This window comes from Salvia miltiorrhiza, chromosome 8 (assembly GCF_028751815.1).
Source record: "Salvia miltiorrhiza cultivar Shanhuang (shh) chromosome 8, IMPLAD_Smil_shh, whole genome shotgun sequence".
Classification (NCBI taxonomy): domain Eukaryota; kingdom Viridiplantae; phylum Streptophyta; class Magnoliopsida; order Lamiales; family Lamiaceae; genus Salvia; species Salvia miltiorrhiza.
In genome coordinates, this window is record NC_080394.1 from 34,055,662 (window position 1) to 34,127,436 (window position 71,775).

The 71,775-nt window shown below is 39.7% G+C and overlaps 6 protein-coding genes across 6 annotated transcripts; 4 read left to right on the forward strand and 2 right to left on the reverse strand.

The window, feature by feature from the left end:
* The first annotated feature begins 24,333 nt into the window (after positions 1-24,333).
* On the forward strand, positions 24,334-25,064 carry LOC130997860 (uncharacterized). Its single transcript, XM_057923287.1, has 3 exons — positions 24,334-24,559; positions 24,642-24,730; positions 24,908-25,064. The coding sequence occupies exons 1-3, from the start codon at positions 24,335-24,337 to the stop codon at positions 24,984-24,986; spliced, it is 393 nt and encodes a 130-aa protein (XP_057779270.1). The 5' UTR covers position 24,334; the 3' UTR covers positions 24,987-25,064.
* Positions 25,065-25,653: 589 nt separating this feature from the next.
* LOC130997858 (UDP-glycosyltransferase 73C4-like) lies at positions 25,654-27,515 on the forward strand. Its single transcript, XM_057923286.1, has one exon. The coding sequence runs from the start codon at positions 25,758-25,760 to the stop codon at positions 27,402-27,404; it is 1,647 nt and encodes a 548-aa protein (XP_057779269.1). The 5' UTR covers positions 25,654-25,757; the 3' UTR covers positions 27,405-27,515.
* Positions 27,516-29,158: 1,643 nt separating this feature from the next.
* On the forward strand, positions 29,159-31,066 carry LOC130998375 (uncharacterized). The gene is made up of 6 exons (XM_057923795.1): positions 29,159-29,222; positions 29,277-29,526; positions 29,594-29,723; positions 29,808-30,131; positions 30,240-30,347; positions 30,436-31,066. Exons 1-6 carry the CDS (start codon positions 29,159-29,161, stop codon positions 30,847-30,849), a joined length of 1,290 nt encoding a protein of 429 aa, XP_057779778.1. The 3' UTR covers positions 30,850-31,066.
* Positions 31,067-39,352: 8,286 nt separating this feature from the next.
* Positions 39,353-41,063, reverse strand: LOC130997861 (uncharacterized). Its single transcript, XM_057923288.1, has 2 exons — positions 39,744-41,063; positions 39,353-39,641 (listed from the first exon to the last, which is right to left on the reverse strand). The coding sequence occupies exon 1, from the start codon at positions 41,042-41,044 to the stop codon at positions 40,406-40,408; it is 639 nt and encodes a 212-aa protein (XP_057779271.1). The 5' UTR covers positions 41,045-41,063; the 3' UTR covers positions 39,353-39,641; positions 39,744-40,405.
* Positions 41,064-42,451: 1,388 nt separating this feature from the next.
* On the reverse strand, positions 42,452-44,674 carry LOC130997862 (UDP-glycosyltransferase 73D1-like). The gene has a single exon (XM_057923289.1). The coding sequence runs from the start codon at positions 44,374-44,376 to the stop codon at positions 42,922-42,924; it is 1,455 nt and encodes a 484-aa protein (XP_057779272.1). The 5' UTR covers positions 44,377-44,674; the 3' UTR covers positions 42,452-42,921.
* A 4,734-nt stretch (positions 44,675-49,408) lies between these two features.
* LOC130998376 (protein FAR1-RELATED SEQUENCE 5-like) lies at positions 49,409-51,294 on the forward strand. Its single transcript, XM_057923796.1, has 4 exons — positions 49,409-50,027; positions 50,112-50,651; positions 50,927-51,127; positions 51,200-51,294. Exons 1-4 carry the CDS (start codon positions 49,409-49,411, stop codon positions 51,292-51,294), a joined length of 1,455 nt encoding a protein of 484 aa, XP_057779779.1.
* Positions 51,295-71,775: the final 20,481 nt, after the last annotated feature.

Consider the following 71,775-nt stretch of genomic DNA (forward strand, 5'->3'; position numbering starts at 1 on the left):
TTTACTCAGCTATGCTAACATGCGTCAGGCACTGGGAACTCCGATGATGTCTGTCATCCCCACTGTAGCTACCCCGGTTGGAGCGGCCAACCCGCAGGGCACTGAGGCCCCACCTCCCGCTGCTCAGGAGGCAAACATGTTGGCAATCAACAAACAGGCTGTGATGCCTGGGGAAATGCAAGGGGACGCTGCTGACAGAGAAATAGCTAGACCAGAGGGGAGCCGGGTTAGGCTCAGCAGTGTTGTCAGGAAGGAGAGGGTTGACGAGTCTGATAGTCAATCCGTCTCCCTTGTGTTTGAAGAAGAGAGACCGAAGGAGAAGGCACGGTTGAAAAAGCAAGTGTCGCAGCTGAAACACCAACTCGAGAATCTGGAAGAATCGTTGAGGGAGAAGTCCCGGAGGGATGACAGGGAACAGAGATCAGAGCGGTCGTACAGAGTAGAGAAGTCCCACCGCCCAGAGAAATCACGGTACACCGAAAGAGCAGAAGAAAGGGAGCTGGAGTTTTCCTCTGGCAGGCCAGGGCATCGTGCTCACAAACGTCATGATCGTGACGTGTCAAGGGACAGAAGGGACCAAGGAAGGTATAAGGAGGACAAGAGGGCCAAGACTTCAAGGTTTCATCCCATCAGCAACCGTAGTCCTTTCTCTGATAATATTCTGGCAGATACCCTACCCAGAAGCTACAAACCTATTTCTCTGGATTATGATGGCACCACGGATCCAGAGGTCCACCTCAATCGGTTCGAGGGGTTGGTCACACTGCATATGTATACTGAGGGCATCAAGTGCCGCATCTTCTCCACTACTCTCACTGGACCAGCCCAGCTATGGTTCGGAACGCTCGCCCCCAATTCTATTCACTCCTTTGAGGATTTACAGACCCGCTTCTTACGTCAGTTCGCAAGCTCGCGAAGGGTAGGGAAGTCAGCTCTGTCGCTGATGGATATCAAACAAGATCAAACTGAAACATTGAGAGAATACACTGCCAGATTTAACTTAGCCGCTCTGGAGGTGCCAGAGGCGGAATCTCAGATTAAAAATTGTGCCTACGTCAGAGGGCTCAGGCCGGGGCTCTTCTTTGACGAGCTACAGATTCGGCCTGCAAGGGATTTCGACGATATTATGGCAAGGTTGCCAGGCTATCTACAGTTGGAAGACGCCAAGATGGCGAGAAAAGCGGAAAACGATAAACATAAAGCTAAAAGAGCTGAGGAAGCCCCAGAGAGACAGAGACACCAGGATAGAGCACCATTCAGAGGATTACCTCCGAGGGTACTGCCACCCCAAGGAGGAATGCCGCCCCAGCAGCAACGTACCGTGAACGAAGTCACGCGGTTTACTGAATACACGCCTTTGAATAAACCACAGGAGGAAATCTTTCATTTGGTAAAGGATCAACCATTTTTTCGGGCACCGGGAACCTATCGGGATGGGCCGCCACAGGAGGGGCCCAATAATAAGCTGTGTGAGTATCACAACTCTTTTGGACACTACACAAAACATTGCGGACATCTCAAGCATCAGTTAGAGCTACTGGTGTGCCAGGGAAATCTCGACCAGTTCATTGACAGAGGAAATGAGGGCCAGAGGAGGAATGATCAGAGGGATCATAGGGACCAGAGGGATCATATAGATCAGAGGGATCAGAGAAATAACCGGGATCAGCGACAAGAACAGGGGAATAATAGGGATCAGAGAAATGACAATCGGGATAATCGTAGGGAAGGGCCAGAAAGACAAGCACCTCCTCCTCCGTATCGGAGGGAAGTTCATATGATTTGTGGAGAGAATGGGATGCCCACATCAAATAGGGCTAAGAAACAAGTGGTCAGAGCAGTGAAATCAGGATATTACCACAAGCAGGTTATGGAAATTACAAGTGCGGCAGAAGAGCCGATGATCACCTTTGGGGCAGAGGATCTACGTACATTAATGTACCCGCACGATGATGCATTGGTTATTATGGTGGATATCGCCGGCTGTATCGTTCACCGTGTTTTCGTAGACTTGGGCAGCGCGGTGAATATTTTATATTGGGAGTGCCTTCAAAACATGGGAATCGATGTTCATATTGAGCCAACGAATGCCCCTTTGTTTGGGTTCGGAGGAGAAATGGTCATGCCTCTGGGTTATGTGGAGTTACCGTTAAATCTCGGCACTACAGCTGCTAATAGCAAAACTAGGATGGTGCGGTTCTTGGTGGTTGACATGCCAAAGCCCTCCTACAATGTGATACTTGGCCGGCCTGCATTGATGGCGTTTAGGGCGGTGATTTCTATGTTTCATTTGAAAATGAAATTCCCCATCGAGGGAGGGAGAGTGGGAGAAGTTTGTAGTGATCAAACAGCATCAAAAGCTTGCCATGTACAAATGCTTACACATTCAGCTGGGCAGAAAAGGGAAAGAGTGACAGAGGGATTGGATACGCGGAAGAAGGGGAAGGTGGGCGAAGTGAATGCCTCGGCAGAGGAACGCCAGGAATTGGCAGACGTATTGAAAGACAGGGACAGTACAGAAAAAACCGCGCTGGTGTCTACTAGTGACGTTTGCAACATGATCGAATTGTTCCCGGGGAAAGAGGGTTTTCAGACTAAAATTGGGTCTAACATGAGTGATCAAGTCAGAGACGAGCTCATTGTTTGCTTGCGCAGAAATGCGGATGTGTTCGCATTCAGTACCGCCGATTTGAAGGGAATTGACAGAGGGTTGGCTGAACGCCGCTTGCCCAAAAAGACCACTATCCTCTGCCGAGGATTGATCAGCTGGTGGATTCCACTTCGGGGTGTGCTTTATTATCCATGATGGACGCGTATCAGGGATACCATCAGGTTAAAATGAACAAGGGAGACATTGCTAAAACGGCTTTTGCCGTCTGTTACGGGGTTTATGGCTGGAAGAGTATGCCATTCGGTTTGAAAAACGCGGGGGCCACGTATCAGCGGATGATGGAGAAAGTCTTCAAGGAACAGCTCTCCAAGAATATCTCGGTGTATGTGGATGACATGCTTGTGCGGAGTATAAGGGCAGAGGACCATGTCTCTGATCTCGAGGAAATCTTCATTGTAGTTAGAAAGCATCGGCTTATGTTGAATCCAGCAAAATGTACTTTCGGGGTCACAACAGGCAAATTCTTGGGCTACAAGGTTACCCCTGCAGGGATCGAGGTTAACGCAGAAAAGGTCAAGGCCATCATGGAAATGACACCACCCAGAGGGATTAAGGAGGTGCAGACTCTAAATGGGCGCATCACTGCTCTGAGCAGGTTTATATCACGGTCAGCAGAGCGCAGCATGCCGTTTTTCAAAATCTTAAGGAAGGGCACTAAATTTCTGTGGACAGAGGAATGCCGAGCGGCATTTGAGGATCTCAAGGTATATCTAGCAAAGCTTCCGACTCTAACTAAGCCGGTCCCGGGAGAAACGTTGTATCTGTACATACCAGTGGGGGAAGATGCAATCAGCTCTGTGCTTATCAGAGAGGAGGGAAGTCACCAGAAACCTATCTACTTCGTCAGCCGAATCATCCAGGGTCCTGAATTGAACTACACAGAGATAGAGAAGGCTGCTCTGGCGGTCATGGTCACGGCGAGAAAGTTAAGGCCGTATTTTTTATCACATCGGGTAGTGGTACGCACTGCCTTGCCTTTTAAACAAGTGCTGGGGCGCCCAGATTTGTCGGGAAGAATGGTGAAGTGGGCGGTGGAGTTGGGGGAGTATGATGTGGAGTATGAGCCAAGAACAACGATCAAAACACAAGCGTTGGCAGATTTCATCCAAGAAACAACTCGCCGTCCCGTACCGGAATTTTGGGTTGCCTTTGTGGACGGATCAGTGACAAAAGAGGGATGCGGAATTGGGGTAAACATCACATCACCGGGATATGGTACATATCAGTTTGCAATCAAATTCACTTGCCGATTGTCCAACAATGAAGCGGAATACGAAGCTGTAGTCAGAGGGGCGCACATTTTGTCAGAACTCAAGGCCGAATGTGTCATCATCAAGACAGACTCCCAGTTAGTGGCTCAACAATACTCAGGGGGTTATAGCGTCAAAGAAGAACGATGAAGGCATATCACCGGAAGCTCAGCGAGATGAAGGACAAGTTTATGGAATTCAAAATCGAGCAGATTTCCCGGGAAGACAATACGAAAGCAGACCTACTGGCGCGAATGGCTAGTGCAGTGGAACAAACCTGGAGTGATGAAATTATTTTACTCTGTGATACCAGAGAGATGGGGACTTCACAGGTCTTCTCCGTAGAGATCAGAGATGACTGGCGGGCTCCTATTATACATTTTCTCAAGACAGGGGATCGATTGAACAAGGAATCTAATCAGAGGGCCCGATACGAAAATTACTGCTTGCTTAATGACCAACTCTACAAACGATCCTTTACTCAACCTTTACTAAAGTGCTTATCTCCAGAGGAAGCTAATTTTGCTTTAAATGAGGTTCATGCAGGTTGCTGTGGTGGTCACACGGGATTCCGGGACCTTGTACGCAAAATAATTCGGGCAGGGTTCTACTGGCCTAACATCAACAAAGATGCCAGAGAGTTCGTCCGCAAGTGCGAGGCTTGCCAGAGACACGCTGGGAGAATCAACGTTCCAGGGAAGCCTATGGGCGTTATGTACGCTGCATGTCCATTCGACAAGTGGGGTATCAACATAGTCGGGAAGCTGCCTACGGCACCAGGGGGCAAATGCTTTCTGCTTGTAGCGGTGGACTACTTCTGTAAGTGGGTCGAGGCTGAAGCTGTGGGGAAAATAGATGAGGTGACTGTGGAGCGCTTCATTTGGCGGAATATATGCTGCAGATTTGGCGTGCCCAGGATCATCGTTTCTGACAACGGAACCCAGTTTACAGGGCAGATAATCGCGGATTTCTGTGATCGGATGGACATCACTCAAAGATTCGTCTCGGTAGCTCATCCGCAAGCAAATGGCCAAGTGGAGTTGGCCAACAGGACAATATGTGAAGGGATCAAGAAGAGGCTGACTCAGAGCAAAGGCAAATGGGTTGAAGAGCTGGATACTGTACTTTGGGCCTACCGCACTAGCCCAAAGACAGCCACGGGTGAAGCACCATTCACGCTGTTGTATGGATCTAATGCGGTAATACCAGCGGAGGCAAGATTGGAATCATATCGGATAACAACCTACGACACTGAGCACAATGCTGAACTTCGTCGAGCAGAGCTAGATTTGGTGGAGGCACAGAGGGATGAAGCCCGGGTCAGAGCAGCAAAATACCAAGGCATTATCAAGGCAGGGTATGACAAGCGGGTCAGAGCGCGGAAATTGTCAAAGGGAGATCTGGTTCTCAAGCGAGCTGACGCATTGAAGGCAGTGGGCAAGTTCGAAGCTAATTGGGAAGGCCCGTTTATCATCACAGAGGTCATAGGGGGTGGAGCTTATACATTGTCGGATCCAGACGGCAAAGCTCTTCCTACACCATGGAATATTAACAATCTCAAAAAGTTCTATGTATAACTGCTACTTAGCAGGACTATTGCCAATGTAGACCGGATACTCTTTTTCCCCACAGGGGTTTTAACGAGGTCCGGGGCCATAATATCAATAAAACAGATATGTGGTTCTAGGGAATTCCCTGGTGTTGTTTTATTTACTTTAAATTATCGCTTTCTTACATCACACATGCTACTTAACATGTTCATGCAGAGCATTGCACATGTCACCAGAGGGGGGAGTAGGGTGTATACCCCTAACCCACAATTTACAAATTCAAAATACAAACTGCTTCTTAGCAGGGCAAGGGAGAAACAAGTACAAAAACTGCTTCTTAGCAGGTCAAAGGGAAAGCAAACATCAGGGATTGACGACTTCTCTTCCAGCTCTTCTTCTCCGCTGAGACATGCCCACTTCTCAGATCTACTCCAGATCTACTCCACGCCTGCAGAACACCAAGAAAAAACAAACAAGTCAAAGTGCCAAAAAGAAAGAGTACAGAAGAGGAACAGACCAACCAACATCCAGATCTCAGGAAGCCGAGGATAATGCTCCCGATTGCCGGAAGCCTGCTCCCTTGCAACCACAATACCGGAGATCTACCCCGGAAACACAAAGGGAAGGGCGGAGCCTTCAAAGATGTGGGTGCCCTGAACAGGACTTCCCGCAATTGGGTGCTTTATAACCAAACTAGGGATGACGAGGAAGTTTTCTTCAGGAACCCTGGAGATAGAACTCTCAGGCGAGGGAGAGTCCTGTTTTTTCAGTCTTCAACATTGTGCACTTTCTTAACAGGACTCGCTCCCCCGACTGAGTGCTTTACAACCAAGATAGGAAGGGATACATGATACGAGAGACAAGGGGTCGGGAGATATAGGGTTTGAGAGGAGATCAGATTGGGGCGGCGGAAAGAAGATAAAGGATTCTAAGCTAGGTCCTGAAGGGTGGAGGGGTATATATAGAGATGGTTTTGGGCTTAAGAAAAGGGCTAAGAGGTAACGGGCTCACGCGAGTTTATGGGCCGGAGATGGAATAAGGAGTAATTGGGCCAACATGTTCATAACAGAGTATTGCACATGTCACCAGGGGGGGGAGTAGGGTGTATACCCGTAGTCCCCAATTTTCAAATTCAAAAATCCAAAAACTGCTCCTCAGCAAGTCAAGGGAAAAGCAGAGGAATCACGATGTCATTAGAAGGAGGGAAGCGCTCGTAAGCCGCAAAAGTTGGTTGTGCCACCCGGGCCTTCCATGCTCCGCGCAGAGGGAGGGAAGCGCTCGTAAGCCGCGAAAGTTGGTTGTGCCACCCGAGCCTTCCATGCTCCGCGCAGAGGGAGGGAAGCGCTCGTAAGCCGCGAAAGTTGGTTGTGCCACCCGGGCCTTCCATGCTCCGCGCAGAGGGAGGGAAGCGCTCGTAAGCCGCGAAAGTTGGTTGTGCCACCCGGGCCCTCCATGCTCCGCGCAGAGGGAAGCGCTCATAAGCCGCGAAAGTTGGTTGTGCCACCCGGGCCTTCCATGCTCCGCGCAGAGAGAGGGAAGCGCTCGTAAGCCGCGAAAGTTGGTTGTGCCACCCGGGCCTTCCATGCTCCGCGCAGAGGGAGGGAAGCTATCGTAAGCTGCAAAAGTTGGTTGTACCATCCGGGCCCTCCATGCTCCGCGCAGAGACTGCACATAATCGTAAGCCACGAAAGTTGGTTGCACCCCCCAGGTCCTCCATGCTCCGTGCAGAGGTTGCATTTAACTGTAAGCCACGAAAGTTGGTTGCACCCTCCGGGTCTTCCATGCTCCGTGCAGGGGGTTCTTTTAATCGTAAGCCGCGAAAGTTGGTTGTGCCATCCGGGCCCTCCATGCTCCGCGCAGAGGGTTACTATTTAATCGTAAGCTGCGAAAGTTGGTTACGCCCCCCGGGTCCTCCATGCTCCGCACAGAGGGTTACTATTTAATCGTAAGCCGCGAAAGTTGGTTGTGCCATCCAGGCCCTCCATGCTCCGCGCAGAGGGTTACTATTGAATCATAAGCCGCGAAAGTTGGTTACGCCCCCCGGGTCCTCCATGCTCCGCGCAGAGGGTTACTATTTAATCGTAAGCCGCGAAAGTTGGTTGTGCCATCCGGGCCCTCCATGCTCCGCGCAGAGGGTTACTATTTAATCGTAAGCCGCGAAAGTTGGTTGTGCCATCCGGGCCCTCCATGCTCCGCGCATAGGGTTACTATTTAATCGTAAGCCGCGAAAGTTGGTTGCGCCCCCCGGGCCCTCCATGCTCCGCGCAGAGGGTTACTATTTAATCATAAGCCGCGAAAGTTGGTTGTGCCATCCGGGCCCTCCATGCTCCGCGCAGAGGGTTACTATTTAATCGTAAGCCGCGAAAGTTGGTTGGGCCATCCGGGCCCTCCATGCTCCGCGCAGAGGGTTACTATTTAATCGTAAGCCGCGAAAGTTGGTTACGCCCCTCCGGGTCTTCCATGCTCCGCGCAGAGTGTTCAAGCTTGGATGGGAAGCAACAAAGGAATGCATTGGATGGAAAGCAACAAAGGAAGGCTTGAACGGGAAGCAGCAGCAAAATCCTCACCAGAGGAGTCATCAAAATCCTCGCCAGAGGAGTCATCAAAATCCTCGCGAGAGGAGTCATCAGAATCCTCGCCAGAGGAGTCATCAAAATCCTCGCCAGAGGAATCATCAGAATCCTCGCCAGAGGAGTCATCAAAATTCTCGCCAGAGGAATCCTCAAAATCTTCGCCAGAGGAGCCAGTCAAAATCAGCAGAGAGGCCATCCAGATTTCAACAAAGACAGAAATCAACACCAATACCAAAAATATATACCACAGTTGGAGATCCGGGAACGCAAACTCAACATCAGCGGATAACAAAAATAACACGAAGAACAAAGGAAGGCAGAAGCAGCACAGAAACTTAAAAGGCAAGACAAATAGCAAAGCAATCTCATTCAAACAAAGAATGCCAAAGAGGCAAACTATACATTGAACGTCAGAGGAGGAACAGATGAATCTTCAGCAGGGGCAGGGGAGACCGGAGCAGAGGTGGCAATTGCGGGGACCTGGCTAGCAGAGGCTCCCTCTGTAAACACCGGCAGCATGCCAGTTTCCTTCATCTTCGGGAGACGGGAATCCACGTCCAACAGCTTCGCAGCTTCTTGTACGTATGATTTCTCATCTCTGTACAGGTTAAAAAGCTGATCCACTGCGGAGGAAGAGGAAGCCGAGTCTTCAAAAGCTGAGGCCGCCAAGTTAGAGGGCAGGGGAGGCACCATGCTGTATTGAGAAAACTTCCGGGTGCTTTTGCCAGTAGGATCCCGTAGCCGGTTCACAAAGCCAACTAGGGAAGGAGAGAAGGCAGACATATACAGGGGAGCAGAGGGCAACGAGTCAGACCCGACCCCAAAAGCAAAATAAGGAAGGGCCTTCTCCAGCACTGGATACCACCACACTGGCTTCTGCGGGGAGTTTGCAGGAATTCCCATCAGTTTGTTCACATCTTCATCCTTGATGTTCTCCATCAAGGCCAGCAGGTTCAGGGTGGCAAGCTGTTCCGGGGACGCTCCTGCCATCTCCAACGCCTTCGTGGCGGATTGCTGTATCACGTAGGCAAAGAGGGGCCCGAACTCTTCTAGATACTCGGGAGTTCGTTTGAAAGCCGCCAATGTATCTTCCAGCATCACCTCCAGGAAGTGCTGGCCTTTTGGAGATAAGAAGTACTCCAGACGCTGGTCTCGTGCTCCCAGGACGTAAGCACGGTTCTGAGCTTCCACAAGTGTCTTCCTCCACTCACGCCTGGCTTCCCTGTAGTCTTTTTCGTACCCCGCCTTGAACCTCATAAGGTTCTCATGACTCTCCCTCATCACCCTTGTCAGTTCGGAGGCCAGGGACGACTTTTCCACCTCTACTTGGGCCAGCTTGGCCTTCAACTTAGCAATCTCTGCCTCAGCTCCACTTAGGCGCTCCACTACCCCAACGACGTCGTCATCACGCTTGGCGATGTCTGCCTGCTCTTTCTCTCTCTCTTTCTCCAACACATCATAATCGTGGATGCGCTGGATAGCTCCCCAGAGCCGAGATTCCACCTGCAGGGAAATAGAATGGATTAGGTCAGAACAAAGAAACAATCTTCACCAAAGGAATGATTTTCTTCAGAAAAATGGGCTCCACCAGAACAGTCAAAAGGTTAGTAACTTAAATTTTTAGATAAGGGTACAAGCTGCAAAATACCTGAAGAGCCGTCTGGGCAAGCAGACTTGCCAGAGCCCCTCGTGTCAAATTCTCCATTTTCTCCTGGTCTTTCGAATGAACACGAGAAGACAAGGCATCAATAAACCCCTGCCCCGACAAACTTGAAATCGGGCCAGGGACAATATCCTCTGATTCATCAACAACAGGGACCACAGCCTTGCCCTTGCCCTTTCCCCCAGCGGAAGGAGGGACTTTTGAACCACCAGTAGACTTCTTGGCTGGATTCGTAGACTTGCCAGCCTTCTTCAGGCTTTCTTGTCTCTCCTTCTCACCTACGGAGATCAGAGAGCCCCTCTTCCGCTTCTTCGAGAGATCGGGAGTGGCGGTGTCCTGGGCAGAGTTGGGAGAAGGAACCTCGTCAGTAATGTCCACAATTTGGACATCTTTTCCACCAGTACTGGGGCGTCTGCGCCCGTGAACAAGGCCGCCTGCATCGACCTCCTCTGCATCAAATGTGCGTGAGGCTTCCACATTTCTCTCCGCGACCTCTGCCACAGGGAGAGTGATAACCATCTCGGACCCAGTGGGTTGAACGGGAAGGTCCGTGCGGGAAGCAGAGCCCCCCGAGCCATGTTCCCCGCTGCGGGTGGGAGAAGCAACGGCAGCCAAATTGGTTCCACATTGTTTCCTCCAAGACATGTCTGCAAATAAAAATTCTACACCGTTAGAATCAGGGTAACAAAAGTCAATATATTTTCTAACTCATATTTTTTACCTATCGATTTCTTTGGATATAGGGGAAATAGGCCGTTATATGCCAAAGCCGAATTGTTCTCGGCAAGATATCTACAAGGGAGGGGCTCGGCGGCGTTCAGGGCATTGAGGTGAGTTATAACCTCCAAGTCAAATGTGGAGGGGGAACCCGGAGAAGCAGGTTTATAGGTGGTACGAGGGTTATGCCATTCCAGCTCCGCAACGCCGTAATTGCGCCAGGAGCCAACAAGAGTGCGCACGTAACAGTATTGAAACAAAAAATCTTTGTCAGAAGAATTTAAGGAGGAAAGGAAGGTGGTGGGATACTTCTGGAGGCCAGCGAAACTGTATAAAGGGCTGCCCTGCATACGGAGCGACTGAGTTTGAAAAAATAATTTGGCGGTGTCTCCAACACCGTGAGCTCGGCACAGAATGTGGAAGGCGTATAACCTACGGATAGCAGAGGGGGTGACTTGATAAAAGGGGATATGGTAATGGTTGCAAACCTCAGCCAAAAGAGCAGGGGGAGGAAGCCTTAGGCCAGCATCAATCTGGGCCTTCCAACTGACCACCATTTTATGATTATGCATTTTCTCAGGGGGCGTTGAGGCCTTAGAAAAAGGTTCAAACTTTAGGTCTACGGGGTTACGACATTTGGCCTTCATCTTTTCCATCTCCGCAACGCTAAGGCGGGACTCAGGAATAGACTTGGGGGGTTGGGGTGTCTTTCTGGTTTTCTTTTTAGGTCTGGAAGGACTCGGAGTAGCTTGGGAATCGTGAGAGGCAGAGGGGGAAGAAAGGTTTTCGAGACCTTGGGGCTGGGAAGAAGAAGATGAAGAAGCACGGGGAGAAGGAGAGGGCGAACGCGAGGGCTGGGGAGCGGAAGTGGAAGCCATTATCAGAAATTTTAATCCTAGGGTTTCTAGCACGCTCAATCAGAGCACCAACAAATATACCACTACACTACAACTGATCACAAATATCGGGAGAAGAGGATACGCGTGTTACCTAGGTCAGGAAAAGATTAGCAGTAAAAACTGGAGCGGAGGGGTCGCGGGAAAATATGCCGGAACAGGAAGAGAATCGCCGGAATTCAGCAGATGAAGGAATTAGGGAAAAAGTGGAGAAGATGAATAGTAGGGAAGCAAAATTTCGAAACTGACTAAGTAACGTACGCGGGCAACTACCACCATACGGGATGAATGACGCGTGGCATACGTGAATTAATCAATGGCTAAGAATTTCTACGGAGAGACGAAAAGACGCGAAGGCTAAAAAGTAACCTCGGGGTACGGAAAAAGCACTGTAGAAAGGGTGGGCATTTAATGCTAGTGACGTCATCCACGCGGGCGAATCCTCTGACTAGTTGCATCGTCCCAGAGTGAACTAGTCAGACCGGGGGAGGGAGTAACAAAAACGCCAGAGAATAATTTACAGGGTTTACCTTTACTTTCTTACAAAATTAGAATTCTCGTGTCTTCATGATTTGCAGGGACGAAGGAAAACAGCACAACGCTGGCTTTAACAATACTTCACTGGTTGAACACGAAGAATACCCGGTTCAACCAGACTAGAGGGGGGAGTGGTTGATGAGGAGTGATATGTGCAGAGTAGGGAAATGATGCAAATCAGAGGAATCGACTCCACCAGCGGAATAAGTGTGGCAGAGGAAGCGTACTCGTCAGAGGAAATCATCCTCGCCAGAGGAGTCACCTTCGCCAGAGGAGTCACCCTCGCCAGAGAAGTCACCTTCGCCAGGGAAGTCATCCACGCCAGAGAAGTCACTGTCGCCAGAGAAATCATTCACGCCAGAGAAGTCGCCCTCGCCAGAGAAGCAGCCTTCGCCAGAGGAATTACCTTCATCAGCGGAATCGCCAGAGACGCGGGAGATTTCCCGCGTGAAGGCAAATTTACCGACATGCCCCTCTATCACGCCAAGAGCATGAACCACAGATGATTTTACCATTTTGCCCTCCTATGTAATCTATAAATAGGCCATGCGTGCTCCCCTGTACACTACGCTATCTCTTACTTTCAAATACAACAGCTAGTTTTCTATTGAGCTCCGGTTTTCCAATTGTTTACTTTGCTTTCTCCGATCATCTACACTAGGTATAATCATGTTTATTACTCTTTAGATTAGGTGTTGGTTTATAGTTTCACCAGGATCCAAATCCGAACGTATGTGCAAGAAGTTTGCTGATATCATGACTAACAAGTTTCAGATGCCCATGGTGGGAGAAATGAACTTCTTTCTTGTATTACAAGTCAAGCAGACCAGCGAAGGAATACCGATCAATCAGTCAAAGTACGCCAAAGAACTGATCGCCAAGTTCGGTATTCAGCACATGAAATCAGTCAAGATCCCAATGAACACAAACTGGAAAGTTGATCCAGGATCAGAAGGAAAATTTGTATCTTCAACCAAATACAGAGAAATCATTGGATCTTTGCTGTATTTGACTGCGAGCAGACCAGATATCGCGTATGCAGTCGGGGTTTGTGCAAGATATCAGTCAGATCCAAAGGAAGCTCATATGGATGCTGCAAAATGAATTTTGCGATATCTCAAAGGCACACCCAACTTAGGATTGTGGTACCCAACTGACGATGACTTCAAGCTCACCAGATATTCAGACTCAGATTTTGCAGGATGCAAAATTGATCGCAAATCAACTTCGGGAACTTGTCAAATCCTAGGCAACAAGCTCATCTCATGTAACACCCCGTATTTTGAGAAGCTATTTGTGCCCTAGCTCGATTTAAATTGAATTTAAGTAGTAGCTAGAGGATTTATGCACGTGGGCGAATAATTGAGATAAGAATTATTTTGAGAGTTTATTAGGAGGCGATATTATTTTCTCGGGTCTTATAAATTTATTTTCGAGAAACCTATCTTCGCCCTATATTTTTAGTTGAAATGTCTATGTGATATTAATATTTTACGTGGTAAAATGTTCACATATGATTTATTGACGCATTGTTATTATGATATTAGTAATATCATAATTGAGAGAAATTTTCCTCAAATGAATATATATATTTTCTTGGGATATATTCCTACACACTAAATAAGAGTTAATTATCCAAGCATTTATATATATATATATATCTCTCGATCTCTCTTCCTCTCTCACTCCCTCTCGATCTCTCTTCCTCTCTCACTCCCTCTCGATATCTCTTCCTCTCTCACTCTCTCTCGATCTCTCTTCCTCTCTCGATCTCTCTCAATCCCTCTCACCCTCACGCAGCACTCCCTCCCCTCTCCCCCACATTACTCTTCTCTTCCCCCATAAATGGAGATCACATGCACCATTAAGGAGCCCCTAAAAGGCTAATCTAACTAGCCAACACAATCCCCCTTCTTAAGTTCACACATGCACATGCTCACACCTCTCCCTCCCCCCTTGCTCTATCTCCCTCTCTCGGTCTCTACCTCTCTCTCACTCTTCTCTTTCTCCACCATTAAATGAGGCATATGTAAGCATGATGAGCCATCTAAGGTCTAACCTATCTAGCCAACATAATCCCCATTTTTAAGCCCTCACAATCACATGCAAATCTTTCTCTCATCTCCCTCCCTCTCGTCCCTCACTCTTCTCTCTCCTCATCTTCTCTCTTCTCACTCTCTATTCCCCTCACTTCATGACATCCTCACACATTTACTACAAGATTGGGCATTAATGGGAAGATCACACCATCAATTCTCATCAATGCCAAGCTTTCTCTCCCTCTCTTCTTCTTCTTTAATTCGGCAGCCCCTCCTCACTCCACCACACTTCTCTCCTTGTTTCACCATTTTTGGAAAGAGTTAAGGAAGCCAAAAGTGTTCTACCTTCACACTAAAGCCATCAAGTGTGCTCCAATCTTCAAGCACAAGCTCCAAGCATACTACGCATCATCTTCTACTCCACCTCCATTGATCTTGTTGGTAGCAACCTCAATCCTCCTCTTATGTTATGTATATATTTTCATGATGTATAAGCATGTATATTGAAGCATATTGAATCATGATAATCCCTTCTCTCTACTCTTATGATTTTCGAAAATGTTGGTGAAAGAAAGCATATGAACTCCTTCAAAACTTTCCACTACTCCTCATATGCTCATACACCTCTACATGTTAGATGCATGAGAAAGGAAGATATATTTCTTGAAAACCCTTGAAGGGGTTATATGTTATGATAATTGAAGCATGATGAGTTATTAGTGAGAAAATGCATGAGCATGGTGGTGAAATTATAGATCTAAAGTGATATGTATAAATGTTGTTATTTCAACCATTTTGAGAAGTTTTCTTACGTTCTGGACTGATCAGTCGACGAGGTTTCTCTCGTCCAAAAATCTTCAACATTTTACAGTGTGTAGATATATGTATCTTGTAAGCTCTGGTAAAATTTCAAGTCATTTAGACTTCGTTTACTACCGTTTTAAAATATAAAACTTTTACTGCACATTTCCGCCGGAAATCTAGAAAAGCAGTCATTTGAGTCACACTTTTCAGTGACTTCCAAAAATCATTCAGCCTCCCAAAGTTTTATGACAGAAAGATACATGTGTTATACAGATACATGTAACAGTTCAACTCATTTGGCCAATGTTTACTAGTTTTCAAAAATCCTAGCTTCCAGTCGTGCAAAACTGCCGAATCTGGTAGACTGTGGGAAAACACCCATATCTCTTAAACCACTTGGATTTTTTCACTCTACTTTTGTTTAAACGAAACTAGACTCAAAGAGGTTTTCATCGGTATAAGTATTGAATCCAGGAGATTTCTGAGTTAAAACAGTTTATTCGTTAAAGTTGAGGCAGAACAGAATGGTAAACTGTAGGTGTCCGAAAATCCTACCTTGATTTTGTTTTAAGGCTTTTCTTTAAGTTTTGGTGGAAGAATACACCATGTTATGGCATGAAAATGCTACTATAAAATTTTATATATTTTCCAAAGCTTACGTGAATATTTGAGAATTTAATTACAAGGAAAAAGATTTCAAGTTCATAGGATTATTTTCAAGTCATTTGACTATTGTGATAATTCCTAAATGTATTATGTGGAATGAGTGATTAGTTTGAAGTATGAATGACTAAGTGATTTTTTTTGGAATGTTATTTACCTAGGATTGGGAGTCTTTTAATTGGATAAGATATCCAATTAAATTGGGAGGTCCAATTGGGTAAATAGTAGAGAAGTTATAAGATGAGATTAAGCATATGATGAAAGCATAAGTATTAAGATATTAGTTAGATGAAATTCTAACTAGAGTTTATTTTGTCACATGGCAATCTAAACCACGTGCGCCACCAAAGGTTCGAGTGACGGCCGGCGTTAGTACGACTCTGAGCGTTACGCCATCGACCCCTGAGACAGGTGGGCTTTATTCTAACTCTATTATGGCTAGCTACCATGATAATGAGTTCAAATGCAAAATCTTATGAAAATGAAGCATGTTGAAGTATTATTGATGAATCTTATGAAAATGAAGCATGTTGAAGCATTATTGATGAGTATTATGAAAATTATCAACTTGCCATATTTATTATTGATGAGAATATGATGTGGTATGTTGCCTCTATGAAAGACATTACTATGATCATGATGCAAGATATCGGCCTTTGACTGATTTATATGACAGTAAAGGTTTTGTGCGCAGAGGTGATCGTGAGCCGTCTCTAGTCGGCCGGTCACGGTGATTTGAAGGAGGCCTCCTTCTCTTCACCTAGTATATATATGTTATATGAGTTCTCATAGTTGGCACATACCCTGAATATAATGTCTGCAGACTAATGATGATGCAAATGAGTTTATGATAGAAAAACATGAACAGGTATTTTTAATCTCACTTAAATCCTGTTGATGCATTGAAAAGGGCAAGATTGACATATAGCTCTAGGAGCAACATTTCAATTATTTCCGGCATGAGTCCACTAAGTGTTTTTTGGTACTCAGCCCTGCATGTATTTCTAAATGTGCAGGTCTGGCTTGGCGCGAGGATGGGTGAAGGCTGTTGGAATTGTCAGTTGGCTATGTCTTTCCTATGTCTCATATTTATCTTTATATGCTTTGACTCTATAAGAATTTGAACTCCCTGCTATATGTCTTCACACATATAGTAACGCATCTCGCTGCCTAACTCTGATGAAACTCTTATTTAAATTTGCTTATGCCTGTAATATCCCATAAGGGAAAATACTTCTCAAACCCTTGCTAAGTTTCAATTGCTTATTATGTTTCACCCAAGCGAGTAATTATTTTTGGTCTTAAAATCTTTCTTGGAAATGAGTATAAATTGCAAATGCTTCCGCTAATACAAGATGCAAATTCCATTTCTTTCACTATTTCTTTTATTAGTCGTACGATACTTGGTATACGCTATCACTGGCTATATCGGGCTGCGACATCTCATGGTTTTCAAATAAGCAGACTTCAGTCGCCACCTCCACAACTGAAGCTGAATATGTTGCTACGGGAAGCTGCTGTTCACAACTCCTATGGTTAGTCCAACAACTGAAGGACTATGGGATCGAAGAGAAGGAAGTCCCAATCTATTGCGACAGGTCCAGTGCTATTGCAATCTCGCAGAATCCAGTTCATCACACCAGAGTCAAGCATATTGCTATTCGACATCACTTCATTCGTGATCACGTCGAAAAGAAGGATATCTCTATTGAATGGATTCCGACCGTAGTTCAGAGAGCAGACTTGCTGACCAAAGCTCTTCCTGAAGAAAGGTTCAACGATCTTTGTGGAAGGATCGGCCTCATCAACTCAGAAGAGTGATGCTGTGTTTGGAGTTCTCCTCAAACAGTCTTGACGACTGGTGGTCAACCAACTGGCGCTCCACAACTGCTGACGTGGAAAGTAATGAAGACAAGTCTTCATCTCAAGTAAACTCATCCTGATAAGATAACCAGGATCAATGGTATCGACTGGCTACAATGATCAGTCGATCAGTAAGTATTTTCAACTTACTATTTAAAATCAGTTATTTCAATTATGAGTCTAGTCTGTATTCAAAAGTTTTCTCTAACTGATCAGTTTGTTTCAAAATCTTTAACTGATTTAATTGTTGGAAAATGGAATATCCGAGAAGGACAAGTACTTTTAAAAGGGGAAACTCTGTATTTGATTTAACTTGTCCTGATCATTTCTTAAAAATCTTTCCAACCTTTTGCCTCTGAAATGAAAATCTTGAGAATCTCATTGATTTGACAAAATGCAATGATCTTTCTCACCTTTTGAAGCTTCCATCCTCTGCAGTGACGGCGGACGTGAAATTTTCCTTCAAAAACATTTTAGGCATAGTTTTCGAAAAACTTTTTCATCTTCCTTCTTGGTAAAATTTATCTATTTATACCTTGAAGTCTTCGCTTGTTTTCTGCATCAACTAACAATTCTCCACAGCCTTCACTGTGAGAAAAATTTTCAATCTTTCAACAAGTGCAGAGAAAATTTTGTTCCGACAAAGGAGAAAATCAATGACTACAAAGTCATGGAGTGGGAGAATGACGCTCACATACTTGGTCTTCACCGGACCCTTCCACTGAATCTCAACGTCTCTCCGACGTCGAAGCTTGCTTCATTCTCACTTATATCCAGCGACGAGAGTGTCTTCCATCCTCATGCCCGGCCCATATGGTTTGAAGTACCTGTCTCAAGAAGACAGACTTCACCTGGTTCTCAGGCGAGCCTCACACCTTTTTGTAAAGCTTCCATATGGTGCAACAGCAATGAGCAGGAGCTCGTTGTCAGCCGGCGCAATATCGACAGTGTTAGTCCTCACGACTATCACTGATTCGATTTTTCATCCTCACATCCATTCCCTACATGTATGACGAGCCTCCTTTTGCCTTACTTCTTTCACCAAAGGCTCGCCATGCATTTCTCTTGTCTCTCACCCTATCCCTTAAGGTTTGTATGCATAGCCGCATTACATGAATATCTCCAAAATGCTATGCATACTTTCCTTTCCTTCACACCGCTCTTCTCCATCTCTCCGTCTCCTTCACTTCTCCGTCTCCCTTCTCATCCCTTCTCTCCCTATACTGGCGTCTTCCTCTTCTGCATCTCTGGACTCATCCTCTTCTCAAGTCCTTCCACAAGTGCTTGAGAATCGAAGTTGAGTCCTATCCGATCATAGCTTCCATCATCAGCTCTCTTTTTGATGTTGCCAAAAAGGGGGAAAGTAGGAAGTCAGAGAAAAACCTTCTCGAAGGTAATTCCCTGTATCTTCTCGAAAGACTGAAGATGGTAAAGCAAAAGGATCACCAGAAGTTGTAAGGATGACGTTTCAGTAAAGACCTCAAGTCAACGGAAAACAAGTGTGAATGGAACAAGCTTAGGAACATGAAGACTGAAGAAGAAGATCAAGAAGTTCAAGGCGCAGCCAAGCAGACTGTTGGAGTCCATGGGTTTCCCATGTATTTAGTTTTGTTGTTTTTACTCTCTTGTAAGTCTTGCTCTGTACCTCGACTGACGTCTCATCAGTCTTTCTTTTAAATGAAAAAGACTTCTTTTTTATCTCAACCTGAAGACAATGACTCTTTGTCCAGGCTCTGATTAATGTTTTTCTGTCTTCTCCTCGTTCTGTTTTTGAACTGTTGTGTTCTTTCTCTAAGTACAAGTTTTTAGGTTCTATTGTCAAGGGGGAGTAGTATTCACCCTATTTTAGGACTTGTGCTCTGAGTTCAGTCTTTTTCTTGCCTAGAACTGTTATGTGGTTTTGGCATCATCAAAAAGGGGGATATTGTTGGGAACTTAATGGAATATCCTAATCCTTGTTTTGATGATACCAAAATCCATAGGCTTTGTTTGTAATAGACTAGAAATGTTCGAACTCAAGTGTTAGAGTTCTTTTTCTAGTTTAGTTACTGTTCTGAAGACTGAAAACTGAATAACGAAGGACTGAAGACTGAAGACTGTAGTTGCCGACTGAAGTATCAGTCGAAGAATCAGTCTTGAACTGATTACTTAATGCGAGCCACATGGAATCAGCAGATTGATACTAAAGTCAAGTATCAGTTAAACATTCTTCCTCGGACTGAACCTCCAACGTTCAAAGGAAGTCACTTACTCCAGAAGTACAGCCGCATTAAATGCAGAGATCTCAGGATCGTCCTTTCTTTGCAGAGGTCATTCCTATTTGGTGACTACTTTACCAATGACGTCGCATCTCTTGCTCTTCAACATAGCCATTCTCACCAAACAAGGAACCTCGAAGATTGAAGCCTCAGCCCAAGTTTAAATTACCTCCAACGGAAGAAATCTTGAAGACCTTCTCCGCCAACGGAGCTATTCAAGATCTCTCCTATAAATAGCGCTCTAGGATCACTTCAATCTTCACCGATTCAACAACATAAGCTGAAGCTCTGCCAAAATTGCTTCTCAGCCAAAAGCTCAAATTCCCAAAAGCTTGAATCGAAGAAGAGAATACCAAAGCTAAAAATCAGTCACTGCTGATTACATAAATTCTCTTAGACCTTAGGCAAACCTTGATTATCCAAAGCCTAGGTCAAACTAACTCCAAAGAACTTGTTCTTTGAAGTTTAGTTGGCAAGATTTCAAACCTCCCTTCGACCGATAAAATCGAGTGTTTGAGTTGCAAAGGAGTTCAGGAAGGTACTCTGACTCTGTGAGATCCTAGTATCAGTTCGTGCTAGGAGTGAGAAATCCAACAAGGTGTGTTGGTACCTGAAGAATGGATCTTCAGTTGTTTCGATTGTGTGCACCCGCAAGCACACGGTTCGGTTTTCTGTGCACCCGTAAGCACGAGCATCGGTTTGTAGTGCACCCGTAAGCACTTGCAGAGTGAAGTTGTTGGTCTGATCAACCGATCGTGGATGCAGGAAGTGTTTTCCGAACCACGTAAAAATCTCTGTGTTATTTACAGCTTTCAGTCTTACTTTCCAACCGATCGTGTTATTTACAGCTTACAGCTTTCAGTCTTACTTTCCAGTCTCTGTGTTATTTACAGCATCGGTTTGTAGTGCACCCGTAAGCACTTGCAGAGTGAAGTTGTTGGTCTGATCAACCGATCGTGGATGTAGGAAGTGTTTTCCAAACCACGTAAAAATCTTTGTGTTATTTACAGCTTTCAGTCTTACTTTCCAACTTGTGCCCTTACCTTTCATAAACTGAAAACTGATTAATTGCAAAGAGAAACTAAAGACTAACAACGTGCTCAACCCAAAAGGCTATTGCGAAACAAAAGATTTCCGCTGCGTATGTTATCAGTCTGATCTATCTTCTGATAGTCAGTGAGATTTATAACATCTCTGTTTATCAAACTCGACTGAAGCTTTACGTGCATCAGTTAAGTTCTTGTGACTTAACTGATAACTCCTTGCGGAAGAGTTTTTCAGTATCAGTCGTCAACCCTGTTTTGATCAAATCTCTTTTTCAATAAACAGGTGTTTGTGTTTGTGTTTAAAGTTTCGTTTTGATCTCTGTATTGAGATCCTGCTTTTGAAAAATAGCCTATAGGTGTATTCCCCCCCCCCATACACCTATTCGAGACCCTCTTGACCTATGGTGGCCTTCGGATGCCGTGAGCCACCACTCGTCGGATTTCCCTCCCAATTATTCCGTTTTGGCCCCTAATTCATCCGATTTGACCCCTGATTTTTCCGCTAAATCTTTCGATTTGGCATCGGATCTAGGGGTTTTCCTTGCTCAGAAAAACCGATGCCCATGATTCATAACAGAGAAGATCAGTACGTTGACCTAAATCAGAGGATTGAGTAAATGAGCGAGGTAAGGAAGGGGTTTCATACTTTCTGAGTCTCGCGGGACAAGGGCTGCGATAGATCGGAGGTCGGAGCGGAGGAGATGGACTCTGCTCGCACCTAAGCTCTCCTTCATCTTCAACCTCAGATGCACCGAGCTACGACTCCTGGGAGGCCGTCGTCAACGCCTCCGACATGGAGAACGGGAAGTACACAGGCAACGGATCATCGATGAAGCCAAGTGAATCTTCAGTATCGGGGATGAACTCGTCGCTTAGATACTCTTTCCAAGGGAAGGAACGCTTCATCACTGCGATTAAGGGCGGCAAGAGAGGCGGTAGAGGACGGCGCAATTTAGGGTTGGAGCCACAGGAGGGCTGCGCATATGAGAGAGAAATAGAGCATAGAGCGGCGAAGTGAATTGGGGGGGTTGGGTAGATTTAGGGTTTGTAATTTACTTTAAATAGTCAACTTTAAATAATCAAATATCTTTTCAATAAACATGTGTTTTTGTTTGTGTTTAAAGTTTTATTTTGATCTCTGTATTGAGATCCTGCTTTTGAAAAATAGTCTATAGGTGTATTCCCCCCCATACACCTATTCGAGACCCTTCGGACCTAACAATTGGTATCAGAGCAGGTTGTTCGCAAGAACGATTCTGTTTCTGATTAAAGTTCTAATTGAACTAGATCATTTTTCTTAAAGGTCTCGAAAAACTTTTCTCTTTCAAAAAGTGCTTGCTACACTTTATCACTAGGGGACCCACTCACATCACCTTTATCACTTTAGTCAACTATCTTTATCACTTTAGTCAACTACCCTTATATTTCATCCACATCACATTTTTCAGCTGTATTAGTCTCTGTGCCCACACCAAAGTGGGACATTAAATCGTGGATGAAGGGAGTATATTATATTAAACGACGATTATTAATTTTGTTATATTGATGATTTAGTGTTATTTTTTCAAAATGAGATTGACTTTAATTATTTGTTTTATAATCTATAAATTTAATTATTATTTTACGTATTTAATTATTACTCCCTCCGTCCCAAACGAAATGTGCTATTTCTTTTCGGCACGGAGATTTAGAAATGTGTATAAAGTAGATAAAGTGGGTTGGTAGAAATTATTTAAATATTAAGTATAGAGAGAGAGTGTATTGCCAAAAAAAGGAAACATGACATTCGTTTGGGACGGCCAAAAAGGGAAAACAGGACATTTTGTTTGGGACGGAGGGAATATTATACAATATTCATTAACATTTAATATTATTATACACAATTTTAAATTAAATACTAGTAATATTTAAATTAACATTTTTTGTATCAATTAATCTATCTCATAAATAATGACATTTTTACATAATTTTAAATTTTTCTAAAAATAAAATATATTATGACTCGTACATTGCAGGCGTACTAGTGTAAAAAGGAAATGAGAGTCGAATACACTAAACATGAGAAAATTAAATGGTTAAGGTGCAGATGCACCCCTAAGGTAGAAGCCCCTAGAACGTATATCCCCCATACTTGACATTGGATCAAATAGCCCCCCGAAGTCCAAAAATTTAAGCAATTAAACCCACGAGATTAACGACGCCTTCCGTCCATTAGTTTTGGGTATCTGGTTGAAGCGAGGAAGGTGTTCGACGAAATCTCTGAGAAAAATGTCGATTCGTCCGCCGCATCTCCGGCGAGGTTCGCCGCCGCCAAACGCTCTACCAGAGGCTTCCCACCAACGAGACTGCTCCCCAAGGACCTCTATCTCTCCTTGGTAATTTAATTCTCGAAAACTTGTTCATGTTGCGTTGGTGAATTTCCGCGTGGTGGATGATTTAGGTTTCCTCTCGCTTATAGCAATGGTGATGTCGTTGGGAAACAGGTCCCCCAGTATGAAGGCGTGAATCACCATCATCACTAGAAACGCCGCCACTATGAGCGTCGCCACAAAGCACAGGATCACCGCAAATCTCTTGGTTACTGCGTGCTCCACCGCGCTCGAGTGTCTGATGGTGGCGATTGCAACTCCGGTCATCAGAAACGTGTACGTCCACCACCCCAGCGAGAATCTGATCCCTCGAAAGAAATTCACACAAATCGCCTGCCACATTAATTATATATACATATATAGATCAACATGAACTTGCATACTTGATGATGAACAAGTTTTTGAGAATTACATTTACCAAGGAGAGATAGAGGTCTTTGGGGAGCATCTCGTTGGTGGGAAGCCTCTGGTAGAGCGTTTGGCGGCGGTGGACCCCTGTGTATGCAATCATGTACTCCTTGGCTGGCCCTTTGTTCTTGTTCGTTTTGGTATGTTTTCTTGTTGCAGTTGATGGTAGCCTTGATGGGAACCTGTTGCTTTCCTTCGTTTGTTTATTTTCTTGCTGTTGATGGTTGTTCTAACCTGTAGTTCAAATATCGATGCTAATTGCGCTAGTAGTTTCTCTCAGGCATTTCGTCGAACACCTTTTTTGCTTCAACTAAATACCCAGAACTAACGGACGGAAGACGCCGTTAATCCCGTGGGTTTAATTGCTTAAATTTTTGGACTTCGGGGGCTATTTGATCCAATGTCGAGTATGGAGCGAGGGGTATACGCTCTATGACTCTCTACCTTAGGGATGTATCTGCACCTTAATCCCAAAAATAAATACCATATATGCATGTGTGAGTCATCATATATATTATATGGTAACAATATTATGAATCCTCGAAGATTAAAAATAAAAATACTATAAAACATCATAGTACTAGAATTGATACTCAAAACACGATCATATACATGTCATTAATTATATTAATAAAGAAAATTTGATGAAAAATAAATGAGCATTATATAATGGTGGTGGTGGTGGGAGTATACCATATAGGTGGTGGATGAATCTTTTTGAAGCTTAGAAAGTCGCAGGGATAATTAACAAGGAGACCAAGTCTTGCTACGAGTAATTCATAAAAAATGCCAAGATCGTGACCGCTATACATTTCATCCGGTAAGTTGAAGGTGTTATGTGTGTAGTAAATGGAATCCGGCTGCAACTCGGACGCTGGCAGCGCAAACGAGTGGTTGAATCCGACGAACATCACCAGACCATCCAAGCTCCCCTCCATGTAACGCGACGCTACTCCCTTGCCGATTTAATGCACATGAAATTCAACCGTTTTGTGAGGATACATGTCATTCCACAGCCCGTAGTCAAATGGTGTTTGTATTGGGATTATATATCTTTAGGAGAAATTTCTCATGCATGACTTCATCGGTTTATTTTATGGATTGTTTGTTTTCCTCTATACTGCTGAAATTGCCTGCTAATGATTATTCTGTTAATTTCCTTTTTTCTCAGGAGAGACAAGTGAAAGAGATTGTCTTAAAGGCAATGGGCCAGGCTATAAACAAAACTGTGGCTATTGCAGAAATCATTAAGGTTGCTATTCGATTTCCTCTGATACTCTATCTTTCTCCCTCTTACACAATGTGAAGGACTCAGTGCTTTCCTTTGGATATAGAGAAGAGTTCCTCGACTGCATCAGGACACTGCCATCAGCTCAGTCAGCATAACTGATACATTTGAACCCATTGAAGAGGGCCTTCAGATGTGAGTTTGAAGTTTTTTGCCCTTCGACTGCAGCTTTTTAGTCCTGACGCACATCTCATTGTAGAATCTGTCTCTTTTAATGATAAATTATATGCTTATCTGCATATAAATTATATGCTTATCTGCATAGATATATTCTGCTACTGGAGTCTCTGATGCAGATATTTATGTCTACAGTGTGGAGCAGACTCGCCATGTGTCCATGATTTCAATTACCTTGTCGACTAAAGAGCTTAACCAGAACTCTCCTGGGTAATTTCTGTTTGATTGTATTTTAGACCCTCTATACCAATTAGGAGCGAGCGAAATAACAATTAATGTTACACACCCTTAGAAATAACCATTAGGAGCGAGCGAAAAAAATATGGATTTTTACTAATTTTATCTTGGCGGTTAGACCGTGGTGCAGTCTCACAGCTAATATCTTTAGGATCAGTCCAATTTTTTTAAAATCCCTTTTTATTTTATAATTGGGATTAGTTAATTCTTTTGCTTTGAATTAATATTGGGTTTTTTTTTTTTTTTGAAATACTAGCATCGAGTTGGAATAGAAGATCTCATTTGCTGAACCAATACTATTGTATTATTGTATAAGTTTTTTGTCCACATGAAATATTATGAATCACTAAAATCTTTGTACGTGTGATACTCCAATTTTCTGTAGCCATGAAATAACATGTTATGTTGCACAAATGTCGACCACATGCATCTAGAATTCGTGTTGGGTGAGAGAGATAAGCTTTCATGAGTAGCAAGGTCCGAACTGAATTCTCTTATATCCTTGATTTTGACAAAGAGTTAACGAGCGCGTCAGTGCCTGCAGCATCAACTCGAAGCTTCTCTGCATCAGTTTGTCGGTATAACTTGTTTGTCACATTCTACAACATCCATGCGCATTGTTTGCTTCACCTTTCACGTGAACAACCGGTAATGTTTCATCCACATACATCAGTTTCACAGTTGAGACCACAAAAAAATTGCGTGACAGCCTAAATATATCCGATAATATCCTCGAATCTGCTAGTGTATGCTCTTACATCATCACACACACTTCCAACTTAGAAACTTCCAAGCTTCCAGTATTTATCGCCTCCACTTCGCACAAACCAAACTAAGACATATCTCTCTCACAGATAAACTGCGTACAATGGCGATCAATGCCAAACCGCCTCATTTCGTCCTGCTCCCGTTCATGGCGCAAGGCCATCTGATTCCCGCGGTGGACTTGGCCAAGCTTCTGGCTAAGCGCGGAGTCACCGTCTCCATTCTCGTCACTCCAAAGAACGGCAGCAGAGTAAATAAAACGGTGGAGCGCGCAATCGCCTCCGGATTGAGCATCCGCATCTTCCACCTGAGGCTACCCTGCGCCGAGGCTGGCCTGCCCGAGGGCTGCGAACATTTCGACATGCTTCCGTCGATGCATTACGTCTTGAACTTCTTCAAGGCAACCGCCATGCTGCGGGAGCAGGTCTTGGCTTTGCTCCTCCAACTCAATCCTACTTGTTTGATAGCCGATATGTGCTTTCCATGGGCTACGGAAATGGCTCGCCAACTGGGAATCCCTCGCCTCGTGTTTCATGGAACCAGCTGCTTTTCTCTCGCGTGCATGAACCTGTTGTGGGACTCCAAGCTTCTAGAAGATGTAGCTACTGATACAGAGTATTTCGTTGTGCCGGATTTGCCTCATCGGATCGAGCTCACCAAAGTTCAGCTCAGGGGCTCCGTTGAAGATTTGTCGCCGGAATGGGCTGAGATACGGCACCAGCTCTTCAACTCCGAGGGCGGCGCGGCCGGAACGGTGGCCAACACTTTTCAAGAGCTGGAGACTGAATACGTCCGGAAATACGCTAATCTCCGAGGCAATAAGGTCTGGTGCATCGGACCAGTTTCGCTCTGCAACGTGGAGGATTCCGACAAGGAGGAGAGAGGCAACACGGCGGCGATTGGCGGACACGACTGCTTGAAATGGCTTGACTCGCACGCCCCCGGCTCTGTCATCTACGTCTGCCTAGGGAGCATATCGCGCGTGGCCGCCGCGCAGCTGATAGAGATGGGATTAGGCCTAGAAGCTTCCAACCGCCCCTTCGTTTGGGTGATCAGGCAAGCCTCCGACGAGTTTGTGTCGTGGCTGACGGAGGAGAAATTCGAGCAGCGGATCGGAGGGAGGGGGCTCTTGATCCGGGGGTGGGCGCCGCAGGTGCTGATCCTGTCCCACCCGTCGGTGGGAGGGTTTCTGACGCACTGCGGGTGGAACTCGACTCTTGAGGGCGTGAGCGCCGGCGTGCCGATGATCACGTGGCCCATGTTCGCGGAGCAGTTCTGCAACGAGAAGTTCATCGTGAACGTGATCAAAACCGGGGTGAGAGTAGGCGTGGAGATTCCGGTGGTGCTAGGGATTGTCGATGGTGCTGCGGTGCAGGTGAGGAGCGATGATGTGAAGATGGCGATTGATGAGTTGATGGAGGGAGGAGAGGAAGGGGCGGAGAGGAGAGAGAGGGCACGGAAGCTCGGAGAGGCGGCCAAGAGGGCGGTGGAGGAAGGAGGCTCGTCGCAGCTAAACATGACGCAGCTTATACAAGATATGGTAGTGCTCAAGGCCAAGTATGTAGACAAATCTGCAGATGCTACAAAGATAGATGAGATTTCTTCCCTAATTTGTACTCCAGTGAAGTAGAAGAAATTCTGTCTTCCTACAGATTATGGAATTTGCTTGCTCATTCAAATTCCTTTTTTTCTTTTTCTTTTTTTAAATGCCTTATTATATGAAAGTAATTTGCTTTTTGCATGGTTGCCCGGTTATTTTTTCTATAGCGATAGTTCTTCTGATATCACTGTCATTTTCTCAGCTCTAGAAAAAAGAAAAAAACCATTGCAATATAAAATATTTTGTGATGCTCGTTGGCCTATATGATAAGTCTCTCTAATACTTCGTTTGTCCTGCAAAAGTAAATTCTAGGAGGGAGATACACAAATTTTAATAAAAATTGTTAAATATATTATGAATAGAAGAAATGTCTCACCTTATAATGATTATTAATTAATTATATTGTGAGTGGAGAGAGAGATCATATAATAAAATATGCAAATAAACTAATATATGAAGGGTAATCTATTGTGAGGTAGTGTCCATAAATAGAATATGACTATTTTTTATGGATATCCAAAAAAAGAAAATTAAGACTAGACGGAAAAAGTATATGTAAGACTCATTTTTTTCTTTCTTTCTTTGGAGAGCCATAAGTAAGATGCATTTGAACTTTCAAGTTCGGGGATAATATCTTTTCAGGAGCGATTCTATTTATAATCCTAAGTTTATTTATTATAATTTTTAATTAAATATGATAAGAAGTAATTATTAACTTATTATTTGAGTCAATACACACTACAAAAAAACGCCTGAATACCGGCGAAATTACCAGCGGCGAAATTCCCGCTAGTAATTATCGGCGGCCCAACGACGGCAAAACAAGGCGGATCGTTTTTTTTTTGTTTACCGGCGGTATTACCGGCGGCATTGTCGCCGCCGCTAATTACCAGCGTCTCGCCGCCGGTATTTATAAAATAATTTAATTTAACTTTAAATTAAAATACAATGCATATTACCGGCGGCATTGTCGTCGGTAATTAGCGGCGACATTTTGCCGCCGCTAATCGTTAAATTAAATACGGCCCAGATCCCCTTTTCACGCAGACTTGCCCTGAAACCCCCCCCCCCCCCCCCCCCCCCAGTCGCCGCCTCGCCGAACCTCAACCGCCGCCGCCGTCAGTCCACCGCCGCCGGCCAGCCACCCCCTGCAGGTATTATTTCTCTCTCTTTCTCTTTATCTCTCACTTTCACATCTTATATATTTAATTTATTTCTTTAACATTTCAGTTGAACGACGCCGCGCCGCTGCCGACACCGCCATCGCCACCGCTCCGCCGCCGACCACTACCGTACGCTTTCGTTTTCGTTGTTTGATTTATTTATTAATTATTTTGTTAGATTAAAATTAATTTTAATTAATTTATAATATTTGAAGTATGATTAATTAAGTTTAAATTTGTTTTTTAATATTATTTTGTTAGAATCTAATTAATGTTAATTTCATTAATTTTAATTAAATTATAATATGTGAAGTATGATTAATTTTAATTAGTTAAATTAATTTTAAATTTGTTTTTACAATCTAATTAATAATTTGTTGGAGTTTGATTAATTTTACAATGTTGGAGTTGTCTGGGTGGGGTACAGCTGGGAGATTGGCATGTCCACATTGTATGGAGAATACAGAAGCTTTCACTCTAACGAAGAGTGGAAAACAATCGTGGTTTGACAATCATCGGAAGTTCTTACCCCGTAACCATGTATTTCTAACTGTTATTTGATAATGTATTTGTTTGTACCCAGTATTTGATAATGTATTTGTTTGTACCCAGTATTTGACAATGTATTTGTTTGTTTGGTTGATGGATAGTGGAGGTTATGCTGTCGAAATTTCGTTAGATTCAAGTAATTCATGATACTTTATGTGTGTCAATGCTTATCTAAATCAATTTGAAACAGGTAACATGTCTCAGCGTAGAAGTTTATTTTCGTTTGGTCGATTTGGTCGGTCTGATCGGGATGAGCAGCCGACTGATGACACATCTGATGGGTCCGGTACAGGGATTTCTGCGACTCCTGAGACTCCCCAGGCCTCTAGTAGTTCACGGGCTAGACGGCCCAGAGGCCCTACAGCTGCCGCCATCACCATCAGGGACAGCTCGACTAAGAAAGCACATGGGAGGATTGTCTTTCAGAGGATGCCTAATGGGTAAGTATTTTAATTTAAATCATTATTTTTCATATAGCAAACAAATCCTTAAATTAGTTTTACACAGTGCTTTGATGGAGCCAGTGGGCCTGGCCAAAGCCTGCACTAAAGCATTTAAGAGGGTGGATAACCCAGGTGGGTACACTTGGAGGTTGACTCCCCCGGCTGTGAAGGATTCGTACTATGCTGAATTACAGGTATGATTGAATTTATAGTGCATATAAATTTATCATTATCTATTGTAAAATGTTATATATTAAATTAACTATTTCTTTCAACAGAAAGAGTTTGCTTGGTCGCCTGAGGACGAGCTATTGGTCATGGCGATGTGGGAACAGAAAGCCAGCAAGAGGTACAGTGACATGATGAGTGACTACAAGAGGAAGCTCAAGGCTAGTACCGATAAAGGTCGGGAGATGGATAGACCCCTCTGGATGTCTGCCGAATTCTGGACAGGACTCCAGGCATACTGGAGTCAGGAGGCTGTTCAGGCCGTTTCCCAGCGAGCACGTGCGAACCGGATGTCTGAGCCCGATGGACCCGGTACAGGGATCAGCAGGCACGTGGGAGGGTCTCAGTCCACTCGTATCCTGCAGCAGAGTCTGGTTAGTAATTATCAAATAAATTCATAAGTTATATATATATATATGTATATATATATATATATATAATATCGCAATAATAACTTATTTATCTTATATATGCATGGACAGAGCTTGGAGACTGGACTCCCCCCGGCTGCACAGAACTATAGCACCTTCCTCCGCCTCCACATGCGCGAGGATGGAACTTTTCTGTCACCGAGGGATGAGAGACTAGATGTAAGCGTTTAAGTTTAATCAAATATTAGTAATTCATAGTGAAATGTATTTATTTTAATACAATTTTCAATTGTTATGTCTGAATTAGGCGGAGATTCATCGCATTGCTGTTGAGACTGGGCGAGAGGACCGGCTGCCTGAGATCTACTTGGAGGTCGTACGGCCTGACAGGTCCCGACTCTACGGCACTGGAAGTGCCGGTAGGAGCCAGGTTAGTAGGGGGTCTTCTCAAAGCATAGGCACTTCCATGATGTCTCAGCAGCTGTATGAGACACGGATCTCCCCGCTGGAAGAGCGCCTTCAGGCCGAACAAGCAGCACGTGAGGCCGAACGAGAAGCTTCTCGAGCAGAACGTGAGGCCCTCGAGCAGCGTATGGCTCAATTCGAGGAGTTCATGAGGCGGTCGGGTCTAGGGATGGCAATCTACCCGTGGGCAACGGATATCCGCGAAAACCCGAACCTATTAGGGTGGGTTTGGATACCATTTGATATCCACGGATAGTTTCGTGGTTGCAATTCACTATCCATTTAGTTTGTGGATATGGATTTAGATACTTACTATTCATACCCGCGAAACTCGTTTACCCGCGAAAAATACCCGCCAATTACCCGTCAAATATCCACAAAAAATTCCATAAAATATGGGCTTTGAATATATATTTTGAGATTATGAGCTATCATATTATATCTTAAAATAGGTCCAACCAGAAACTGAACTAAGGCCCAAATTCTAATAGTCTAATTTAAATTTGAATTTTGTTGAACAATTATAGAATTTTGTTGGATTTTATATTTTAGTTGATGATGAATTTGAATTTAAACATTGTTCTTTGTGGATTTCAACATATGGATTTGAACTATGTTATTTATATTGATTTTTTTTTCTGTTAAATTCGTTGTAAATTTATATTTAAATTTTGTTTCGTGAGTATCTGACGGATAGTAGGTGGCGGGTATCCGGCGGATAGTGGGTATCCGGCGAATAGCGGGTGACGGATACCCGTCGGATAGCGGGTTCGTGAATACCCGACGAGTAGCGGGTATCCGCGGGTAGCGGGTTTGGATACTATTTGATATCCATGGATAGTTTCGTGGGTAAAAACCACTATCCATTTAGTTCGTGGGTATGGGTATGGATAGTCACTATCCGTACCCGTTGTACCCGATTGCCATCCCTAGTCGGGTCAGCTACCTTGAGCAGCACTTCATGTTTTGGAACTATTAATTTCATGTTTTGGACTATTTAATTAATTCATGTTTTGGAACTATTTGTTTGAACTATGTTTAGGAACAAAATTACACTTGCACTTTCTTTTTACATTTATGTTATGTTAAGCAACTATTAATTTCATGTTTTCAAACAACATTACAATTACTTCGTAACAAAGTAATAAATTCAAAATAACGACGAATGGAAATAAATTCAAATTACTTATCTTATAACAAATTATCTCCTTGTTTTTTATAAAAATAAGGACGTATGGAAATAAATTCAAAATACAATTATCATGATAAAATACTTATGATGTATAAACTATATTGATTAAAAAAAATTATAATAATAATAATAAATTAATAAATAAATACTTTTGCGACATAAAAATAAAGACAAAAACGAGTTCGATCCGTAATTAACAGCATCTCATCGATACCATCTCGATATATTACTCCCTCCGTCCCGCGAAGCATGACACACTTTCCATTTTGGGTTGTCCCACGAAGCATGACACGTTTCCTTTTTTGTCAATAATTATTACATTCTCTCTCCTACTTTATCACCTTTTTTATATTCTCTCACCTACTTTATCACTTTTATTACCTTCTCTCTCCTACTTTATCAATTTTATACTTTATTAATTACACACTTAAAACACTAATCTACAATTCCTTAATTCCCGTGCCGAACTCAAACGTGTCATGCTTCGCGGGACGGAGGGAGTATAAGGTTATGAATATATGATATTGTATATTGAATTAGACTTTAAATGAATTAATAGGTACTATATATATATATATCAATAATACGAGTGTTCTGTACTGGTGACCATTCGAAAGGAACTTCAAAGTTAAGCGTGTTTGACTTAGAGCACAACTAAGATGGGTGACCGACTGGGAAGTTCGTCTAACTTATAAATAAATAAATAAATAAATAAATAAATAATAATAATAATAATAATAAATAATAATAAATAAATAATAAATAATAATAATAATAATTAATTAAATTACAAAAAAATTACCGGCGGCATAATGCCGCCGGCAATTAGAGGCGGCATTTTACTGCCGGTAACGAAATAATCTCCGGTAATATTCACCGCCGCCGTCCGATGAATATTACCGGCGGCAACTTCGCCGCCGGTACTGTGCCGGTAGGTCTCCGCCGTTCACCGAGGAAATATAACGGCGGGACCTACCGCCGTTAATTACCGGCGGCGTGTTTTGCCGCCGGTAATTGTGTTACCGACGAGAAAATTACCGGCGGCGAGACGCCGCCGGTAATGCCGCCGGTAGTCCAATTTCCGGCGGCCGCCTCGCCATTACCGTCGGCAAACGCTGCCGGTAATCACCGGTTTTTTTGTAGTGACATGAAATTATCTATTCTCATATAACAAAAATAAAAGAGTTAATGAGCTCAATTAACCTTGCTTTTATAAGAAAAGGAAAAAATGTCCACCCAAATAAAAATATGAAAAAACTAGCCTTTTTAATATGAAAGTGTAATTGCGAAAAGTGTGTAATAATGTAAAAGTGTAATTGCAAAAGTGTGTAACAGTGTAAAATACATTGTTACACACTTTTTCAAAAATCATGTAATAATTGTGAAAATCGTGTAATAGTGTATTTTACATTGTTACACACTTTTTTAGAAAAGTGTGTAATAACGTAAAAGTGTGTGACTACGGAAAAAATGTGTACCAGTGTATTTTACACTATTACACATTTTTTCGCTCAAAAAAAGTGTGTAATATGTATTTTACACTGTTACACACTAAAATAGTATTTTAGTCAGAAATGCTATCATTTCCATATTTTTATTTGTATGGCTAAAAGTTCCTATGACTAAAAGATTTTAGCTACATTAGGATGTTGTCTCTAGATAAAAAGTATTTATTTAGATAAAAAAAACTTAAAAATTAATCAATTTTTGTATAAAATTATACCATTGCTCATATTTTATTCGTTTTACTAAAATTTTCACAATCTTCTTACTCTCTTTCTCCCACCACTCACGTAATTATCTTATTATCCAATTCTCGCTATTTCTCCTCTCTCTCTCAACTTGTTCAATGCAGATCTATTTCTAGATCTAGTTCCCTCATTTTCCATTAGTTCTCTTTCTCTCTGAACTCGCTTAATGCAAATTTGTTTACAGATCTTGTGCTTCTTAGCTTCAACTAGTCGGTAACCCGTCGAAAATCGACGGGAATAAAAGAAAATATATAAATATTTGTAATTATTCAATACATTTTTTGTTTGATGAATTTTTTTCACTAAAATAAAGCATTAAATAAATTTATTTTAAAGTAAAAGATGTTAACTAAATATATTTTTACTAATATTTAGTGAAACAATTCTCTCAACTCAGAAGCTAATTGTAAGAAACTAATTTTAGACACTTCCACCAATCCAATCTGATTATGATGATTTTAGAAATTTTCGATGCTTAAAAGTCAACTTCTGTCTCCCCTCCAAAAAAAGAAGAAGAAGCAAATTCCGAAGTCCCAAGCCGAAACATGATAGAGTAAAAGACGAAATATATCCATCCTCATATAACACTTTATTGTAATGCGATTATATATAAAAGAAAAGAAAAACCTAAGAAACTCTTGAAAGCACAAAAGAAACAGACTAAGGGTCGAGCCTCATTAAAACTCTTTTACATGAATTTTTTTCAGTTCCCAATTTTTATTTTCCATTTCTTTAACTTCTTATTTGTTGTTTTATTTCTTTCCAAAATTATGAAATTCGATTAGTTATAAAATATTTAATATACCTATCAAATTAAATATCACGATAAAAGCTTTAATTTGATATATTTTATGTAAATCTTTGATTTAAAATGTACAAATTAAATTTATTTATTATAATTTATAAATTTCTCTCTCCTATCTCATCATTTTGAAAAAACGTATTTTAAATTCTTTTTTATTAGTATTTTTTTTATTTTTTTTAACTTTGTTTTACTTTTCATAATATCAAATTTTATAATTGTAAATTCTTTTTTATTTTTTTATTTTTTAATATTCAAGTCAAATATATTTAGTTAAAATTAATTTTTATTATATTTATGAGTATGATAATTGAATTAGTATTAACTTTTATATATACAAAAATAAAAGATATTTTCCCGTGCGTTGCATGGGATGCAAATGCTAGTCTATATATAATATAAAAGAGGAGTTTAACGATAAAATTTTACCGCCAATTTTTCTCTCTCCTATAAAAAAGCTGTATTCTCTCTCCCACAATCTATCCCACTATTTACTCATTAAATATCTATTAGTTAATCTATATATATAAAACATGCACGAATTTTCTCTACAAAAAATTCTCTCTTTACTTTGTATTTTTTGTTTTGATTCTTTTTTAAAATTCATCAACTTTTACTTATAAAAAAATATTTTATATGGATGTTAAATTAAAGATAATAATAAGATCTTTAATTTGATGTAAAAATTATAAAAAATAAATTTAAAATAAATAAATTATTATCATTTAAAGTCACAATTTTTTTTCTCTCTCATCTTTCATCTATCCTCTCCTCTCTTCTACCTGGCTACCTCCTTTCTTTGAATAACACAGTTCAATTTTTTTTTCATTCATTTTTTAATATTTATTTTATTTTATTTTTTATATTTTTGTTAGACATCATTTTTAATATTTTCTATTTTTTTTTGCTATAACAATTTAATGTAACTAAAAAGATTATACTTATATTTGTTCATTTATAACTCTTTAGCTTAACTTGCAAGTTTTAGTCATTCATTCCTTTTTCTTTTTTTTTTAATTTATAATATCCAGTTTATTATAACTCTTTAGCTTAAAAATAAATTTTAAAGGTTGAAATTTATATTAATATATATTTATAGATAATTAATTAATTAAATCTTAAAAAATTAATTTCAAATATGATTTAGATTTATAAAATTTTTGTATAAATTTTTATATTTCTTTATATTAACATATTTGCTATTATTATGTCTTAATTAAATTTAATATTAGATTGAGAATTGACAATCTATATAGTACATAAAAGAGGAGTTTTTCCCCTCCATGTTTTCCCTCTCTTTTTTCTCTCTTCTTCCACCAATTTTTTCACTTTTTTTTTTTTTGCTTTTTATGTTATTATTATTTATTTTCTTAACGTCATCAAATTTGATTCGTGAAAAAATAATCATATGTATCTTAAATTCAATGTAGTATAAAAATAATCAAAAACGAATTTAAAACGAATAAGTTATGAAAAACATAAAATATTTTATTTTATGTCTCTTCATTAAAAAATTACAATTTTTTATATGTTTGTGTATGAAAATATTTATTATGATGTATAATACTATATAATAATATGCATAATGCAAATTTTCATTACACTTTGTATAAATTGAAAATTTATAATTTTATATTCAAGATTTTATTGAGTAATTGATCTTAATTATTATATTATATTTTTAAAACATATTTGTTTATATTTTATTTTTATTATTATTTATATTTATTTATTTAAATTTATCGTTTGATTTCGATGTCCGTCGTGTATCGCACGAATGGGCGTATACTAGTTATATTAAAAAGACAATTTCCAATTTGAAATCAATTTCAAAATTGAATAGCAATTTTGAAGTTATAATAAAATTGAAAGTTAATTTGTAAACTATATTTTTTCTTTAACTTCTTATTTTTTATTTTATTTCTTTCCAAAATTGTGAAATTCGATTGGTTATAAAATATTTAATATGGATATCAAATTGAAGATCACGATAAGAGCTTTAATTTGATATATTTTATGTAAATATTTGATTTAAAATGTAAAAGTTATATTTGTTTAAAAACTAATTTTTTTAAAAAAATCTCTCTCATCTCTCATCTTTTTGAATAAATTTATTTTTTAATTATTTTTTATTAAATTTTAGTTTTTCTTGTCTTTTTTTTACATTTTATAATATCAAAATTTATAATTGTGAGTTCCTCTTTATTTTTTTATTCAATCAATATTTAATTGAAATATATCCAATTAAAATCAAAATTTTATTATATTTATAAGTATGATAATTAAATTAGTATTAATTTAATATAAATTTAAAAATTTAAAATATTTTTCCGTTCATTGCACGGGGTGTAAATGCTAGTTAAAATTAAATCATTTACTTAGCTAGACATCTTAATAATAGATCAAAATAATATTTTCAATAAAAATAAAATTATTTATTTGATCAACTAATTAATTGACCAAATTTAATTGGAGGTGCAAAATAATTCAGGGATGGGAAAATGCATATTATATCTACTCCTTTTATATATGTTCTCTAGTAATGATAGACTACTATAAATTTGATGTGGTATTGGAGAAGATATGGATAAAAATGATTAAAAATAAGGAATAGAGAAAATCGTATAATCATACATGTTAATTTTTTCTAAGAGAAGTACATTGATTTTATCTTATACTATGAGTTTAAAAGTTTATGTTTCATAATTCTATTAATCTTTCAAATATTTTCTTCTAATTATTTGCCCAAATATTTAGCATACGGAAAAATGCAATTCTATATTTCTTCAAGTCATTTACTTAGCTAATTAGTATTGACATCTTAATAATTGGTCAAAATAATTTTTTTAGTAAAAATAAAACTATTTTTTTAGAGAATAAAACTATTTATTTAGTCAACTAATGAATTGATCAAATTTATTTGGAGGTGCAAATACTTGAAATATGGGAAAATACACATTGTATCTAATCATTTATATATGTTCTCTTGTAGGCATAGACTACTATAAATTTGATGTGGGATTTGATAAAAAAATAATTAAAATGAGGACTTGAGATGAATAAAATTAAAAAAATAGAAAAAATCATATAATCATGACAATTTTTTCTAAGGGGATACATCAGTTTAAAAGTTTATGTTTCAAAAATTATAAAAATCTAGCAAATATTTTCTAATTATTTGCTCAAATATTTAAAATATGGAGAAATGCAATTCTACCATTCTTCAAATTACGTCAACTTACAATTTTGTGAACTTAAATATTTTATAATTAAAAAAAAATCAATTACTTAGTCAATTAGCATTGACATTTTAATAATTGATAAAAAAATCAATAAAAATAAAACTATTTATTTGGCCAACTAATTAATCGACCAAATTTAATTGAAGGTGTAAAATAATTGAGGGATGGAGAAATACACATTATATCTAATTCTTTTATATGTGTTCTCTAGTAGTCATTGACTACTATAAATTCAATGTGGGATGAGAGAATGTATAGATTAGAATGATTAAATGAGGATTTAAGATAAATTACAATAGAGAATAGAGAATGTGCCACATATATAGGATCTTGAATTAAGGGGAATCCTTAAATATGTAATCTATTAAATAATAGATAGATAGATGGACAAACGGGTTAAAAGTAAATATATAGACCAAATAAGCAGCTTATTAGAAGGATTATAAGAATACAATGTTATTTTGCGATAAAATTATATCTCTCCTACCTTAATTATGCTCGGGATTATACCTTGCAAAAAGGATTAACATAACTTGCAAAAAGGATTAACATAATCAAGCCGCCCCATTTCTCGGCATTTCCGTAATATGATTAGGTTCGAAATTAGAATTATAGAAATTTGTTGATTAAAAAATTAGAAAAAATAAGAATGAATGAGAATTGAGGAAAATTAGAATAGAGTGATTCTATTACGCCACGTAGGATAGAGCTTATATTACTTTTATATATATATAGATTGGTCGGCCCAAATTCATAGACTTGATTATGTTCTGTATTATATTATTGTTGAGTGTTGGTTTGCTTCGATTTCTTTTTAATGTTTTTTTTTTTTTCTGAACTTGTGTTTAAGATTTACATATTTATGATGATGTAGTTGAAAATTTTTAGTGTGAGAAGGGGAATGCAGGTCTAATCTTTGTATATCACTTTTTTAATTGAATTCAATATTAATATATATGGATTATTTGATTTGTTCAAGTAAAATACAGATCTTTGTGTCTGTAACCAAAGAGATTCACAAGAATACAAAATTTGAAATTATGCGCCTAATTAATTTCTCATTTTTATAATGGTTTGTTAAAAAATAAAAAATATTATAATAAACTCTAATTGATATTCATTACTAAAAATTGAAATTAAAAAAAGTGTATATATCCTAACTTTGAATTTATTAACCCAAATAATTCATTATTAATTCAAATAAATATAAAAAAATCATTATAAACTCTAACTGGATAAATGAACCCTTGTTAATTAGTATCTTTTTATTATTAAAACACAATAATTTAAAATTGAAGAAAAAATAATTAAAAATTATACTTCCTCCGTCCACAAAAGAACTTCCTAGTAGGGAGTGATACAAGTTTTAAGAAAAAAGTTGTCAAGTATGAGAAAATGTTATTGAATGTATTGAGTAGGGCTGGGAATCGGGTCGGGATCGGGTACCCTACCCGAAAAAATCGGGTACCCGACCCCGAAAATGCCGGAAAAACGCTACCCGACCCCGACCCCGAAAATTAATCGGGTACCCTAATACCCGACTCGGGTACCCGAAATTACCCGGTCAAAATCGTGTTTTTCAGGTCAAAATGTGAAATCGGGTATTTCGGGTATTAGGGTACCCGAATTACCCGATTTGTGCTTAATCGGGTATTCGGGTACCCTAATACCCGAAAATACCCGAAAATACCCGATTTTATTAAAAAAAAAACGAAAATATAACCCCTATTTTCATGCTTTGCCCTATATAATCTTGTACATTTTCAATTCCCTGTTTTAACAAATAATATATAACATCAAAACCAAAATCAACAACCACAAATCTCAACTCCGAAGTCTAAAATTTTAAATGGAACGAACGTCTAGTACACAAGTCTAATACACAAAGTCAAAGTCTAGTACACAAAGTCTCAAACAAATGTCAAAGACAAAGTCTAGTACACAACTAGATCACAAAATGATGTCCATAGCTACGAGCCTACGACTACGATGCACGAGTTCCACTTAGCTCCGTTTGACTCTGTGTCGGCCTCGAATCACCATGAGTATAGCTATGGAGCACTGTAAGAATTAAGAAATTGAAATTGAAGTAAAAATAAACCAAACAAAGCAATGTAATAAATAATAATATGTAGAAGTGGAATAACTAGAATATGTAATTACCCGATTCAAACTCCTGCTGTTGCTTTTCTTCTGAAACGCCTTCTTCATCTTTTTTATCAAAGCTGGTAGATCTTAACCAATCCTCAGCACAAATCAAGGCCTCAACCATTTTCGGCGCCAAAGAACTTCTATACGGTGATAGAACACGTCCTCCCATACTAAATGCACACTCTGAAGCAACACTAGATATGGGGACAACTAAGATATCTCTGGCCATCTCAGCAAGCACAGGATACAGTGGAGTATTGGTCGACCACCACATCAAAATATCAAACTGGTCGACGTCATTCTTACCCATTTTGTGTTGCTTCTCAGTGAGGTAGATGGTGAGCTCATTTGCACCAAGTTCAAGATATGGGCTGCGCAACGCATATGGAGGTAACCTCCATCGAGAACTCTAGACTGCACCTCATCAAGATAATAGTTCACATATCTTACTGCCCCATCGTTTGCTGTTGCATTGTCTAGCGTGCAACAAAGCAATCTCTGCAAGCCCCAATCCTTCATCGACATCACAATAGCCTCACCAATATCAATGGCTTTGTGACTAACGATCTTGACAAATGTAATGATCTTCTTATGTAATCTCCAATCCTTACCAATGAAGTGTGCAGTAACACACATAAAATTGGTGTTGTTTATTGAAGTCCAGCTATCTGTGGTCAATGAGCCCTACCCATGCCCTTCTTGGTGAAGAAAGTCTTCAACCTATCTTTCCGCTCCAAGAAGATCTTCACACAGTCAGCTCTGATAGGAATTTGGAACATTGGGCAAGCAGCAGCAACAAATTTTTGGAAGCCTTCCTTTTCCACATGTGTGAATGGGAGCTCATCAAGGATAATCATCTCAGCCAAAGTGAGTCGAACAAACTTCTGATCAAACTTCCAAGCTGACAATGAGCTAGTTCCATCCGTGCTGGCAGGTGTGAAATGCAATACAGTTTGACCTTCCGTTGTATTTTTATGCTTTTTGGAGCACGAAATAGTGTGGTTCTTGAGGCCATTCGTCCCATTACGGTATGAATCGGCGCAAATTACAGCTCCACATGTCTTGCACTTCCCCTTGCGCGTCTTCTCCGGAGGATCACCTTCTTCAACCCACATAAGTGTGAAACCTTTCCAATGATCTGAGCGTGCACTTCCTTTTTTCCTTTTCTTTGATACACCACTTTGAGATCCGGTTTCTATTGTTGCTTCCCCGTCTTCGCCGATAGGAATATCCTCTAACCCATCATCATCCATATCATCATTCATATCAATAGCGTCTTCCTCAACACGATTACTATTGCGAGAAGATGCCATAACAATGTAGCAAACTACAAAATAAGTAAACACACTCATTTAGTCATATAGAAACTGAATTCATAAAGAAAATTGTCATAATAACTCAAACTAATTTAGAAACAATCAATCAAGCCAACTGAATGAATTGTTTATTAATTAAACATTAACTGCAACAACTAGTAATGATTGCAGTTGCTCGCTGCATATACTGTGGCAAAACACAGTCTTCACCAGATGTTTTCCAACTCCTGCATTTTATATTTGTATGTAGCATAAGATTTTAATTTTCTTATTCTATTCAATTGATCGATAAATTAAGGGTGGATTGAGAATTTGAGATAGGATCATGAAAGAGGCTGATAATGTAATTAGTGATTTTCACTTTATAATAATGAAAGATGGAATCTTGATATCAATGTTAAAATAGCAATCACCCTACCCCTCGAGATCCCTAAATAATTATCTCTTGGAGCTATATATTTTCACATCAGAGATCACTGAACCAGCCAAATGGGAGAGCAAAAAAATAAAAGTCAAGATCACAGATCTCAAAACCACAAACAAGAAATGCACAAATGCAGGGACATCGATCCAAAGAAGCACAACAACCGCTGTAGGAAAAGTGTTTGTATTACCACACAAAAAAAAAATTCCCTCGAAAATAAATAAAAAACAAGAAGAATAAAACTAAACTGAATCAAACATTCAAACTCAACTGAATCAAACATTCTGAACTCAACTGAAATCTAAAGCCAACTGAATTCATAACACATTGAGTCATTTAAAAAAAAAAAGGAAGAAGAAGAAGAAGAAGAAGAATCGTACCTGGGAAGTGGGGACGGCTGGCGGCGTCTGCTGGGAGCTCGGAGGCGGCGCGGTTGCTGGAACGATGGCGGCAGGCTGGCAGCTGCGTCCTGCGTGGCTGGGAGGCGGGCGGAACTCGGACCTGGCGGCTGGCTGGGGACGACGGAGGCCGGCGCCGCGCGAGGAGGCTGGGGGAGGCGGGCAGCAAGGAAAGTTTGGAACTTGGAACTTTCGAACTTGGAATAGAGGGAGGCGCCGCGGGCAGCAAGGAAAGGGAGGGAAGGAACTAGGGCTGGGAGGGGATGTGTTTTGGTTTTGAAATTAATTAAATAATTTAATATATAATTAATAAAAAAACCGGGTAATTCGGGTATACCCGATACCCGATCGGGTATACCCGATACCCGATTTTTTCCCCACCCTAATACCCGATCCCGAACCCGTACCCGAAAAAATCGGGTATTTTTCGGGTATAGGGTACCCGATACCCGATTTTTTCGGGTCGGGTAATAGGGTACCCTATACCCGAACCCTATTTTCCCACCCCTAGTATTGAGAGTGGTGAAAGATGTTATAATTAATATTGAGAATGGTGAAAAATGAAAAATAAGTGGTGGGGTATAGTCCAAAAATAGGCAGAAGTTCTTTTGTTGACGTACAAAAAAAAAAAAAAATTCTTTCGTGCACAGATAAAGTAATAATTAAGAGTGAAACACACTAAATTACAGGAGATAAAAGGGTGTATTAAGTACAAATTACAAGATTCACGCCGCCAATCATTGTACAATAATGACACATAACAAGTTTCTACATACAAACAAATATTAAAAAAAAACGGGGGGGGGGGGGGGGGGACTATAAATTATAGACAATATCAAGAATGGATATATGTGGTAGACAATTTTTAAAAGGTAGGTAATTTAGCAAATATCCCCATACATTAGATTATATCCTAATTTAGTTTGTATATCTTTCAAAATACCTTTTTTAATTTTTAATTTTAGAACGGGAGATAGTTTATAGCTCGTTGGCATGGGAGTGGACTGTGAGTAGGGACAGTAAAATCCAACATAATATAGATATAGAGAAAATCAATTAGAATTGACAAGTGATTGGTCGAGAATGTCCTGAATGAGAAGCGCGACGTTAAGATGTGCAGATCCACCGGTCTCCGTCTTACTCATGGCCACCACCGCTAAATCCCGCGCCCTCCTCCGGCGATCTTCTCCTCCTCCATCCATCAACATGACCACCGCCTCCTCAACCTGCTCCTTCCTCACAACAACTCCCACCTTCTCTTCGTCTCCCCACCTCACTGGGAACTGTACGCCCACGCGCACCCCGATCCCCAACACGTCCACGATGAGCTTCTCGTTAAGGAACTGCTCCGCAAACATGGGCCACGTGAGCATGGGCACCCCCGAGCACACCCCCTCGATCGTGGAGTTCCACCCGCAGTGCGTGAGGAACCCCCCCACTGTGGGGTGCGACAAGATCATGAGCTGCGGCGCCCACCCCTTGATCACCAGCCCCCGCCCCCCTACCCTTTCCTCGAAACCCTCCTCCTCCAGCCATTTCTCCACCTCCTCGTATCTGCTTATCACCCAGATAAACGGATGCATCGACGCTTGCAGCCCCAGCCCTATCTCCTTCAGCTGAGCCGCCACCAGCCGGCACTGGCTCCCCAGGCACACGTAAACAACCGATCTCGGCTTCATCGACTCCAGCCACTCTAAGCACTTGCTCTCCTCGATCGACGCCGCGTTCCCTCTCTCGAACTTGTCCGTGGCCTCCCGATTGCACTGGGACACTGGCCCGATGCACCATACCTTCTTCTTCATCGCCTTTTCATAAACCTCGGCGCAGCCGGCCTCCAATTCGGGGAAGCTGTTGACGACGACGCCGTAAGCGCTGGACTCCGCCTGCTGCATTTGCTCCCTGATGTCGTCCAGATCGGGCAGCGCCACGAAAGAGCCGGGCAGCTGCGCGCGCGTTATCTCCACGCGGACGGGCAATCCCGGGATCAGAAACGGTTCCCAGTCGGATTGGACGGCGAGGTGAGGCCTGTGGAGCTTCACATTGTGCGACGTCAGGAGCGAGAAGCAGCACATGCCGTGGAACACGACGCGCGGGACGTGGAATTTCTCGGCTGTGGCGGAGGTCCAGGAGAGGCACTTGTCGGAGATGATGCAGCTCGGCGGCGGATCCAGATCCGCCAGGTGGTGCTCGAGAGCGGGCTGGAGCTTGTCGAGGGCGGTGTAGAATTGTCGTATGAGGTGGCGCGAGGGGACAGTGTCGAGGTTCTCGCAGCCCGGGGGCAGGCCGACCTCCTCGGAGGGGAAGGGGATTTCGATGAGGTTGATGTGGAGGCCTGCGGCGCGGGCGCGGTGGATGGTGTTGGCGAAGCGCGGGGTGTTGTGCGGCGTGGTGACTAGGCTGGCGGTGACGCCGTGCTCGGCCAGCAGCTTGGCCATGTCGATCATGGGGATCATGTGGCCTTGAGCTAGCAGCGGGACGAGCACGAAGTGAAGGCGAGAGGGCGCCATTGATGGAGTGGAGAGTGAGAAGATGAAAGTGGGAATGAATATGAAACAAGTTGCGGCCGGGTCTTTGAAAGTGAGCTTGACTCAGACTCAGTCTACATAAAATGGAGTTGATTGAGTCAATTCAAGAGAAATGGCGAGTTGCCAGCACCTCCCCCGGAGTTCACATGCACCTTCTGCTATGAACGCAATTTCAAGTCGTATGATTCTAGAAAAATTAACAAACGGAGACGGACTCATGGATTCATACATTATTGCTTTCGTTGGGTGTGGGTCATGTGCTTAATTAGAATCTGCAACGTGCTGTAATTGGCTAGTAAATGTCTGTAATTACTATATACTCATGTACCAATTCAACGTTTGATTAATCCATCCAATTAAAAAACTTGGGAACTCGATTGAAGCTAACAAAACTTTTATTATCCATTGTTAGTACTCCCTCCGTCCACAAAAAGTATGACATATTTGCCATTTTGGGCGTCCAATAAAAATATGACACTTTTATTTTTTGAACATAGATCCACATATTTTCCTTATCTTTTATCTTTACAATACCCTTTATTTACAAAAAAACCACCTTCAATTCAATCTCAACTATTCATTTGAAAAAATGGTGGGACGCTGCATAAAAATCATCACCAATTCTTTATTTAATATTGTAAATTTATCAAAAAAAAGAATCATCACCAATTTTATTAAAATCTGTGCCCACTAAAAGTGCTATACTTTTCGTGGATGGAGGAAATAATAAATAATCAATTGCCTATTTATATACTAATCTGCCGATTAGTTTAGGTTAATAACATATCCATCAAGTGGAGGAGACATAATTATATTCCGACGATTGTAAAAAAAGAACAAGTAGGAATACATTAGATTAAAATTAAGTCTTGTATTTTATCAAAGAAATAAATTAAGTCTTGTATACTTGATGGAGGATGATGAAAGAAATGCAGTGGCAGTTAAAAGGATTCTCAGAGTGTTCCAGCTACTGTCAGGTCTTGCTGTGAATTTCAAAAAATGTTGTCTCTTTGGAGTTGGGGTCGAGGAGGATAAGATCGAGAGGATGGCGGCTGTTTTGGGTTGTGATGTAGGCTCCTTACCTTTCAATTACCTCGGTATTAAAGTGGGTAGCAAGGGCAAAAAGGTTGTTGATTGGAAATACTTGGTTGAGAAGGTGAGAAAGAAAATCGATTCGTGGAAAAATGGGAAGTTCTCTCTCGCGGGCCGAGTGACCTTGGTGAAGGCTGTGCTTCAATCTATACCGATTTACCAGCTCTCTTTTACCTGTTTACCAAAATCAATTGTGAGTTCTCTAAATGCTTTACTTGGTAATTTTCTGTGGGGAGGGGGTTCTAGTAAAAGTGCGATTGCTTGGGTGAAATGGAAGGTGCTTTGTGTTCAAAAGATGAAGGAGGCTTGGGGCTTAAAAATATTGAGTGGTTTAATCAGGCACTTGTCGTTAAATGGTTGTGGCGGTACCTTACTGGAAGGGACATGCTTTGGGCTAAAATTGTTAGGTCCATTTATGGTGAGGTTGAGTGGGGAGAGACAGGTCTGGAAAACGCGGGGAAATGTAGATTTAGAGATGGGTGGTGGCCGAAGATCGTTTCTGCGGCGGGAGGGGCGAGCAATTTTTGGTTTGTTCAAAATTTGAAGCCAAAGGTGGGGGATGGGAAGACCTTTAAATTCTGGAGTCAGTGGTGGGTTGGACAAAAGCCGTTGAAGTTTACTTTTCCTAGACTTTTTCAGTTGAGTGCTAATAAAGAAGCTGCAATCTGTGAAGTTGGGGAATGGACTGATACTGGATGGTGTTGGGATTTAAGGTGGAGAAGAGAGCTATTTGAGAGAGAGAGGGAAGGAGTTTCGGAGTTGCTTAGCCTTGTTTCTGGTACTAATCTGTGTGCAGGTAACAAGGACGGATGGACATGGAGTGGCGACATCGGGAGAGGCTTTACAACCAAGTCCGCTTATGAAGCTATTAAAGATCAAGCAAACGAGACTACGGAGGCGGTGGAGGAAACTGATATGAGTACGAAGGTGTGGAAGATCCCTATTCCAAACAAAGTCAAGCTTACCGCATGGAGAATTTTGAAGAACAGAATTCCGACGTGTGACAATCTCTCGAGAAGAAATGTGATGTTGTGTGAAGTCGAGGTGGGATGTAACGCCTGTTTTCATCGGCAGGAATCCACGAACCACTTGTTGATCCACTGTCCAAAGACCTCAAAGGTATGGGAAGCAATCTTTCAATGGCTCGGAGTTAGCATGGCGCAGCCATATGACGTGTCCTCGCACTTTCAGTTCTTTACTAGTTTGAGTGGGCGGAAAAGAAATAAGAAGCTCTTGATGGCTCTTTGGTGTTGTACTACTTGGCTTATTTGGAAAATGCGTAATGAGAGTAGATTTGAGAACAAAATATGGGAGAGTGCAAACTTGTTTGGAGAAATCAAAGCTAGAGTGTGGAGTTGGGGTAAAATTTTTGGTTTTGTTAATGATGGAGTTGGGATTCATAGGTGGATGTCGAATGATGAATCACCGATGATTTTGTAATCTTCTTGGTACTACTGGTGCCTTTTCGTTCTATAATATTTACTTTCCTTATCAAAAAAAAAAATTAAATAAAACGATTTATATCATATACTATATATCTAAAACTTAATTTTATAAACAAATAACAATTAAATGGTCAAAACTGAGTTGTGCCGTAGAAAAACTTGTGAGGGAGCACATCAAATGCACGACATATAATTGTTTTTTCTTGCCAAATTCTCGACAATTTCCAATGCTAAGACAAAATTTTCTAATATTCTCTATTTGTCTCCTTTAATTGTGTTGGTTTCCAAAATAGATATTGTAAGTAAATAATAACCATACAAATATAAGTGAAGTGATATTTGGGCGTAAACCGAAGAAAATATAATATCAGTTTTGTAATTGTGTACGCAATTAGAATTACACACGCACTCAATTACATTTTCTACTTATGCAGTGTTTATATTTAGAAAAAGTTTACAATGTTATCTATAGTTTGAAAATAGTGATAAGGTTTACATCAAATCTACTCTAACCAGGCTTTGTCAGTAGCAATATAGTCTGTAGTGTTCACCGCGGAATCCGGTAATAGGACAAGGCTAAATAATGCGTTCCATGCGAGTAGGTAGCTAGGAAATTGCGCGCTTTTATATGCTATATTTATAATTTATTATTCCCTCCGTCCCAAGGAAAACGGTGTGCTTCTATTTAACTAATTTATGACTAGTCATAATGTAGTTAAATAGAAGTACTACTTTTGTCCCACTAAAGTTGATTCAATTTTTTTGGACACGTAAACTAAGAAAAAATGTATAAATTAAATAAAGAGTGAAAATTTAAACTACCCACTTTCATGATAATGTCTATCCTAGGCGCCCGCTCACAAGGCGGCAGGCGCTATCGTTGATATGTTGACACGTGTTTATGAGATAAACCAAATGGGTTCTCCTTTTTCTAACCTGACCAGTTTTCAGAATAAATCAGACCGCCGACTTTATCTCCAATACTTTCGAAAGCCAAGTATCACCCCATTCGTGTTTTTGACTGAAAATAACCCCATTACCTACGAAACATTTTACTTGTTTTATGATTGTTGACGCCACATAATTTTTTAATCAAATTTTGTACGGATTCAAAGTTTGAAACAACTTTATTTCTCTAGTGTTTTTTCTAGCTTCGACAACACTATTTAAAAAGGAGAACTAATCTTCATTTTCTGAAACTATGATTTGCGAAGCATGTTTTATGGGTCGGTGGTGATGGCGGATATTTTTGTTGTGAAGATTTGTACAAGGAAATTTCAGATCTTTGTAAGTTATTCTCCAGTGTACATCCGTCTTATATATTTACTTAGTTTCAGCTTGGGTTTTCAGTTTTCGTGTGAATATGTTTAGATTAACTAAATATTCTGTGAAATTTTCATTTTGCGGCACTTTTGATTTTATCGGAAAATGATTTGTTGTGTGGGTGGTAATAATAATAAACCCCCCTCCCCCCCTCCCCAAAAAAAAAACCCTGCATATAATTCAAGTAGATGAAGTTAAAAGTATTTTTTTAGGAACTATTGGTTCTACCAACTTATTACCATGCAGTTTTTAGAATGTGATTGTATTTTTAAGTTCTCAAATGTTGATAGATTTTGAATAGAACTAATTTTTTTATTTGTTTTAGAGCATGAGACGAATGGAATTGTTATGATGGTGTTTTTGCTGAGTGGTTATTTTGGGCTTTGGAATTTAAACGATACTGGAATTGTAACATGAAGCAGCAATTTTTTTTAATCCGAATGTTTTCCTCTTGTTTACATGAAGCGCGACATTTTTTATTACTTGTTTGGTAGGGCAACTTACGATTTGATTTAATTGTAGGAAACTGTTCTTTGAATTGTAGGAAGATGGATTTCGATTTGAATGTATCCCGTGGAAGTGCTGATTTTTTCGACTCATTTAGTGACAATGCAAATGGCCGTGATTTTGGCAATTTGTATTTTGGACCTGGGACCGATGAACCCATGGACAAATCTTTCGAAGAAAGTGTGGAGTGGGATAGTAGTATCCATGGTAACGGAGATGATCGTGTTGGTGAAGATGTCGGGGTAGAAAGTTCTAACGGAAACACTGTAACGTTGGCTGAAGTCGAGCGTAAGATTAATGTAGGCAGTGCTATTGATACCTTGGATGAAGTTTTTGTGTTGTATTCGGCTTATGCACGGATGGTTGGTTTCTCTGCTAGGATTGGATTGCAGGGCTATTTCAAAGACAGACGGACCGTGTTTTCCAAAACATATTTTTGTTCGTGCGAGGGACGACCGGACAACAAGTCATCAAACGGTAGATTGGCAGCATCCAAAAAGTAGAGTTACTGGACGAATTGCAAAGCTAGGCTATGTGTTAGCCGGACCGATGTTGAATCTCCATGGGTGGTTACTTTGTTCGCTAAAGAACACAACCATGAACTTGTCCACCCAAGTGAAAGTTATCTACTGCGCTCTGCCCGGAAGATGGAACATTCCCAAAAGACTTTGCTCATGGCGATGAAGTCTAGTGGAATTGGTGTTAGTCGTGCGTATCGTTTTCTGGATAATGAAGCTGGAAATCGTGAAAACATTGCTTTCACACGCAAAGATGTCTACAATGAGCTCAACTGTGAATCTGCAAAATTGGGGCAAGTTGCCAATGCCGATGCGAACAAGTTGATGGAGTACCTCACCGACAAAGGATTGAGCGACCCTTCGTTCTATTGGAAGGTAAAGTTGAGTGATGATGGCAGGTTTGACAACCTCTTCTTTAGGGATAGTAGATGCCTTGTTGATTATCAACATTTTGGTGACGTTATATCTGTCGATGCTACCTATAAAACCAACAAGTATGACCTGATTTGTGTCCCTCTGGTTGAAATCAATCATCATCGGACGAATGTAATGTTCGCGATGGCCTTTTTATCTAACAAAAAAACCGAGTCGTATGAGTGGTTGTTTTCTACATTTCTAGAGACAATATATCATAAAAAGCCTTCTATAATTTTCTCCGACCAAGATTATGCTCTTATGAACGGTGTTGACGTTACATTTCGACACACAAAGCACAGGCTTTGTCAATGGCATATAAACAAGAATGCGGGTAAGCAATTTGGGAGGCTTAACTATAATAAGGGTTTTAAAACTTTGTGGTGACGTTGCATGAATGGTTGTGAGAACGATGCAGAGTTCGAAGTCAGTTGGGCAAGTATGATTGAAGAGTTCAACCTGTCGGATAATAGATGGTTTAGTAGCATGTACAAGTTAAGAAAGCGATGGTCTACTGCTTTTACCCGAGATAGATTTACCGGTGGTTTGCATGCGACATCTCGTAGTGAAGTGACGAACAAAGTTCTTAAAGAACTGTGTTGCTCAACTTCTAGTGTCCATGAATTTGTTCTAGGTTTTGAGAGATTACAAAGAAATTGGCGCACACAAAAGTTCGAGGAAGATGCTCTTTGTCGAGGCATGCCTGGTATGTTTTTGCGATCTACTGAAATTCTCGTGCAAATTGGTGAGCTGTGTACCCGTAACATTTTCAAGTCAATTGAGTACGAAGCCATTAACTCTGTATTAGTGAAAGTGTTTAATGAGCTACCTGATTTGAACGACGAGTTCCTTGAGTATAGAGTCGCTTCTAAAATGGCTATTACAGGTTATCGTGTTGTCACATTCAATCAGGCAACAAAGATAGGTTATTGTTCGTGTAAAATGTGGAAAACTGAGGGTATTGTTTGCCGTCACTTATTTAGGATATATTTTAATATGGATATGGATAGACTACCAGATGAACTGTTGATACATAGGTGGCGTAGGATTTCTATGGAACGAATACCTTTAAGCAAGCGATCCTTGGATAGTTCAGGGCCTAACAGGTGTACTCACATGGTGTTTGTGAATCACAACGCACAATGTGTATATGACTTGTTAACGGAGAGAACAAGGAGGACGAGGTGTGTAGGAATACAATAACCAAATGAATTACAAGCATGATATGTGAAGTGAAATCGTTGAGGCAGTCTCAACCTTTGAATACCGACCGAGAACCATTTGCTGGAAGATTCAAAGAGCCACTGCATCGCCCTGTAAAGAATTTAATTCAGAAGAAGAAGCCTCTGTTCCGACGTAGGTTTTTTACTAAACACAGGGATTATCGTAGATCTCAGGTTTTTAGTAGCTCTAAACCAACTGGCGATGGCACTGGTGAGTCCCGAACTCTTTGCCTTATCTTGATGGTTTTAATTTAGTTGTCTAATATACCGTTGTTATTTGCAGATTTTGTTCGGTCCACAACCATTCCAAACTTTTTTAACTCTCAAGGTATTAACCTAAACGATGATGACGACACCGATCGTTTCACCGTTGATTAGGCTATAATTGTGGTAGTTTTGTGACAGAATTATCCTCCCAGTTTAATCTTAGTTGCTTATCAATCTGAAGCATAGTGCGATGTTCTGGTATGACACCCAGCTGTTTTGTTGCATTTGTGTAATTCGTGAGTTGAATTGAACTCTGTCATCAATGTGTCTTGGAGATTTAAATGTTAGTTGCCATATTTATTTGATACCTCGTGTGGTATATTAGTCACGATGTTTACACATGAGTTTTTCCCACGAACATTTGATCTTGAATTGTAGTTCAGTTTCTGGAATCCTTTTCCATATACCTCTTCGCAAAGTCTGCACGTATGTGGCAACCTTTCAGACAGACTAGCCTTCAAAAAAGTTGTTATACACAAATTTACAAAGAATTTAATATCACTGATGCTTTGGAGCTGCTAATTGTTGTCAATGTTTTCCATCACTTTTGCACCTAACTGTTTGCAAATTTTCCCTTAACTTTCTAACATATTGCGCAAATGGAATCAATAGATAATTCCTACTTCGACTATTAAAGAATATCTTTTATACTGCATCCCTTTCAAGTCGAGTCTCTTAAGTTGTAAGAATGGAGTCCATATCATTGATCTAAGACCAGATATATTCAATAACTTTGGTCGTCGATGAGCTATTTGCAATTTCAAAATACGATTTCGCCAAGTAAGGTATTTGTTTCGGTAACAGATCTATTTCCGTAAACCATTCACTTGTTTATGTGTTTAGTTGGTTTGGAATATAATACTTTGGTATGGGCCTTTAGAAGAAAATTTATGCATTCAATATCTGGCAGGCCTTTCAGATTCAACGTATAGGCATTCCTATATTTGCCACATGAAAAATTAATTCGAAAGACAGTAACTAGTCCAGGAGTTGGCAGTATAACAAAATTTGTGAATTTTATTTGAAATTCCACTGACCATTAATATAATGAAAATATAATTTAATTTTTATTGGGTCACATGTTTCAATACAACTTCATGTCCATACGAATGTATACTCAAAGGACTTCATTGGAAATAGATGTATTGTTTTTCTTCTTGGCGCGCATATTGCTTTTGCAGGCATTATAATTGCAAGAGATATTTGTAACAATAAACCCAATGTTAAATGAACACATCCGAATTTAGTGGAAGGGATATGATCTAATATATAATAAGCACAATAATATTTAATAACGGGATCGTGTTTGCAAATACTAATAAAACCAAAACAGAGGTCCCATGACAAATTACTAATTGTTGCAGAACAATAATATGCAGATTTCTTTGAAATCTAGTTTCAAGTTTTTGGGTGATACAAAAGGGAATAGATTCACCGGAAATCTGCTAGTACGCAACTCTAAAACATGGCCTCTTCAATTTAATGCTACACTATTCTATCCTACATTAAGACAATACGTTGTTATGATTGAAAAATTTACAATTATAATAAAGCAAAGTAAACGATGAATTAACTAAATAAAACCGTTTGCTTACCCCAAAAGTAGAGGTTTTCCATCATTCCTGAATACGATTTTTTGCCCTCTCAGTTGTGAGGGCCTCGCCACTACGCTTTAGGCATTCGAACAACAAATTGATCAACTACACGACATATGCGTTATACATCATTGGATGAATTATATAGGACGATTTCGGTTTTTCCATAACATGGAAGAAAAAGAACAACTTTAGTAAGGAAAAGATGTAAAAGTAATACCTCCTGGCTTTTTTTCATCTCGGCACGGTGATTCTGGTTCATTTTGTCGACCTCGTCAGCCCGCTTCACCGCATCATCAAACTACAACTCAAAGGAGTAAATAATATTAAAACTTTCTATCAAACTTTCATATTAGATGTGTAAGATTAGTCATGAGGCTCACTATGTCATTTCTGGCAGATGAACCATGGAGTTTGATGAGCTCAGCCTTCATTGAGAATTTCTTGCATATGGGGCACTACAATTATACCGAACAACCATATTTTCGTAAGAGACAAAGACATTCAAAGTAGAACTGCCTAACGACATTACGACAATAACAAAATGAACTTACAGTGGACTGGGACCTTCCAAGTAGCCATGTTTTAATGCATCTTCTGCCGAAGATATGGCCACACCTTAATGAACTTCATCGTAAACATAACAAGAAGTTATGAATGTGGAACACAAACTAATGTGAACACAGTAGCTTAATACGTTTGCCATTAAATGTATTTAACCAATTTTTATTTTTTTGGAGGTATGAGTTAGCTTACTGCGGATGATGGCCACCACCAATAGAGGTCACAAAGAAGCAGATTGCACATTTCGGGAGTGTGGCATGAACGCCTTGGCCAACACTTTCGTCTTCAGTTCTAGGTCGCTTGCTTCTCTGCTTGCAGGGGTTGCATGGGCAGTCGGGATTTTTGAGGTCATGAACCTCATCACCATCGCTCGAATCCTACACGTCGACCACGGGGACAGGGTCTTGCTCTGGTTGTGGCTGTTCAGTGTTCTCCGTCGCTGCAATCATCGGAGCCGCATCCTCGATGTACTCATCAATCAGAGCGAAGATGCTTCACGGCTCCTCAGTTTGCCCATGGCGGGATGAGTGTGGTTCGTCCAAAGGAAACAGGCTGGTCGGAAGGCGAAGTCCATGACGAAACTGCAACATGGTTTTCAAGATGGAGAGGAAGCTGAATTTGTTCTAGAGTGAAAGTTTAGACTGTGTAGAGCCGATTCATCGATTTTGATTAGGTTATGTCGTACTCAAAAGGTCTACTCTAAGCCCTAATATTTTTTGAATCTAATAATTTGATTTATTCAATTTTAAAAACCATTGACACTCAATTTGTTTCTAATATATTTTCGGCGCGCACTTACCAATGCAATTTCTTCCGGAACTAAAAATTTCAACTTGTTTGGAATAACATTTAGCGCCAATTTGTCAATATTTGATAACAATTACTAACGACTGAATAATGCTTTGGCGCCAAAAAAAAAAAACAAGTGTACTGATGACGAGTAATAATTTAAAGGGATAATTGCGTGAAAATACACAAACTTTGCCAAAAATCCATATTTGACGCGAAGTTAGGATTTTATATTTTAATATACCAACTTTTGTTGTTGTCCAAATTTGACACGACTTAATTCTTAAAAATTCAAAAAACAACCATTTTTTGTAAATAATCCACTTATGTTATTATTTGGGATATTTAAACCAAAACAAGATATTTCCTTATGATGTTTTCTTTTAATCTTTGATCCGCGCCTAAAATAGTTTAAAAGAAAACATCATAAGGAAATATCTTGTTTTGGTTTAAATGTCCCAAATTATAACATAAGTGGGTCTTTGTATAATTATTTACAAAAATGGGTTGTTTTTTGAATTTTTAAGAATTAAGTCGTGTCAAATTTGGACAACGACGAAAGTTGGTGTATTAAAATGTAAAATCCTAACTTCGCGTCAAATATGAATTTTTGGCAAAGTTTGTGTATTTAGGTGCAATTTTCCCTAATTTAAATAAAGCACGTTTCAAATTTGGTTGAACGCTTACTATTTATTCAATAGGAATTTATCTAAATTTGTATTCGAATATTATATTCCAATATTATTTCAACAATAATATTAAAAATAATATTTATATTTGGTTGCAACTATCGAATATTTTATAACAATTTCGATTAAAATCTTAATAACAATAATGCTTGCATTCTCTTGATTGGATTAACTTCATTTGGTTCAATTAGTAGAATAATCTAAAAAAGATTCCCCACTATTAATCATGATAAAGTTCACTTGATTTGGTTCAATTACTAAAAGAATATCTAGAAGATTCTTCCACTAATCATGATGGAATTCACTTGATTAAGTGGAAGAATAGTGGAAGAAGCTCTAAAAGATTCTTCTACTAATCATGATGGAATTCACTTGATTAAGTGGAAAAATACTAAAAGAATCTCTACAAGATTCTTCACTAATCATGATTGAATTCACTTGATTAAGTTGAAATAGTAAAAGAAGCTCTAGAAGATTCTTCCACTAATCATGATGGAATTCACTTGTTTAAGTTCAAATAGTAAAAGAATCTCTACAAGATTCTTCCACTAATCATGATGGAATTCACTTGATTAAGTGGAAGAATAGTAAAAGAATCTCAAGAAGATTCTCCACTAATCATGATTAAATTCACTTGATTAAGTGGAAGAATAGTGGAAGAAGCTCTAGAAGATTCTTGTTAGGTTCGGAGGGTCTCGAATAGGTGTATGGGGGGGGGGGGTGAATACATCTATAGGCTATTTTTAGAAATCTCAACACAGAGATCAAAACGAAACTTTGAACACAAACTCAGACACCTGTTTACTGAAAGGAGTTTTGACCAAAACAGGGTTGACGACTGATACTGAATACTCTTCAGTAAGGAGTTATCAGTTAAGTTGAAATAACTTAACTGATGCACGTAAAGCTTCAGTCGAGTTTAATAAACAGAGATGTTATAAATCTTACTGACTATCAGAGAATAGATCAGTCAGACTGATAACACACGCAGCGAAAAACTTTTGTTTCGCAATAGCCTTTTGGGTTGAGCTCATTGTTAGTCTTAAGTTTCTCTTTGCACTTAATCAGTTTTCAGTTTACAAGGGAAGAGCACAAATAAGAAAGTAAGTACTGAAAGTAGTAAATGACATAGAGATTTTTACGTGATTCGGAAAACACTTCCTACATCCACGGTCAGTTGATCAAACCAACAACTTCACTCTGCAAGTGCTTACGGGTGCACTGCAAACCCGATGCTCGTGCTTACGGGTGCACAGCAAACCTGAACGTGTGCTTGCAGGTGCACACAACCGAAACAACTGAAGATCCAATCTTCAGTACCAACACACCTTGTTAGATTTCTCACTCCTAGCATGAACTGGTACTAGGATCTCACGGAGACAGAGTACCTTCCTGAACTCCTTTACAACTCAAACACTCGATTCACTCGGTTGAAGGGAGGTTTGAAAACTTGCCAACTAAACTTCAAAGAACAAGTTCTTTGGAGTTAGTTTGACCTAGGCTTTGGATAAACAAGGTTCGCCTAAGGTCTAAGAGAATTTGTGTAATCAGTAGTGACTGATTTTTGGCTTTGGGATTCTCTTCTTCGATTCAAACTTTGGAGAGGTTAGGCTTTGGCTGAGAAACAATTTTGGCAGAGTTTCAGCTTATGTTGTTGAATCGGTGAAGATTGAAGTGATCCTCGAGCGCTATTTATAGGAGAAGTCTTGAATAGATCCATTGGCGGAGAAGGGTCTTCAAGATTTCTTCCGTTAGAGAGTAATTTGAACTTGGGTTGAGGCTTCAATCTTCGAGGTTTCTTGTTTGGTAGGAACGGCTATCTTGAAGAGCAGGAGATGCGACATCTCTGAAAAGGTAATCACCAAAATGGAGTGTCATCTGCAGAGAAAGGACGATACTGAGATCTCTGCATTTAATGCGGCTGTACTTCTGGAGTACGTGGCTTCATTTGAACGTTGGAGATTCAGTTCGATGAAGAATGTTTAACTGATACTTGACTTTAGTATCAATCCGCTGATTTCACGTGGCACGCATAAAGTAATCAGTTCAAAATTGATTCTTCGACTGTTGCTTCAGTCGGCAACTTCAGTTTTCAGTCTTCAGTCCTTCGTTCTTCAGTCTTCAGTCTTCAGAACAGCAAGCTAAACTAGAAAAAGAACTCTAACACTTGAGTTCGAGCAGTTCTAGTCTATTACAAAAGAAACCTATTGATTTTGGTATCATCAAAACAAGGATTATGATATTTATTAAGTTCCCAACAATTCTTCCACTAATCATGTTGGAATTCACTTGATTAAGTGGAAGAATACTAAAAGTATCTCTACAAGATTCTTCCACTAATCATGATTAAATGGAAGAATAGTAAAAGAATCTCAAGAAGATTCTTCCACTAATCATAATTGAATTCACTTGATTAAGTGGAAGAATACTAAAAGAATCTCAAGAAGATTCTCCACTAATCATGATTGAATTCACTTGATTAAGTGGAAGAATAGTGGAAGAAGCTCTAGAAGATTCTTCCACTAATCATGTTGGAATTCACTTGATTAAGTGGAAGAATACTAAAAGTATATCTACAAGATTCTTCCACTAATCATGATTAAGTGGAAGAATAGTAAAAGAATTTCAAGAAGATTCTCCACTAATCATGATTGAATTCACTTGATTAAGTGGAAGAATACTAAAAGAATCTCAAGAAGATTCTCCACTAATCATGATAGAGTTCACTTGATTAAGAGGGTGTTTGGCTGAGCTTATAAGCTCCTCAAAACAGCTTATTTAAGAGCTTATAAGCTCCTTCAAAGTGTTTGGCAAAATAAGCTCCTCGACAACTTATAAGCTCCAAAAATAAGCTCCAAGAGCTTATAAGCTCCCCAAAGAATAAGTTCATCTACCCCAACTTATTTTTTTATAATCTCATATGCAACAATCTTTTTACAAATATTTTTCAACTATAATTTATTATTTTCATCATATATCATTTAAGTTTATTTTTCTTCGATTTTCTCTCTCTAAAAAAAATTCTCTCTCTAGCTTATAAGTTCAATTATCCAAACACTTTGACAACTTATAAGCTCTTAAAAATGACATCTCATAAGCTCTTGAAACATCTTATAAGCTCCAAGAGCTTATAAGCTCTTTAAAATAAGCTTAGCCAAACACCCTCTAAGTGGAAGAATAGTGAAAGAATCTTAGCAAGATTCTTCCTCTAATCATGATTGAATTTACTTGATTAAGTGGAAGAATACTAAAAGAATCTCAAGAAGATTCTCCACTAATCATGATTGAATTCACTTGATTAAGTGGAAGAATAGTGGAAGAAGCTCTAGAAGATTCTTCCACTAATCATGTTGGAATTCACTTGATTAAGTGGAAGAATACTAAAAGTATATCTACAAGATTCTTCCACTAATCATGATTAAGTGGAAGAATAGTAAAAGAATTTCAAGAAGATTCTCCACTAATCATGATTGAATTCACTTGATTAAGTGGAAGAATACTAAAAGAATCTCAAGAAGATTCTCCACTAATCATGATAGAGTTCACTTGATTAAGAGGGTGTTTGGCTGAGCTTATAAGCTCCTCAAAACAGCTTATTTAAGAGCTTATAAGCTCCTTCAAAGTGTTTGGCAAAATAAGCTCCTCAACAACTTATAAGCTCCAAAAATAAGCTCCAAGAGCTTATAAGCTCCCCAAAGAATAAGTTCATCTACCCCAACTTATTTTTTTATAATCTCATATGCAACAATCTTTTTACAAATATTTTTCAACTATAATTTATTATTTTCATCATATATCATTTAAGTTTATTTTTCTTCGATTTTCTCTCTCTCAAAAAAATTCTCTCTCTAGCTTATAAGTTCAATTATCCAAACACTTTGACAACTTATAAGCTCTTAAAAATGACATCTCATAAGCTCTTTGATAACACTCATATTTCCATGGTTTTTAATGTTCATATGATGTCAATTTTATAGGGAATTGAGTGTTGGATGATTGTTTTGTGCTTAAATTGCTTTATCTTGTGAAACATGATTCTTACTCGAACTTTGAAGGATTTTTCAGGTTTATTGAGTTCGAATTTGGAGAACTGTGCTGAAATAGAAGTTGTATATCGTCTCGATTCGAGTTCGTGAGCGCAAACGGATCATAAATCGGAGTTCGGACGAGAAAGTTATGGCCGAAACAAAAACGTCGCGCGCAGCAGTCAAAATTCGGCGACCTAAACGGCGACCGCCGAATTTTGGCATTTTAAAGAAGAAAACCGGCGACCCAAACGGCGACCGCCGGCCAGGTCGCCGAATTCCCTGTTTCAATTTTGGCCTCCGGTGGAAAATTCGGCGATCGCCGAATCTTAGAGTAAAAAGGCTGATTTTCGGCGACCCAGACGGCGATCGCCGAACGGGTCGCCGAACGGGGCGCGTGTTTCGTTTCTTCCGCGTTTTTTACGTTTTTCGAGGTGTTTTCGGTTTTGAACTTTGTTTTTCACCCTAAGACTATAAATAGGTCCTCTTTTGACCTATCTAGGGGTTCCCAGCTTTAGTTTTTCAGTTCTTAACATTCATATTTCAGTTATATAGCTTTAGAATATTTTAGCTTTCCAGTTTTCAAGGATTGGATTTCCACAAGATTGAAGATTCAAGCCGCTACAATTATTTTATTCAGAGTTTTATTTAATTCAGTTCTTTCAATTGCGTTCTCATTAATTATGTTTTTGCTTTCTTTTATTATGTTTGGCTAGTTCTTTTAATCTGAACCTAGGGTTTGTACATAGCTGATTAATTATATGTGTATGATTTATTGATATCAATTTGCCTTCCAACTTATGATTCATGATTCCTGGTGCCTGTTCTCTTGTGAATTATCTGATCAATGATTTACATGTCTAGCTGTCCAGTTTGAGTCTTGAATGCGATAATTGTTCAGCCGATTCAGGAATGCATGATATAGTGTTAGCCTTGAGTCTTGAATGCGATAGGTGAAGCTATAGGAAGCTATTCTTTATGTGCTATTGGGAGTTAATTTATTCCTTGGAGTCTTGAATGCGAAAAGGGATTAATTAATCTACGTTCATAGGTGGTCGTTAGAGACGCTTGTGAATAATATAGTGATCTTTCATCAGGGTTGGATTAAAATTGGTAATTGAATCAATAGGTTAAATGCATGTAGTTGCTTAGTAAAAGTACATCCCTAGGGTCAGAGCTTTCCTTATATTTGAGTTAATTATCATAGTTTACATACTCTTTAGTTTTTATTTAGTTAATTTTAGTTCGTAATTCACCTTCATAATTGTTTACTTGCATACTGTGAGAGTCTGTTTAGGTAATAGTTATAGCAATTTCGTTTTACAGTCCCTGTGGATACGATATCCGATTACTGTTTATACTACGATTACACCGTGTTAGTTGCGGTATTTTTGTTGCTATAAAAAAAAATAGTGATCAACTTTTTGGCGCCGTTGCCGGGGACTGTTTAGATTTTGCTTTAATATTTCCAATAGGACTTTATAGTACTGCAAGTTTTTCTTTTTGTTTTTATTTTTCTTTTCTGATCTTTTTGCTGTTTCTGTAGGTTGCATATGAACACAAGATCTCAAGGAAATCCTCTTTTTGAGTTTGACCCTGAAATCAATAAGACCTTGCGCAATCTAAAGAAGCAGAACGATCAATTTGAGACAGAAACGATGGCTACTCCAGAGCAAATTCAAATTCGAGCTCTGCAAGAGCAGTTGAAGAAGCTGCTTGATGCACAGGAGACGAGAGAGGCTCAGAAACAACCAGCCATCAATGAAGCGTTCATTCCACAGTATGTGTACCAGGAGCCCCCACGAGTGAACGTCAACAACTTTGAGCTGAAAACGGGTTTGATCACGATGGTCCAACAGAGCCAATATGGTGGACAGGCGATCGAAGACCCTAATGCGCACCTGGCGCATTTCCTGGAGCTGTGTAGCACGGTGAAGATGAATGGTGTCCCTGATGACATTATCCGTCTTCGTCTTTTTCCCTTTTCACTGCGGGATAAGGCGAAGTCGTGGTATCATACGCTGCAGCTGGGAAATAATGTCGTGTGGGAGGACTTGGCTCATGCATTCCTACGCAAGTTTCATCCGCCTGGCCTTACGTTGAAATTGAAGATGGACATCGTGCAGTTTCAACAGTACGAGGGAGAGAAGCTAGCGGAGACGTGGGAGCGATACCAGGAGAAGCTCAGAAAGTGCCCAGGCCATGGTTTTGATGAAGGCACGCTCGTGATAATGTTCTACAATGCCTGCGGGGAGCGTACGAGGATGCACATGGATACAGCTGCAGGCGGCTCTCTACTCCAGAAAAGCAGCTCTGATGCATGGAGCATTATTGATAGTATGGCTTCTACGAGCTACCAATGGCCATCTGAGCGTATGCAATTGAAGAAGGTTGCAGCTGCGTCCACTTCTGATCCTATGGCAGCTATGGTTACTCAACAGGCAGCGATGGCTACACAGCTGGCAGAGCTGACTGCAAAAATTGGTGAATTGAATGCTGGACGTCATGAGCAAGCTGTGATAGACCCATCAGGCTTGGGAAACGTCAATTATATCAATGACAGAAATTATGGGAATTTTCAGCAAGGACAGCCAGGGATGTATAACAGAGGTCAGCCATATCAGCAGGGTCAGCAGCAGTTTCAGCCAGGAGCACGTCCGCACCCAAATCTTTCCTATGGAAACCCAAACAATGCTGTGCAACCTCCACCAGGATTTTCTGTTTCTAGTGGGGGAGTCATCAATGAGCCAAAGAAGGATTCGATGGAGGACATGATGAAGCAGATGCTCATGAAGATGACTGGGATGGAGGTGAATGTTGGAAATAAAATCTCTAACATGGAGAATAATTTCTCAGCATTATCTAAGCAGGTACAGATGTTAGAGAATCAAGTTGGTCAGATTGCCAACCAAGCGGCGGCGCAGCACAAGCCGGGCCAATTCCCAAGCAACACTACTGTCAATCCTAAGGGCCAATGCAATGCTATTTTTGATGGCACTTTGTCTACAAAAGAGATGAGGATGAGCAAGGAGCATGAATCTCTGATTGAGGAACCACACAAGGCTCCTATTCCACTTAGGGAATACATCCCAAAGGCTCCATTCCCCCGTAGGCTGATGAAAAGAGAGGTGCTTGAAGAGCAATATGCTGTGAAGCCGAGCAAAAATGTGGATGCCAAGGAAATCAAGCTGAAGGTCTCCAATTGCAAGAATGAGAAAGAAATTGCCAATCCCGAGGAGACAGAGCATAGACGCATAGTGGATGAGCTAGAGAGGCTACTCGAAGAATCGAACCGGCGTGCACAGCCTCAAACTCTCTCAAAATTGCAGGATCCCAAGGAAAAAGAAGAAAAGGCAGTTGTTCACACCAAGAAGATGGGTGATGAGGATAAGAAAATCCCGCAGGCAAAAGCTGTGTGCACTGAGCTGCCAATGAAGCTACTTTCGAAGAAGAAAGATCCGGGTAGCTTCACCATTGAGTGCGAGATTGGAGGAGAGCTCTTTCCCGAGGCTCTTTGCGATTTAGGGGCTAGTGTCAATGTGATGCCCATCTCTGTTTTCAAGCGGTTGGGAATTGGAGATCTCAAGTCGACCTCGATGGAGATTCAGATGGCGGATAGATCAAGAGTGAAGCCGAGAGGAAAGCTTGACGACATCTTTGTGAAGGTTGACAAGCTCGTCTTCCCTACGGATTTCTTGGTCCTCGATATTCCTGAAGATACAAATCCGCCGTTGATTCTTGGTCGATCATTCTTAGCTACGGGGAAGGCTATGATAGATGTGCCGAATGGAAGCGTTATCTTTCACGCAGCTGATGCGCATGAGTCCGCTGTCTCTGTTCGTGTTAGGCGGTCTGTCACGCCCGCTGCGTTTGATGTTCATTGAGACCATGAGGTATCGTCGAGCTCTAGACGTTAAATTAAGCACTTGTTGGGAGGTAACCCAACCGTTCTCGTTGTTTTATTTTCCTTTCTTTTGGTTTCTTTGTTTTCTTTGTTTTCTTTGTTTTCTTTCTTTTGGAGTTTAGTGCAAGTGTTGAGCTTGGAAGTTGCGGGAACTCGCGCCTTGTTCATACCACCACCATGGAGCATGTGTTTCTGTGAGTAGTGACACACATATCATCATCCCTCCAAACTATTTTCGAACTTATGTTCTGTAATAAGTTTGGGGGAGGGGGGTGAGAGTAGATATGTGTATCACTTTTATTATTTTTGTTGGCTTTATTATTTTATCCTGCTTGGTTGGTGGTGTGTGATTGTTTTATTTTTGAGATGATTATTGCTCCATTAGATTTCTGGTGAGATGCCAATGATGATTTCTGTGAAAAAAATATTGAATTTGATTTTCTTTGATGATTTGAGCATAATTGGAACTAATTTGCATAATTCTAGAGTGATTTTGACCTTGACTTTTGGACGTTGAATAAACCTGTGAGATTTTGAGCCATAACTGTTTATCATACACAGTTTATTCTTTGTTGTGAGTTTTGTCATGCATGTGGTGATCTTCTAGAACTTGCCATGGTTTCTATGTCGAGGTTGCTGTTGTGCCCATGATTATGAGATGATTTTAGGCCATCTTTTGTTAGCCACATTATTTTCCCAAACACTGTCCTTAACGAAAAATTATCCTTTGTTATCCACTTTGAGCCTATTTAGCTTTTATTCTTTAGCCGGATGATAGGGGTGATGTAGTATATGGGAATCTTTGTGTGGTGAATATTCATAGTGGGTTGTGAAAAAGAAGGGATGATTTTGTATTACTATTTACTCTTATAAGCTCTAGAAAAGTTGTGGAAAGAAAAGAAAAAAAAAGTTGTTCAAGAAAAAAAAAAAAAAAGAAGAAAAAGAAAAGAAAAAGGAAAAAAAAAAGTGAAGTCGAGTGTATATTGAGAAATTTGTTAGAGAATCGACTTTGTGTGTTGGAAAGAAGTTGAGAGCATAAAAGAGTGTTTAGTTCTGTTTTGCGATGATTAAATCCCTTGAGATGTGTTGATTATGGTGACATAGTTGGGTGGAAGATGGAATTTATTCCATACTTGATTTGTGAAGTTATAAGGTTGGTGTTCTTGATCTATTTGAAGTCACTTAACCTATATTTCCCTACCTTAACCAATGTCCCTACATTATAACCCAAAAATAAAGACCTATTTGATCTTAGTCTTGGCACACTTTTAGCGATGGAGATTGTAGACGATTGGCAAGCTTATGGTAAGTGATCTATATTGCATTGAATTCGATGAGAGTATACACGTCCCGTTCCATCAAATTGAGAGTTGAGTGATACACATACCTTGTGAGATTCAATTGTTTGGAATGATGAGGTTGATTTTACTATAGGTTATGTTTATTGGTGAATTTTGTGCTTGATTATTGAGGATTTGAGAATTCTATCATTCTTTATTTTTCGGAGGCATCGATGAGTTAGATTTCTTACCCATTCGTGTTATTGATTTTATTCTTCCCATTATTCGAGGACGAACAATGGCTTAAGTTTGGGGGAGTTGATAACACTCATATTTCCATGGTTTTTAATATTCATATGATGTTAATTTTATAGGAAATTGAGTGTTGAATGATTGTTTTGTGCTTAATTTGCTTTATCTTGTGAAACATGATTCTTACTCGAACTTTGAAGGAATTTGCAGATTTATTGAGTTCGAATTTGGAACAATGTTCTGAAATAGAAGTTGTAGATTGTCTCGATACGAGTTCGTGAGCGCAAACGGATCATAAATCGGAGTTCGTACGAGAAAGTTATGGCCGAAACAAAAACGTCGCGCGCAGCAGTCAAAATTCGGCGACCTAAACGGCGATCGCCGAATTTTGGAGATTTTATGAGCAAAATCGGCGACCAAAACGGCGACCGCCGAACGGGTCGCCGTTTTCCCTGTTCAGATTTTGGCCTTGAGGAAGAAAAACGGCGATCGCCGTTTTTGGAGGATTTTTAGGCCATTTTCGGCGACCAGTTCGGCGACCGCCGAACGGGTCGCCGTTTTTAGGCGTGTTTCCGTTTCCTTCCGCGTTTTTATGATTTTTCAAGTTATTTTCGGTTTAGAACTTGGTTTTTCACCCTAAGACTATAAATAGGTCCTCTTTTGACCTATTTAGGGTTCCCAGCTTTAGTTTTTCAGTTCTTAACATTCATATTTCAGTTATATAGCTTTAGAATATTTTAGCTTTCCAGTTTTCAAGGATTGGATTTCCACAAGATTGAAGATTCAAGCCGCTACAATTATTTTATTCAGAGTTTTATTTAATTCAGTTCTTTCAATTGCGTTCTCATTAATTATGTTTTTGCTTTCTTTTATTATGTTTGGCTAGTTCTTTTAATCTGAACCTAGGGTTTGTACATAGCTGATTAATTATATGTGTATGATTTATTGATATCAATTTGCCTTCCAACTTATGATTCATGATTCCTGGTGCCTGTTCTCTTGTGAATTATCTGATCAATGATTTACATGTCTAGCTGTCCAGTTTGAGTCTTGAATGCGATAATTGTTCAGCCGATTCAGGAATGCATGATATAGTGTTAGCCTTGAGTCTTGAATGCGATAGGTGAAGCTATAGGAAGCTATTCTTTATGTGCTATTGGGAGTTAATTTATTCCTTGGAGTCTTGAATGCGAAAAGGGATTAATTAATCTACGTTCATAGGTGGTCGTTAGAGACGCTTGTGAATAATATAGTGATCTTTCATCAGGGTTGGATTAAAATTGGTAATTGAATCAATAGGTTAAATGCATGTAGTTGCTTAGTAAAAGTACATCCCTAGGGTCAGAGCTTTCCTTATATTTGAGTTAATTATCATAGTTTACATACTCTTTAGTTTTTATTTAGTTAATTTTAGTTCGTAATTCACCTTCATAATTGTTTACTTGCATACTGTGAGAGTCTGTTTAGGTAATAGTTATAGCAATTTCGTTTTACAGTCCCTGTGGATACGATATCCGATTACTGTTTATACTACGATTACACCGTGTTAGTTGCGGTATTTTTGTTGCTAATAAAATAGTGATCACTCTTGAAACATCTTATAAGCTCCAAGAGCTTATAAGCTCTTTAAAATAAGCTTAGCCAAACACCCTCTAAGTGGAAGAATAGTGAAAGAATCTTAGCAAGATTCTTCCTCTAATCATGATTGAATTTACTTGATTAAGTGGAAGAATAGTGAAAGAATCTCAACAAGATTCTTCCACCAATCATGATTGAATTCACTTGATTAAGTTCAATTACTAAATGAATCTCTATAAGATTCTTCCACTAATCATGATTTAATTCAGTTGATTAAGTGGAAGAATAGTGAAAGAATCTCAACAAGATTCTCATTTATTTTAATATAATTAGCTAAATTTCAACCAGTTTGTTCAATATCAAGAAGATTATCGAAAAAACAACCATGAGTTCAATAATTTAGCTTAAATTTAAAGAATGCCAACACGATCCTCTTTCAACGACTATAGAATTCTTAAATGTTGATCCTATTCTCAAAAATGATGTTAAGATTCACTCTAAAAAAATGTGGATCGCGTGAGACTAATTTAATCATCCATTCATATAAGTAATATTAAACGGTAGTCATCCAAATATGAATAATTATACAAATAATTGATAAAGATATTAATAATAACTAAAGGATTTCAACAGATATGAGGAGACATAACCTCTTACTTGCCTACTAGGAGTAATACAGATAGTTAAAGCTACACTTTCATCTTGCAATGTTTTGCATGCAATGCATTCGGGGACATCAACATTCACATACATCGCACTGCTAAAGAACTTTGTAGATTTAGTTGTTCAGTGGCACCTGCACAACGAAATATCGAGAAAATGAAGTTCCAACCCCTCCAAAAAAATGAATCAGGAAAATATATTACCAAAATTTTTCTTTGTAGCAAAGTGAAAGGTTTCACTTACGCCTCAACAACACAGCCAACATAAATCGGCACGACTAGCGGGCTTGAAGCACGAAGGACACTAATCAAGTTGACATTAAGTTAATACTTGTTGTCACGCAGCACGATATTCACTAATTCAGGATTCACTCGAATATACATTGGTAATTGAAATATACATGCTCGCTTACCTTAGAGTCGGGGTTATGAGTAATCACTTCTTCAATGCATTGGGCACCAAATATGTGCCCACATGGCAAGCAACTAACACCAAAAAAAGGTAAAAAAATTAAAGGACAACTTCTATCCGGTGACACATGTTTCTTTGGGTCTGAACGCTGAAAATATGAAGTACATGCAATCAAATCATACCGTGGAGAATGTAGTCCTCGGCCCGACGACAATTGCTTACATGAGTCGCAACGCAAGACACTAACTGAATGCTCTATACCAGGCTGCATGTCACATTCGTCCATTATGTGTTGAACGAAAATTTGATTACTTAATATTTGTAACTCATCTTTCAAGCCTTCGACCTACATGCGTCATGGGTCGAGCCCGCTGTCGCGGCATCTTCAAGCATGGCAGCTATGACACCACCGATTCACACAACTTTGCGAAATGCAAAGAAGTGTGGGCACTGGTGTGCAAGCAACTTTGGTACATAATGTGGAGTACATTTTGAACGGGGGAGCTTGAAATGGAATAATAGTGAATTAGATGATGCAAATAGATCGACTTATAGTGTAGTGTAGAATACACACCTAGTCGGAGTTAAGCTCTCGAACGACTTCCAAGTCAGTAGGTGCAATACAAATTGGGCACTAGCATACAACGTACAAAATATGTGAAGGGGCTCTTCACAATAGGACTAGACATAAAAAAAACTTGAAAAATTAAGGCTTGTGTTATACCTTAGGTGGGTTATTCGTTTGTAACCAGGCTTCAATACACCGCACCCCAAACATGTGACCACATGGTATGCAGTTGTAGTCAAATTAAAAATGGCATTGACCATATTAAATGCACTAAAATTATTGCTTTTTAAAATATTGTGTTACTTAATAATTAGAAAAATACAAACCATAGTTGATGTTCCACATTACGATATGCCTCAGAGTCGCAAATGGAGCAGTGCATGTGAGTAATCGACCTTGGCGGTGGTTCGGTCACTTGGAAATGGTCACGACTCATACAAGCGTTGTCCGTTTGGAGCTGCATTTCGAACCTCCTTAACGTTGCAATTGCATGCAGAACATTGACGTCATTGAAATCTAGTTCAGGGTTGTTGCTAACATGTGCAAGCAGGCTCCGAGCAACGCCAATAACCTCATAAAAGTTCTTGGTGTACATGCACCTCATCGACGACATTCTAATAAAACATCAATAGAAGAAGTTAAAATGAATACAAATTATTGGAGATAATACCATTATAAAAGAGAATGGACACTAAGAATCCACAAGTAGTAATTGCACAACTGAAATGTCGAAAAACGATTTAGTGAATGTAAGGGCAACCCAGTACTTGTTAGGAATAAATTAATGTTACGTTATATAGATGTTTCTCGATGAACGAAATATTCAACAATGATTTTTAAGGTTATTAAAATTGAACGAAAATGCATACGTGCATCGAATATATTCGTGAATAAAATCTCAAATTTGATACGTGCATATCTACATGCATGCTTTTTCAAACCTATTCCTTGCCATGCAATAGCTGTTGCGCATAGCTGTTGCGCAATTGAAATTCCACGTAAGTTGTTAGCTACTTTTCTGCATGATGTGGGCCAAATTGCAATATTTGATAAAAATTAAGTGACATTTTATTCGGATTCCAAATGAACTTTATGTTTTCATATTTTCATGGTATTAGACTTTTTTTGAAGACACACAGGACAAGATCCCCATGTGGCCAACGGAATTTCGGAAAGTGTCTACTTAGTTTATTTTTTGTTTGACTGACTGATTGGAAATTGGGAAAGCAAGACGTACCAACCAATGATACTTCGAAACATGTGTGAATGTTGTATTTAGTTTTTGTTTGAATAATTATTTTTAATAGTCATGTTTTTATTTTATTTAATTTTGGTACCCTAAGAACACGTTGCAGCTTATAAGCTCTACAACCTTTGTTTTATGTTTTACATATGTATTAATAACTACGATGTTATTTAGTTGATCTACATCTATTATTCAAATTAACCTCATCTCATATATCATTCAATTACGTAAGAATAAAAAAAAGCGTGGATGTTAGTATATAATTTCAAGCACCATAAGATTAAACCAGAGAGTATTAAACAAATTGTAATAAAATCAATTTATGCCAAATACACCATCTTTACAAATGAAGTAGTTGCAATCAACTTGCCCAAGATGTGAGGCAAAAACGATTTTGAATTTTTGAATTGAACGTCCCTTCTCGTTTGACCCGCCCGCTTCCATGATTGTAGACCTTGAATTGCTTGGTTTAGGATACTCAATTAGCATCGTAATTTGGATATTCACGCAATTAGACCAAGAAAGGCCTAAAGTGGGAGTTACCTCACAGTCAGAAGTTATTAACGCAATGTCATTACCGACTCTAACATTATTGTATCCTTGTACCATATCCTCTACGTGATTTGTTACCACGACAACCAAGTTGAACTTATGTGCGAATAATTTCAATTTCGACCCAATTTTAAAAAATATTTTTTGTAGGGTGCTCATGTCAACTCCCGTGTTTGAATATTGGCCTCTAAACAAAGTATTGATAGAGTCTAAAATTATGAGCTTCACTTTGGCATAGGCTAAATAACTATCTAATGATCCAAGAATTGTTAGTAATTCATCTATAAACTCAATTGAACGAACAAATACCTTATCCAATGGATCCATCTCAAGGAATGGATTGTTGGATGCGATTTGATGAAGCCGTGAAATAGGAAACGATAGTTCAGCATTTAGGTACAAGGTATTTGCCGATAGTCCCCCAAGTACTTCTGGTAATTGAGTGTTACACGCTAATTGTAACATTAGTTGTGTTTTGCCACAACCGCTCTCCCCGACAAATTCCGTGACACTCCCGATCGGTATCCCGCCTCCAAGCTTTCGATCCAATATTGGACAGCCAATTGTGATTTTTGGAGTTGAAATTGCCGATAGCGGCTTAAGGAAATTATGTGCAGACGAGTTGCCGACATGATTATCAACGTTTGACAACAGTTGGAGAAAATTGAGAAATCAAAATTTTGATAAGGTTTTATAACACCCCAACATTGACATTAATTTCAGCCAACTACTAGCAACAATTAATTGAAGCAACACCTACTAATCATTAATTCTTCTACGTATTTCGCCATGTTTTCTACTTAGTATTTATTGCAGACAAGAGTACCCACACCGACGCATTAAATATAGATGTTACTCTTCAAAGCTTGGAACAAAAAAAAAAAAAAAGAGGCGTACCATTTGATTATTTCGAATAGTATGTAATTTATCAATTGATAGTAACATTATAACTTATGAGTTTTAAGTAACTCGTGAAGTCTACTCGATTTTCTAATGTGCAATTTTTTTAGACCTTCTAATATGTAATTATTTAATAAACAAATGATGGCCCACTAAATTGTATATACCATGTATTGCTGGTAAGTTTTTTTAAAGTAGTCATAAACATTATCAATTACAAGCACCGTCGAAATTTTGCAATATGTTGCAGAAGATTTTAAAATAGTCAAATCCAAACATTGGAATAAAGTTATTGTTGCAGTTGTTGCGTCCCTTTCAAAATATCGTGCAGGAAAAATCTTTTGCTTGCATCCAAAAATCTTCCGGGCAAGCTTGATAAGTCTCAATCGGATAGGTAGTTGATCTAGTGAACTCTACTGTACCTTATTGTACCTCAACGAATTTTGCCTGCACGACACATATTCAAATTTAATTTACTTTCACATGTTATTTGAATTATAGTGAAATTTGGTTGGTGCAATTTAATTGATTGACAAGCTAGTCGGAACTATAATATTTTCAAAGTTTTAAAATAAAGAATTGTGAATGTTAATTTAGCCATTCTTCACAGATTGGTCTGAATACTAAAGTAAACAACATTTTTCAGGGTTACATGGTTCATATTAATATATTTTCTCAGGAGTAAATTACACTGATTAAATTTCGATCCCAAATTTTCCACATCATACCGCTTTCCTACATAAAATTGGTGATGAATTGTTCAGTTTCAGAGCCTAATTTTCCACATAAAATTTAACCCGCCTTCCTCACTAATTGAGTTTCCCTGACTATCGTAGTTGAAAGACACACTATAGTTCACAAAATAGATGTCAGTTCACTCTTCTTCAAATCAATAGCGGAAGATGCAGATGTTAGTGTCCCAAACTTCTACATGATGATTAAGTATATAGAAGCTCTTGATTTCATTGTGAATAAGAAACATGAAATATTTATTTACTTTCGATTTCTCATCTTTAGTAATGTTTATGACTGACTACATAATACTTTCATTTCGAGTGTTTGCCATATAATATCTCATCAGCCATCGAAGGCGCGAATGCAAGAATTGCAACACTTCAAACTCGAGCAGGTACTTGGAAGGTGTGGATAACACATGAGGGTCGGAGCCGTCTTCTGGGAGGGGTGGAGACATTTTGTTCAACGTAATGATTTTCATGTTGGTGTTGTTCTCGCGTTCAACCACTCTTGAAAACTTCATTTCAAAATTCAGGTTTTTGGTAGGGATGGCTTAGAAATTGATCAAACACCTTATTGTACATGTGTTGCTCACACACGAATCGAAGAAACATCACACCAACATGGAATTGAGGCTATAGATGATATCAGAGGTTGGGGGACAAAGCTTCGTTACCGCCACAATAATTTGCAGCGGTTGGTGAGAGCTTCAAATTTATGATATTGAAATCATAGAAATTCTAATACTTCAATGTTTACTAAACTAGAAAACAATAATGTATATAATTGTGCAGGCCTTGCTAGACTGGATTGCCGAGCTATCCCGATTTAGTGAAAGGCA

Bases quoted from the DNA above. Each gene is read 5' to 3' on its own strand.
- LOC130997860 (XM_057923287.1), top strand. From the start codon at position 24,335: ATGGTGTTTGTATTGGGATTATATATCTTTAGGAGAAATTTCTCATGC. The intron at 24,560-24,641 runs GTTGCTATTCGA...CTTTGGATATAG, and splicing joins CTATTGCAGAAATCATTAAG to AGAAGAGTTCCTCGACTGCA. The intron at 24,731-24,907 runs GTGAGTTTGAAG...TTATGTCTACAG, and splicing joins ATTGAAGAGGGCCTTCAGAT to TGTGGAGCAGACTCGCCATG.
- LOC130997858 (XM_057923286.1), top strand. From the start codon at position 25,758: ATGCTCTTACATCATCACACACACTTCCAACTTAGAAACTTCCAAGCT.
- LOC130998375 (XM_057923795.1), top strand. From the start codon at position 29,159: ATGTATTTGTTTGTTTGGTTGATGGATAGTGGAGGTTATGCTGTCGAA. The intron at 30,132-30,239 runs GTTAGTAATTAT...ATGCATGGACAG, and splicing joins GTATCCTGCAGCAGAGTCTG to AGCTTGGAGACTGGACTCCC. The intron at 30,348-30,435 runs GTAAGCGTTTAA...TGTCTGAATTAG, and splicing joins CGAGGGATGAGAGACTAGAT to GCGGAGATTCATCGCATTGC.
- LOC130997861 (XM_057923288.1), bottom strand. From the start codon at position 41,044: ATGGCATCTTCTCGCAATAGTAATCGTGTTGAGGAAGACGCTATTGAT.
- LOC130997862 (XM_057923289.1), bottom strand. From the start codon at position 44,376: ATGGCGCCCTCTCGCCTTCACTTCGTGCTCGTCCCGCTGCTAGCTCAA.
- LOC130998376 (XM_057923796.1), top strand. From the start codon at position 49,409: ATGGAACATTCCCAAAAGACTTTGCTCATGGCGATGAAGTCTAGTGGA. The intron at 50,028-50,111 runs GTAAGCAATTTG...AGAACGATGCAG, and splicing joins GCATATAAACAAGAATGCGG to AGTTCGAAGTCAGTTGGGCA. The intron at 51,128-51,199 runs GTGAGTCCCGAA...TGTTATTTGCAG, and splicing joins ACCAACTGGCGATGGCACTG to ATTTTGTTCGGTCCACAACC.